Raw genomic sequence first — 72089 nt, 5'->3', positions numbered from 1 at the left:
AAGCTGTAGCAAGACCATCTCATGACTTTGCAGACAGAAGTACAATGCCACCTCCATCTTTTGAGGCCCACACTGATCAACAACAGCCCTGTAGCCCTACGAGATCTCTGCGTTGCTCCAACTCTGGCCTCTTGTGCATCCCCAACTTTCAGTGTCCCACCAATGGCGGCCATGCCTCCACCTACGATCTGGAATTCTCTTGCCAAGCCTCTGTGTCTCTCCATCTCTCTTTCCTTCTATAAGTTGCTCCTTAAAATTTACCTCTTTGATCACCTGTCCTAATGTCTCCTTCTTTGGCTTAATCAATTTTGTTTTACTGATTATGCTGCAGTGATGCGCCTTGGGTCATTTTACGACAAAGGTGCTATATAAATGAAAGTTGTTGTTGTTGTTGCCAATCCTCCTGCCACTCAGGAACATAAGAACATAAGAAATAGGAGCAGGAGTAGGTCATTCAGCCCTTGGAGCCTATTCTACCATTCACCATCTTAGCTGATCTTCTATCTGCACTTTATTGCACTATCCCCATATCCCTTGGTTCCCTTAATATCCAAAAATCTATCAATCTCTGTCTTGAATATACTCAACGACTGAACACCCACCCTGGGGTAGAGAATTCCAAAGATTTACAACCCTTTGAGTGAAGAAATTTCTTCTCCCTTTAGTTTTAAATGGCCGATTCCTTATTCTGAGTCTGTGACCCTGAGTTCTAGGCTTCTGAGCCAGGGAAAACATCCTCCCAGCATCCACCCTGTCAAGTTCCTTGTTATGTCTCGAATAAAGCAATGTGCCTGAGTACTGTAGACTTGAGCAAGTGTGACCTTAGTCTTTTTATTCTGACTCCAGAGTGTTGGCACAGCATGGGAGGCCTGCTATTATGCAGTGCTCCCAAGGGATGCTGGGATCCCTTGGGACTCCAGAAGATGCGCCCTCTGGTGGCGGTAGAATGCTGAATACAAGGTGTTGCATACATAATACTCCTTAAGAATTTTATACGTTACATTGAAATCACCTCTCATTCTTCTAAACTCGAGGGAATATAGGCTTGGTCAACTCAATCTCTCTTCATAGGCTAATCCTCCCATCTCAGGAATCAGTCCGGTGAACCTTCCTTGCACTCTCTCTATGGCAATTATATCCTTCCTTAGGTAAGGAGACCAAATCTGTACACAGTACTTTAGGTGTGGTCTCACCAGGGCCCTATATATTGCAGTAAGACATCTTTACTCTATATTCCAATCTTTTTGTAATAAAGGCCAACATTCCATATTGATGTGCTCTATATCCTATGTAATTGCTTGCTGTACCTGCATGTTAACTTTCAGTGATTTGTGTACAAGGACACCCAGGTCCCTCTGAACACCGACATTTCACAATCTCTCACCATTTAAAAAATACTTTGCTTGCTTTTCTATTTTTCCTACCAAAGTGGATAACTTCACACCTCCACATTATATTCAATCTGCCGCCTTCTTGACCACTTACTTAACCTGTCTCTATCCCTTTGCAAAACCTTGAAGGCAGAAATCTTCCCAGCCCTGTGAGTGCAGGTTTGGAAGTCCTGATTGACAGCGGATCGGGATCTCGCTCTGATCCTGCCTCCATGTCAGTTTCTCAGCTGTCGGGTCTGTGTGCGGATCGCAGACCTGACACCAAGCGGCGGGCAACTTCATTAAGGTAATTAACAGGTAGTTTAATGCTAATTAAGAGAAGTAATCTGGCACAGTTTTATCAACTTTTTGACGGGAACATGCTTGGTAAGGGGAGTCAGGTTCTCAGTGACTCTCTATTGCTTTGGCTAGTTGACAGCTGCAGAAGTGGTATAAAAGCTACCATTTCATAGTTGTTCACATTCCAATGTCAGAAGGTGAAGCCTTCAGGATTTGGAAGACACTTTTGAGCTGTATGCAGTTTGGAAGTGTTGCAGTGAATTCTCTATTCACTGTCACCTTCTTGGAGCAACCTCTCTCACCATTGACAGATCACTTCTGTCATCTCAACCGCACCTGCCATCTATTCCAGCAGCATCGGTGCCCTTGAAAAAAATCTCACCTTGGTCCTCAGAATCCCACCACGATCAGCCACAACACCATCATCATCAGGCACACCAGCATCACGAACAACAATACCAACCTTCTCCGCAATCACCCCTGCTGCACAGGACACAGGGCATCAGCACTCAACCACATTGCTGCCCAGGACGCCAGAGATAACCTCACCATGACCAGATTTACTTCACTTGACACTGTACACCCTGACTGCCACATGACGTGTCAGGTTGGCACCAAGTCACACCAGCTCCATAAAGCAACCCTGCAATGCCCAAGCCATTCCTTTCACACTCACTACCATTGTGCAGGGTACCCTTATGTCTGAGCATTCACTACAACTCACTAAGCCACTTCCAAAGGTGCACACAAATCTGTCCAATAACGCAAAGTGTTCAAAATGTCAATGTTTGACAACACATTAGCAGAAAGTCTACATGGACATTGGCTAAAGCACCCAAGTGCCTACCCTTGAGTGTTGTTGGTTGGTATGATTGGACAAGGATGAGAGTGAGTGTGAGGGGTGGCTAGTGAGATGGGGCATGATAGTGTAGATAGAGAGAGAGGGATGTGTGGAGGTGCAAGGTAAGTTGGTGTAAGGATGTGCAGTAATAGGGTCGGGAAGGCAGAGTGATGGGGATGTGATGCGTGGCACAGCAGGATAAGGTTGAGTGTGGCTTTGCAGTAACGTTTCATCATCTAGTGAGATCATTGAAAGGTTTGCGCCACTGCAGTCTGGTCCTCCTGACCACATCGCTGCTTGTGCCCTCCTGTGCAATGTGCAACCTGGCTGCGTTGGTGTCCTGGTGAGCTCCCTTCTGTCCATTGGAAGGGAAGAGAATCTCCCTGCATGCAGTGATTCCCTCCATAAGCATCTGGAGGGAGTCATAGGAGAGCCTGGGTGCAGCTCTGCACCTTTGTACAGTGTTTGTCAATGTTTGCAGCAGCTCAATGCTGTAGAATACTGACAGCACAACTGTCAAAATCAATGTGGACACGGTCCCTTTAAGAAAAGTGGCTGATGACCCGTCATCAGGTGACGTCATTAGGCCGGCTTCCTGTTATTTGGCCGGGAACCCCGCAAGCCCAATCTAGGGATGATTGCTGTGAGAAGGGCGGGCTGGAGCCAGGAGCATGTTCCCCCACATGCCACTGATACCACCTGCAACCAACTTTCACCTGTTGCCGAAATCGCGGCCTACGTGTCTTCCTCTAAATTTACTTTCCCACCTAGCTTTGTATCGTCAGCAAAGTTGGATACTTTACACTTGGTCCCCTCATCCAAGTCATTGATATAGATTGTAAATAGCTGAGGCCCAAGCACTGATCCGTTTCGGTACCCCACTAGTTACAGCCTGCCAATCCAAAAATGACTCATTTATTCTTACTCTCTGTTTTCTGTCCATTAAGCATCCTCAATTCATGATCCCTAATTTTGTGTAATAATCTTGGCACCTTATCGATTGCTTTTTGAAAATCCAAATACACCACATCCACTGGTTCCCTCTTATCTACCCTGTTAGTTGCAACCTCAAAAAACTCTAACAGATTTGTCAAACACAATTTTTGTTTCAGAAATCTGTATTGACGCTGCCCAATCACATTATGATTTTCTAGGTGCCCTGTTGCCACGTCCCTAATAATAGACTCTAACATTTTTTCTAATACTGATGTCAGGCTAAGTGGCATGCAGTTCCCCATTTTCTCTCTCCCTCCTTTGTGAATAAAGGTGTTATATTTGTGAATTTCCAATCCACAGGGACCGTTCTAGAATCGAGGGAATTCTGGAAGATCAAAACCAATGCATCCACTATCTCTGCAGCTACTTCTTTTAAATCCCTAGGATATAGGCCGTCAGGTCCAGGGGATTTGTCAGCTTCTAGTTCCATTAATTTCTTCAGTACTATTTCTTTACTAATACTAACATAAAAACATAAGAAAGAAACAGGATTGGCCATATGGCCCCTCGAGCTTGCTCCGCCATTTAATAAGATGGCTGAACCGATCATGGACTCAGGTCCACGTCCCCGCCCGTTCCCCATAACCCCTTATTCCCCTATCGTTTAAGAAACTGTCTATTTCGTTCTTAAATTTATTCAATATCCCAGCTTCCACAGCTCTCTGAGGCAACGAATTCCATAGATTTACAACCCTCTGAGAGAAAAAATTTCTCCTCATCTCAGACTTAAATGGCCGACCCCTTATTCTAAGATCATGCCTCTAGTTCTAGTCTCCCCCATCAATTGAAACATCCTCTCTGCATCCACCTTGTCAAGCCCCAGTATAATCTTAAGATCGCCTCTCATTCTTCTGAATTCCAATGAGTAGAGGCCCAACCTACTCAACCTTTCCTCATAAGTCAACCCCCTCATCCCCAGAATCAACCTAGTGAACCTTCTCTCAACTGCCTCCAAAGTAAGTATATCCTTTCGTAAATATGGAAACCAAAACTGCACGCAGTATTCCAGGTGTGGCCTCACCAATACCCTATACAGCTGTAACAAGACTTCCCTGCTTTTATACTCCATCCCCTTTGCAATAAAGGCCAAGATTCTATTGGCCTTCCTGATCACTTGCTGCATACTATCTTTTCGTGTTTCATGCAGAAGTACCCCCAGGTCCCGCTGTACTGCAGCACTTTGCAATCTTTCTCCATTTAAATAATAACTTGCTCTTTGATTTTTTTTCTGATTTCTTTACTCTTGACCCTTGCTTTCCCACTATTTCCGGGAAGTTTTTGGTGTCTTTTTCCTTGAAGATAGATACAAAGTATTTATTTAATGTCTCTGCGACCACTTAGACATAGCTGTAGGTTGGTAAATAGGAGAAACTCATCATTTGGATCCGCCAAGGAGAAGCATAGCCATTGTCTTTAGAGGGCCTCTATTTGTGAATGTACCATACTAAGGGCTGGATTTTCGGTTCTGCTCATTTTGGGGCAGTAATAGTGGCGGGGCGATAAAGTTTGCGCCTGGGAACAGTTTGCACCTCAGTCAGCAAAATTCGTCAGCTGAGCCCCGAGTGTGGGGCGGAGCGCTAAGGGAGGCATTGCACACCTCTCTCAGGGCGCTAGGCCGGCTGAGCATGCGAAAATCCCGAGCTAAACAGCCGGCCTCGGAGCACTGCAAGAGAGGCCTGGGGGGGGGGGAAAAACCCCTGAAAAAAATCACCAAAAACATTCCCAATAAATAACTCACGTCACCATAAATCGCAAAAAAACAATCACACTTACCTGAGGTCGATATCACTTACCTCACTGTAGCCACTACAGCTCGGACCACCCACTTTCACAGGCGGTCCCAGCACGGCGCTCTACAGAGCGCGACGGATCGGGTGGGCGCCAAAAATCAAGCTGGTGTCGCAACCAGGGGCGTTGCACACACCGACTCGTCTCTTCAGAGCAGTAATGCTCCGCGCCCCGTCGAATCCGGCATCGAAAGTCCCGGCAGGGCGCTGGAAGCTGGCTGTAAGTGCTTATCGCTGCCATTGCCACCCCTCTGCGGCACTAACAGTGGCAGCAGAAGACCGAAAATTAAGCCCTTGATCTTGACCGTTTGATTTCTCCTGTCTGCGGACATTTTTTGTTGGTTAGGGCCATGTCGATGCATTAGCTGATGGAAGGATATTGTAAAATGGCGTTTGCGGTCCATTTAATGGAAATGAAAAGAGCGTTGTTTCTGGGGACACTGTGGTGTTTCAAAGATGATCCCTGGTGTGAAATGGAAGGTCTGCTAAGGAACAGTTTGATAAGATGGGGCTCCTTGGCCTAAATAGAGAGGTCTGAGAGGGAGACTGTTATAAGGTAAATAAACCAAATAAACCAAAACATAATACTTCAGATACTCCAGGTAACTTTCAGAAGGAAATTGGATATATATTTGAAAAGGAAAAAATTGCAGGGCTATGGGAAAAGAGCAGGGAAGTGGGACTTTCCAAAACCTGCAACCTCTACCACCTAGAAGGACAAGGGCAGCAGGCGCATGGGAACACCATCACCTCCAAGTTCTCTTCCAAGTCACACACCATCCTGACTTGGAAGTATATTGCCGTTCCTTCATCGTTGCCGGATCAAAATCCTGGAACTCCCTCCCTAACAGCACTGTGGGAGTACCTTCACCACACAGACTGCAGCGGTTCAAGAAGGCAGCTCACCACCACCTTCTCAAGGGCAATTAGGAATGGGCAGTAAATGCCGGCAATGCCTACATCCCAGAAACGAATGTTTAAACAGCACAGGCACGACGGGCTGAATGGCCTGCTTCTCTGCTGTATGGTTCTATAAGGTTAGTAGGGCAAAGTGTCATAGGCTGAGAGCAGAGGGGGACCAGGTCTAATTAATTGGCAGCTAGAAGTGGGTAGAAGTGGGACTGGGGGGATGGAGGGGAAAGTGGGGGGTGGCAGAGGCGCCCACCTGCACTGATTCTTCTCCGTAAACCCTGGCTCGTTGACCAGACTCCCACTACGATCTTGTGATCTGCCCACTTAAACAATGGTGAAAGGGTAACTTCTTCATATGCAGTGGAGTGTGCAATGGAGTATGGAATAGACTGCCATCTAGTGCGTAAATGTTGACTCAGTTGAAACATTAAAAGATGATGGATTCCTGATTGAACAGGAAGCACGGCAATAGGGACAGAGTGCAGCGATGGGAGGGAGGCTGTGCCTGTCTGGTTCTGTATATGAATCTCAACAACACGGCCAGCTAAATGAGATGAATAGCCCTTCCCTATTCCTATTTACTTATGTTTTTTTTTAATGAATATATCACGCCATTTCATGTTTTTAATACAACCTGCCCTCTGTCGCTGTCTCTGTGTCAGACGACTAGACCTCGTCTTCAACATTTGCATGACACAGCTTTATATTGTGCATAATTTGTTGTGCTTAGTTGCATGCTGCTGAGGACTGTTATAATGAGAGTGGACTGTACTTAAAGGCGCATTATTGCAAGGCTCCACCATACGCATACACAAAGGACACAATAGATAATTAGTGACACAATGACGTTATTGGGTCAGCAATATGAAAACAGCACTATGAAAGTTTATGCTTCAGCAGATTTAGTGACTGCTCCCAAAACGACCTTGCCATGGCAACCGGTGTATCATCAGCCTCTGCAGCAGATGACTGCTTCAGGAATGGAGCTTAACTGAAAACTCCCCAATGGTGAAGACGCAGCCCTCTGAATATGTTAACACACGACATTGACATAATTCTACTTTACAAACAGTTTCAGTACCACTGACTGCCTGTTGGTGGCATTTGTGGGCTTATCGAAGTCATTGTTCTCAGCACCACCACCAGCTGGTATCTACTGGTATTGCAGCCTGGACACACACTCTTCAAAGAACAGGGATACGGAAAAGCCAGAATCCATTGAAGCCCATTCCTACAGCACTCCCTCACAGCATCTAATCATATTTTGAACAACCCCAAAGCTTTTGCCTCTATTGCATTCTTTCATACAAAATCATGTGTTCATGTGTTCATGTGTTCAAAATCATGAAGGGGGTCCAGCCAGAGTAGATAGAGAGAAACCGTTCCCATTGGCAGAAGGGTCGAGAACCAGAGGACACAGATTTAAGGTGATTGGCAGAAGGACCCAAGGCGACATGAGGAAAAACTTTTTTTACGCTGCAAGTGGTTAGGATCTGGAATGCACTGCCTGAGAGGGTGGTGGAGGCAGACTCAATCGTGACTTTCAAAAGAAAATTGGATAAGTATCCGAAGGAAAACATTTTGCAGGGCTACGGGAAAAGGGCGGGGGAGTGGGACTGGCTGAAGTGCTCTTGGAATGAGCCGGCACGGGCTCGACGAGCCGAATGGCCTCCTTCTGTGCTGTAACCATTCTATGATTCTAAAGCAGTGAACACTCAATAAAGAGAGTTTCCTAATTTACATAGAATTTACAGCACATTTGGCCCAACAGGTCCATGCTCCACATGAGTCTCCTCCCTCCCCTCTTCATCCATCCCTATCAGAATATCCTTCTATCCCTTTCTCCCTCATCTGTTTATCTAGCTTCCTCTTAAAGGCATCTATACTACTCACCTCAACTACTCCCTGTGGTAGCAAGTTCCACATTCTCACCACTCTCCAGGTAAAGAAGTTTCTCCTAAATTCCTTACTTGATTTATTGGTAACTATCTTATATTTATGACCACTAGTATTGATCTTGAATTTGAAGTAACAGCAATATTTTATATATCTTATTTGCCCATCATTTTTAAAAAAATAATTCTTATTATAGAAATACAAAAATCCTAAAACTTATATGAATGGGATCCTGGGGTAAGAGGGTTATCCTGTGAGGCGAGATTGAGCAGACTAGGCCTATATTTTCTGGAGTTTAGAAGAATGAGAGGTGATCTCATTGAAACATAGGCATCTGAAGGAGATTGACAGGGTCAATGCTGAGTGGTTGTTTCCCCCGGACTGGAGTGTCTCGAACTGGGGGGTACCATCTCAGGATAAGGGGTCGGCCATTTAGGACAGAGACAAGGAAGAATGTTTTCACTCAGAGGGTGGTGAATCTTTGGAATTCTATGCCCCAGAGGACTGTGATCGCTGAGTCATTGGATATATTCAAGACAGGGATCGATAGGATTTTAGAATCTAGGGAAATCAAGGGATATAGGGATCGGGCAGGAAAGTGGAGTTGAAGAAGATCAGCCGTGATCTTATTGAATGGCAGAGCAAGCTCGAGGGGCCATGTGGCCTACTCCTGCTCCTGTTTCTTATGTTCTTATGTGATCTACAGTTAATGTTCCCTCTAATTTTTGTTTCTGGAATTGCGGAGCCCATTCAGATTTACGTGCACGGTTTCTCCATTCAAAAGCCAGTGACCGACCTGCACGGGACTTCCAGACAGCTCCGCGGCCGAGATTAATGGGAGGATTGCCAGCAGTATAGAGGCACAGAGGGGTATACGTGAACCTGCCTTGTAGGAGTTTAGTGCGAGGGTTCTGAATGATCAGACAGAGACCCTCTGTTTCCCCATAGAGAGGAGCTCCTACCAGCTGCCTCAAGAAAGGAACAATTTGCCTCCCTGTCCATCCAGACAGCAATGCCTTGGGTCCCGGAGAGTCTGAAAGATTAAGGGTTGGATTTTTTGCGCTCCGGGAGCGGCGGCAAGGTCTCCAGCGTCCCGCCGCGATCCTCCGGTCGGGTTTGGCGGCGGCGCTGAGCAGCACCGACGGGACGAGCTGTGCTGGTGTACAACGCCCCGGGTTGTGGCACCGGCACAAGTTTGAGCTCCTGCCCGCCCGCAAGTGCGCCCGCAGTGAACGCCTGCGAAATCAGGGCGGTCCAGCCATGCCGACGGTGAAGAGGTGAGTAATGGACTCCTAAAGTAAGTGTGATTGTTTTTTCTTTTAATTTTTTGTGCGATTTGTGTTGTGGTGGCATGGGCAATGTTTTGGGAATGTTTTTGTTTAGGTTCCCCCTCCCCCGCATGGCCTCTCTCGGAGTGCTCCCGGCCCGGCTGTTTAGCTCGGGAATTTCCCATCCTTGCGCCAAGAGAGAGGGGTGCAACGCCTCCCTTAGCGCTGCGCCCCCTGACGCAGGGCCTAGCTGACCAAACTTACACATTGAGGCGCAACTTATTCCTGCCACTAACTTTCCCGACCCGCACCCATTATTGCCCCAAAAACATAACAGCCTAAAGTCCAGCCCTAAAAGTTTCAAAATGGGAAGGGTTTGCAGAATGAACAAGAAAATCAGCCATTACCTGTGACTTCATAGTCCTACAAACCATCAACATTTTACTTTCTAATCATTTCATATTTTCTTCCTATTTATTTTAATCAGGCCATGGAGAGAAAATGTAGAATTATACACACCCTTTCCAATTGTTGCCTAACCCCCCCGCGCCACCAAGCCCATATATATCGCTCTGGGTTTAATATAACCTGACCTCCTACTGCTATCTAGGCGGTCAAATGAGACATTTCTAAAGAGGGGCCTCTGGACACATGAAAACATTTGAATTTCAAACAATTGTCTTTACTTGTACACTCTGCATAAAAACTTGCATTTATTTAGTGCCTTTCATGACCCTAGGACACCCCAAAGTGCTTTTAAAATGTAGTCACTGTTGTGACGTGGCAGCCAATTTGTGCACAGCAAGCTCCCACAAACAGCAATGTGATAATGATCAGATAATCTGTTTTAGTGATGTTGATTGAGGGATAAATATTGGCCAGGACACCGGGGATAACTCCCCTGCTCTTCTTCGAAATAGTGCCACGGGATCTTTTATATCCACCTGAGAGAGCAGACAGGGCCTCGGTTTAACGTCTCATCTGAAAGAAGGCACCTCCGACAGTGCCGACTGAAGGCTTCCCCACCAGTTTGTACAAACCCCTATTTAATAGATGCCAATTGCACCTTTTCCCTCTAAGTCGACATAATTTAAGGTCATTGCTGTTTTTTCTCTCTCTGTCTGCACCCGCAAACCAGCAATCAGCCAGTCAGCGACATCTGCTTGATATCTGAGCGTATTCACCTGTCAGTCCCACAACTCTGTCCTGGTTCCCCGGGACTTCTGCCGCTAACTATTCTGCTCTTCATCTCCGAAGAAAAATCTCGCTCCCTTCTGCTGGATCTGCTACCTGCCAGCACTTTTTGTCTCTATACCAACTGCTCTGCTGTTCTTCGAAAGATTGCCATGGGATCTTTCATGACCACCTGAATATCAGCCTAAATTTTCTGCTCAAGTCTCTGGAGTGGGACTTGAACCCAGGATAACCTGATTCAGAGGCGAGAGTGCTTCCCACTGAGCCATGGCTTTGAGCACACCCAGTCACACAACACAGAATTTATCAGTTAATGTTTTTCCCCTGCTCAAATTCACTGTTACTAAAAGACTATTGAAATAAAAGGAGCACCCTCAATTGCAAGTAGCTGCTTTTATTCAATACAGTTTTACTCACCAACAGAATAATGTTCCTACAAGATAAAGGTTAATTTGCACCAAAGCCTCCAGGAGTTAATGAAAGAGGCGGCAATGTTAAAGTGGGGCTAACGAGCCAGCCATTACCTCGTGTCCACTTGCTTCTTAGTCTCAGTTCATTGTGCAGCTTGGCACAAAGCACCAGCGTGTTTTGGCACAAAGGTGCTTGGAGTACAATTTTCTGCTGGCTTCAACTCAAACTGCTTTCTGTGACGAAAGGGAGAAAAGAAAAGACAGAGAAATATTGTGTCGGAGCCAGAACCCAATGTAAGGGATGGAACTGCATGCTCAAGTCCTTTCAGTCAAGGACTGAAGTTGTGACTCTGGAGGTAAAAAGTCCTTCAATTTGGCTTCAGGTTGCTTTAGTCCCATGCTGTTTCAATTATGAACACAAACGCAGTCACATTATGATTACTGCTGTCACTAGTTAACCCAAATAACGTCCATCAGGCAAGTCCTGACTGACAGGCAATGGAGGGTACCAGACCGGTAGACTTTGAATTTTCATATATAACAGCAAGAAATTTCAATAATATTCAGCTACTAAAATGGTTAGGTTTGGGAATGCAGGTCTCTATTTTATTCTGGCAAGTTACTCAGAGTATGGCTCAGAGACATGGACCATGTGCAGCAGACACCTCAAGTCACTGGAGAAATACCACCAACGATGTCTCCGTAAGATCCTACAAATCTCCTGGGAGGACAGACGTACCAATGTTAGTGTCCTCAATCAGGCCAACATCCCCAGCATCGAAGCACTGGCCACACTCGACCAGCTCCGCTGGGCAGGCCACATTGTTCGCATGCCCGACACGAGACTCCCAAAGCAAGCGCTCTACTCGGAACTCCTTCACGGCAAATGAGCCAAAGGTGGGCAGAAGAAAGATTTCAAAGACACCCTCAAAGCCTCCCTGATAAAGTGCAACATCCCCACCGACACCTGGGAGTCCCTGGCCAAAGACTGCCCTAAGTGGAGGAAGCGCATCTGGGAGGGCACTGAGCACTTCGGTCTCAATGCTGAGAGCATGCAGAAAACAAATGCAGGCAGTGGAAAGAGCGTGCGGCAAACCAGTCCCACCCACCCTTTCCCTCAAGAACTGTCTGTCCCACCTGTGACAGGGACTGTGTTTCTCATATTGGACTATTCAGTCACCAAAGAACTCAATTTTAGAGTGGAAGAAAGTCTTCCTCGATTCCGAGGGACTGCCTATGATGATGATGATTAGGTGCAACCCGAGATGACTTCGCTTTAGGATTGTCTCAATCTCCCAGTCGGAAAGTGTCTGGCTTCCATTCGGCACCTGCGCCTGACAGCACAGCTGAGATATGGATCTCCCTGTGTGGCGAAATCATATGTCTCACCAGATAGACGCCTGTTTTCTTGCCTAGATATTTATTTCTTTAGTCTGCGTGTATGAAGTACCTGGAGCCATGCTAAATATGTTAAACATATGTAACTGAAGCAAAAATCAAATGTTCCCAAGTCTGAAAATTGAGTGTTACCGAGAAATGGCCAAAAACAAAGAAAAACATAAAAATGGTTGCTATGGACTTACTTTTCCTTAGCAACGGTGACATATCAGTGCTACTGCTAAATGTTAAGCATGGATAGTGTAAGAATTGGTAAAAAGAAGAATCACTGAGGGCATCTGAGGTCTGGATGCATCATATGGTGCAGTTATACATAAATCTAAGTTTTGTTTTCATATCCGTTGCTAAGAAAGAAATCTACCATAGCAACCATTTATTTCATACACACTTATTGACATTTCAGATGGACACCCGCACTCAGTCGTCAACCATATAATAATTATAATAATAAAAGTAATAGTATTGATTTTTTTTTAAAGACGGATGTATTTAAAAAATAAAATAGATCTGGAAAAAAGTTAGAGGCTGAAAAGGAATGCATGTCTATGAATCATCATCAGAATCAAGGGTGTCTGTTTCCTCAGCCCTAGAAGTCTCGGGCAAAGATGCAACATTCTCACAACCTACACACGAGCAGATGTCGGTGCAAGGCAGCTTGTGGGGAAGACAAGAGCACCTTCCTTGTGCACACTGGCTCTTTTTGCATGAACAATTTGCAAGCTCCATTACACTTGCTGGTGCTGGAGGAAGTGTCATCCAGTCTGTGACAAGTACATCACCTTCAAGTTTCCACCCATGGTCCTTTGGAGATGGGATTTCCGGCATGTTCTCAAGACATCGCTTGTGAATTGCAGACTGGTAATTGGCACGCTGCGCATGTGCTTGTTTCTGAAAGCAAATCTCTGACTGCCTCCTCAACAACTTCTTCTGTTGCAAGATCTTCCACAAAAACAAGATCACTCTCATTACTATGTGATGATCTGACAAATTTCAGGAAAGGATAAGATTTCTGCATTCTACATGTAAGATTATACATTTTATAAGAAGAAGCACCGATACCCTCTTTCTCAACAATGCATTTCTTAAACAAACTGTTCAGCTTTGTTATTCTAAGAACTTCATGGTTCTGTACAATCCTGCCCTCTATCACTGTATCACAGAAGCGACTTGTTCCTGTCTGGTAGAGGTTGCCTTCTGGAGGGTCTCCTGCTCCTTTCTGGTCAGAAATCTGGTGTCACTCTGGTAGCCTGAGGAAAAGAGTGTTTGAAGACCAGGCCCTCAAATCTGCCACCAAGCTCATGGTCTACAGAGCCATAGTAATACCCGACCTCCTGTATGGCTCAGAGACATGGACCATGTACAGTAGACACCTCAAGTCGCTGGAGAAATACCACCAACGATGTCTCCGTAAGATCCGACAAATCTCCTGGGAGGACAGATGCAACAACGTTAGCGTCCTTGGCCAGGCCAACATCCCCAGCATTGAAGCACTGACCACACTTGATCAGCTCCGCTGGGCATGCCACATTGTTCGCATGCGAGACACGAGACTCCCAAAGCAAGCGCTCTACTCAGAACTCCTTCACGGCAAACGAACCAAAGGTGGGCAGCAGAAACGTTACAAGGACACCCTCAAATCCTCCCTGATAAAGTGCGACATCCCCACTGACACCTGGGAGTCCCTGGCCGAAGACCGCCCTAAGTGAAGGAAGTGCATCCGGGAGGGCGCTGAGCACCTTGAGTCTCATCGCTGAGAGCATGCAGAAATCAAGCGCAGACAGCGGAAAGAGTGTGCAGCAAATCAGTCCCACTCACCCTTTGCCTCAACGACTGTCTGTCCCACCTGTGACAGGGATTGTGGTTCTCGTATTGGACTGTTCAGCCACCTAAGAACTCATTTTTAGAGTGGAAGCAAGTCTTCCTCAATTCCGAGGGACTGCCTATGATGATGACCTTGCTTCAAGAACAAGATCTTGTCCACTGATATGCAACAGGATTGCCTCATCTTTGCAGGTTTCTGCTGCAAGGAACAGCTTGCCTGCAGTTTTAGTTTCACATTATACCAGCCTCTCTTCGTCTCTCAGCTGTGTCTCTCCACAATGTTCTTCTCCTTCTTGCAGAAAAAGCACTGCACTGGAAGAAGATGGGAAGCCGTCACAGGTATAACCTTGGAGTCTGTCGTCTTTGAACGAAGCAATTGAACCTTGGTGGCGGCTTCACTCCTCTCCTCTTGTTTCTGAACTGGTTCTGCAGTGGCTGCATAATGATAAAATGGATATTCTAATCAGCCCTATTGTCAATGATCCTTGGTCAAAAAACCTGTTTTTTGCTGTATTTGTGCATGTTATGACCAGAGTGAGTTTAGTCAGTGGAGCTGAAATTTACCCCAGCCCAAAACAGGTCGCACCTTCCGCTCCGGAAGTGTTTTTTCCGCCACGTCGGATGAGGTCGTCTCTTTCGGTAAATTCGGCTCTTTGTCATTTTTTTTTAAGCAGACTGGAAGTCGGTCATAATGGGGGCGAAAGTGGGGCGGTGAGCACTCTAGAAGGGCGGAAGTGGAGGCGGAGTCTCCACCGTTGTCAGTTAGCAGCGGTGATGATGTCATTACGCGTGTGCGTCACAACGTCTCTCCCCTTCACTTAAAGGGAAGAGCCTTCGGCATTCAGAAACATTGGCCCACTGGGCCTCTGTACCAGATCGATTGGAGTCAGTGACTGCATGCACCGAAACAATGGCGTGCTGCATGCACGTAGTTGCGGGAGCCAAAGGCAACGCAATTTATTTTTTCCGACTCTAGCTGGATAACATTTTTCACGAGTGTTCATCAGTGGAAATTTACTGGATCTAGAGAAGCTAAGATTGCAGAGAATGCCAACGAACGTTTAGATTTGGAGCTGGTTATTGCACCAGAAAGACTTGTAACAATCCCACATTTGGTTGGATAGCATCGGCAGTGCTACATGCATTTCACTGTTAAATCCAAAATCGTCAGAGCCAAGAAGCGGCAAAAAAGGGAAAATCAGAACTATGAACGTGAGTACACGCGATTTTACAGTATTTCCTGTGAAACTGTGTCAGCCTACAAATGTTTCTATCCAACTTTGGTTCCTTATTTCAATAGTTATGCCATTTGACACGTTCCATTTTGTGGGCCTGCTTCAGCCCCACATACTTATCTCTGTGTAGCCTGACTGGGGCCAAAATTCAGCTCCCAAGAAGGCCTCTTACCGCCAGATAGTGGCGGCCAGGCGGCAGAGCCGAGTGGCCACCAACTTCCGGTTCAATGCCCACCGCCAGCGAAATTCAGCTCGGGGGTTGTTTCTGACAGTCCTCATTTCCACCCTGCAGCCGTCAAGAAAAATAAAATGGCGGCAATGGCAGTGCGCACTCGTCTTTAATGGCCACCTGCAGCCAAGTCCCACACACAGAAAACAAGGTGCACCGACAGAAAAAACTGTCAGGGGCACCGCTCGGTGGATCGTGGTTTTTGCAGGTGAATTTTGCGGGAGGTGCGATGGAGGTGTGGGAGATTGGCGGTGTGCTCTTTGATGATGCACTTGGGATAGTCGGCAGCCATGGGGTGGAAATGGGGACCGTCAGGAAAAACCCCCGAGCTGAATTTCGCTGCTGGCGGTGGGCATTGGACCGGGAGTCGGTGGCCACTCGACTCCGCCGCCTGGCCGCCACTATCTGGCGATATGAGGCCTTTTTGGGAGCTGAATTTCGGCCCCAGTCAGTCTGCACAGAGATAAGTATGTGGGGCTGAAGCAGGCCCACGAAATGAAACGTGTCAAATGGCATAACCATTGAACTAAGGAACCAAAGTTGGATAGAAACATTTGTAGGCTGACACAATTTCACAGGAAATACTGTAAAATCATATGTACTCACATTCATAGTTAAGATTTTCCCTTTTTTGCCGATTCTTGCCTCTGACGATTTTGGATTTAACAGTGAAATGCATATAGCACTGCCGATGCTATCCAATCAAATGTGGGATTGTTACAAGTCTTTCTGGTGCAATAACCAGCTCCAAATCTAAACGTTCGTTGGCATTCTCTGCAATTTTAGCTTCTCTAGATCCAGTAAATTTCCACTGATGAACACTCGTGAAAAATGTTATCCAGCTAGAGTCGGGAAAAATAAATTGCTTTGCCTTTGGCTCCCGCAACTACGTGCATGCAGCACGCCATTGTTTCGGTGCATGCAGTCACTGACTCCAATCGATCTAGTACAGAGATCGTGATTAGCCAATTTCACAGTACTGACAAACACAGCAGTTGTGATTGGTCATTTAAGTAACTCGCAATTACGTCAGCACTGTGTATTTTGTTGCGTTTTCTACCTATTTTCTAATGAAAATTTCTGCAAAATGCTCACTTTTTGAAGATGGGAACATTGATTTTTGTGAGGAGTGGTCCCTAAACTAATATTGGTGTGAATATGAAGTAATTCCACGGAGGCGACGACGGAAAAGCATTTTTTTTTTAGGCTCGGCCCTCGGCCCTCGGCCCAAGGCCCACTGCTTTGGCAACACCCACCTCACTGCATCGGCCCAACTTTCCACCTGTAGTAAACACCATCTCACTGTGACGTACTTTAATGTTCTCTGTACGGATATATTTGTGTTGGCAGCTCCCTTGTTAACAAAAATGAATACTGCGGATGCTGGAAATCTGAAATAAAAACAGAAGGTGCTGGAAATACCCAGCAGGTCAGGCAGCATCTGTGCAGAGAGGAACAGAGTTAACGTTTCAGGTCGATGGCCTTTCGTCAGAAGTGGAAAAAGTTAGAGATGTAACAGGTTTTAAGCGAGCGCAGGGGCAGGGAAAGGGGGGCGAAGGGGAGGATAGAACAAAAGGGAATGTCGGTGATAGGGTGGAAGACAGGAGAGATTAAATGACACAAGGGATGATAAAGAAAAAGAAAGACATGCAGTTATACAACACTTTTCACAACCACCGGACGTCTCAAAGTTCTTTACAGCCAATGAAGTACTTTTTGAAGTGTAGTCATTGCTGTAATGCGAGGCAAAAGGGGATGTTAATGGGACAAGTAAAGCAACACAAGATGGGTCGAGAGAAAGTGTAAATGGCAACAGCAGAACTAATTCCAGCACCTGCTATCTGAGAAACTGAGAGCAGTGGTTATTGTTATGTATGTAAACCTGTAATTACCATGTCTAACCACCAGAGGGCTTATCCCCTGGAGTCCCAAGGGATCCCACAATCCCTTGGGAGCACCTACATAGGAGGAGGCCTCACAGGCTGGAGAGGCACTCTGAGATCTGTAATAAAGGACTATGGTCACACCTTATTTTGAGCTTGCAGCATCTAGTCTAACTCTTTATTCAAGACATAACAGTTCTGATCTGAAATTGTTGAACTCAATGTTGAGTCCGGAAGGTTGTAAAGTGCTGAAATGTCGATTTTCAAAAGATCTGAAAGATCTACTGTACTTAAATGTAAACGTAAAAGACATATATCGCCATTCCTTCATCATTACTGGGTCAAAATCCTGGAACTCCCTCCCTAACAGCACTGTGGGAGTACCTTCTCCACACGGACTGCAGCGGTTCAAGAAGGTGGCTCACCACCACCTGCTCAAGGGCAATTAGGGATGGGCAATAAATGCTGGCCTTGCCAGCGACGCCCACATCCCGCCAATAAATTAAAAAGTGAGGGATGTGAAAATCCCATCCAGCCCCTTGATGCTTATCCCTCGAGTGCTCCACACACTCAACACACCAAAGTGCTTTCTGCTTTGCTGCAATACTAAAGTTGATGTGTAATAGGAATTGAAAATGCAACCCAGCTCAACCTGCAGCACCCTTACTGCAGTGGAAGTGCCTTCTCCATACCCAGAACAATCCTGAGCTGGCTGTGGGCAGCATCTATGCGCCACTAACTGTCCCAGCTTAGCTTCCAACAGCATTTTGACTATTCCTAATGCTCATATCTCTACTACACTGCCTGGCAGCTTATTCAAAACATTGATTACTGTAAGCTATCAAGTTGCCACACTATCGAAGTGTTACATTTATATCCTTTGATCCTACTCTCATGACTTACTTTAAAAAAAACAATCTTGGATTGCCTTGTATGCGTCGCTGAAGATAATGTGCCCCTTGTTGAGATTCCCCCGCAACAGTTTTCTTTCCGGACTGGAAACGCTGTGGTTTCTCTAATCTTTCTTCCGAGCGCATCATAAGGGCGTCAGTGCAGCTGATCTTCTCGGATGGTGCACAGCACTGTGCGCTGTACCTGCAGGTGTATGTTACAGGTCAATCTCTCTGTAACCAATCGAACATTGAGGACAGACACTTGAAGTCAGGAAAATAAAATGGTGTCAAAGGAAGGTTTACAGCTGCAATCATAACCTGCTACTGTTGGACTGGTAGACATCTCACCTTAAGTGCACAACACGAAGTCTCTTTTATATTAATAGCCTACTCTGTGAATCCCATACTAGTTCCTTTGAAACTTTTACACTAAAAGGCCATATGAGCACTTCTCCATCATAAGATTAAACGTTTATTAATTAACTTAAAATAATAAATTGTCCTGGCCAATACTTATCCCTCAATCAACATAACAAAAACAGATTATCTGGTCATTATCACATGGCTGTTTGTGGCAAATTGGCTGCCGCATTTCCCACAATGCAACAGTGACAACACTTCAAAAGTACTTCATTGGCTGTAAAGTGCTTTGAGACGTCCGGTGGTCGTGAAAGGCGCTATATAAATCCAAGTCTTTCTTTTAAATGCAAAATCATCAATTAAACTTTTATTGATGACATTGGGCCAAGTGTTCTTTTGTCTGCCTCGATTTCTTTTTATGTTCTTAAGATAGTTTTACTTTATGCAAGGAAAGGTGAAATGCTGTGCAAAAAGAATTTAATGGCCGTTTGTTGCTTTATTGAGGGATTTCTGGACAGGCCGAGTTCTGGATTAGCTAGCTCTGCAAATTCTGCTTGAGCGCGGCCCCATTAGTTAGAAGGGTAAGTCTGTGCTGTGCCAGATGCTATATTGCTCAACAATCTTTTGCTTCAATCTGGCAGTTCCATTTCCCCCGTGAATTCTTGTGGCCTCTTTAAGAGAGACTATTAATTCAGTGCCTATTAGTGACAAATTATGGGCATTTGTGTGTTCTAGCCTTTCACCCACTAGCTACTGGATTGAGACCATCCCAAGCTCATTTCACTTCGAACTATTACAGCCTTCAGAAAGAGCAGACCTACATCCATCAGTCTCAGTTGGATTTGAACGCAGGTCCCATCGCTGACAGAGCAGTGGTGTGACTCACTGTGCTATCCACTTCCTGTTCCTATTTAAAATGACACATTCTATCCATCACCAAGGCTGCACCATCACTCACTTTTGCTCCTACCTCACTCCTACAGGGCTGAAAGCCTCAACCATGCTTTCATTGCTTCTACACTTGACTTCTCCAACACCCTCTATCTTCCACCTTGCGACTTTACTCCCTGTCTTCAAATCTCCAGCTCATCCAAAAAATCCTCGGCCAGTGACCTACCCTGCACCGAATCCCAATCAACCTCTGACAATGGCAGGTCTGTGAAGTTCATCATTGCCGGCAATTCTGGGGATGTCAACCTTTTGCGTAGTCGGAAACAGTAGTATGGCAGCGTCAAGGATTAAGAATGGTGTTGGTGGTGACAAAATGACAATTTATCCCCCCAATATCTTCTTATTTTTCTCCCTTGCTCTCCTCGAGGTGCTGATGCTAGTTGGGTTACGGCACACCACGAGTCTCAGCTAACCTTCTGGCACATCGCTTAAACAGACAATTTTCACTCGAGATCCAGGGCATCGAGTGTTACTGGGCTATTCGACTGCTAAAGGAATCATTGCACAACACAATTCTATTCTCACTTAAGACCCATCCAACATTGGACAGCACTGGCTGATTCTTTTCCCTTCCTTGTCCAAGGCATCTTGATGCCTATTGCAGCACTGCACCTGATGTCCCTACTGTGGCCAGCTTAAACATAGACTGACGATCAAACCTGGGGCCTGTCTCCTGTGTGACAGTACAGGGTGATTAATCTATTGCGGGTGACATAATCTATTAAAAAAATTATATTTCACAAACCAATTACATAAAACATTTAGTAAATAATCTGAAATGTTGATGCAAATTTAGATAAAATAACCTAGGTGCTTATTTATAATGATCAGTTAGGTATGCCTTGTGTTAATTAAATGTCAGCTTTAGCTCTGTGGTTGCACCCTTGCCTCTGAGTCAGAGTCCTATATGGTCAGGGATGACATCTTTTGAATGAAATATGAAATCAAAGATCCATTTGCTCTTTTAGATGGGCGTGAAAGATCCCATGTCATGATTCGAAGAAGAGCAGGAGAGTTCTCCTGGTGTCCTAGCCAATATCCCTGCCTTTCCCGACATTGCAAAAATACTTTGTTGGTTTTCTGAGGGAGTTAAAGGTGCTATACAAATGCACATTCTCTAAATGTGGAAGTGCAGTAAGAATAAAGTGCCAGACCTTCATTCAGATCCAGCCACATACAGTGCTAAATTACAGTACACATAAACTGATCCCTGCTTCTGCACAAGAAAGATCACTACGAGTCAATCCATCACTAGGGTTGGCAGAAATGCTTTAAAACTGAAGCCTTTGTTGTTCAAGTTGCATTTTAGGGATGTTTTGGACAGCACATTCAGAAACAAACTGTCTGGCCCAGAATTATAAGGGTCACAGATAACAGGAGGTACTTCAAATGAGTGCAAAATGAAATGTCACCTGGACATACAGTTAAGAAGAGCATAAGAAATAAGAGCATTAATAGGCCATACGGCCCCTCGAGCCTGCTCTGCCATTTAATATGATCATGGCTGGTCTGATCGTGGCCTCAACTCTACTTTCCTGCCTGTTCCCCATAACCCTTCACTCACCTTGTTCAACTTTTTCGGGGCACAACCTCAGATATTGCAGTTTAGAAACATAGAAACATAGAAAATAGGTGCAGGAGCAGGCCATTCGAGCCTGCATCTCCATTCAATATGCAACTTCAGTACCCCACTCCCGCCTTCTCTCCATACCCCCTGATCCCCTTAGCTGTAAGAGCCACATTTAACTCCCTCTTGAATATATCCAACGAACTGGACTGAACAACTTTCTGTGATAGAGAATTCCACATGTTCACCACTCTCTGGGTGAAAAAATGTCCCCTTATCTCGGTCCTATATGGCTTACCCCTTATCCTGAGACTGTGACCCCTAGTTCTGGACTTCCCCAACATCGGGAACATTCTTCCTGCATCTAACCTGTCCAATCCCATCATAATTTTATATTTTTATATGTTTCTCTGAGTTTAACATTTTACTCACTGCTAAAGATTGACTAAAGTTGGACCTAGATAAAGGAACATATTATACAGCGCATGTGAAAAGAGAGGTCGGAGGGCTAAATGGCCACTTATCACTCCAAATTTGCAGACAGTGTTTTAATTGAGTCTGGCCCAGGAATATCTATGTTGTTGATTGGTTAGGGCTGTGGCTGTTAAGCCATTGACGTTAGCACGATGGACTGCTTTGGGCTGGCACTTCCTGTTCAAGTTTCCAGGCTGCAGTTAGCTGTGAGGAGGTTGAGTGTGTGTGTGTGAATAGATTCTATATTGATTTTCAGTGCAGTGTATAGTCAGACTTCAACCTAAGGTTCTGCTCTGTTTTACAATCTAGTTGTGATGCGGCCAGTTCACAGAGGATGTTTCTGCAATCAAACCAGTGTCCCATGAGAAAGGTCAGCTTGGACTCTCACTAAGCATTTTTTTCTTTCCTATTAAATAGCTGTTGTAAATAATTCCAGGGATAAACGTAATTCACGTGGCCTGCAAATAGTATTTTACATTGACCAGGAATTGAACTCGAACTTCCTGTGTGGAACTTCTACTGAGCCGCAATTATATTTTAAACTTATTTCTAATGCTGCATTATAAATATGCCATTTTTTCCAGGTTAGGCACTTCTGTTTATGCCTTTGTTAGCTCTAGTCTCACCTATTCCAATTCCTTCCTGGCTGGCCTCCTACCTTCTGTAAACTCAGCTGCCCGTGTCCTATCTCACACCAAGTCCCATTCACCCATTGGCTCCCAGTGTGGCCACGCCTCGATTTTAAAATGCTCATCCTTGTTTTCAAATCCCTCCATAGCCTGGCCCCTCCCAATCTCTGTAATCTCCTCCAGCCCCACAACCCCTGAGATATCTGCACTCCTCCAATTCTGGCCTCTTGCACATCCCCAATTTTCATCACTCCACCATTGGTGGCCATGCCTTCAGCTGCCTAGGCCCCAAGCTCTGGAATTCCCTTCCTAAACCTCGTTACCTCCCTTTCCTCCTTCAAGATGCTCCTTAAAACTTGCCTCTCTGATCACCTGTCCTAATATCTCCATATGTGGCTCGGTGTCAAATTTTATCCGATAACACTCCTGTGAAGTGCCTTGGGAAGTTTTACTATGTTAATGGTGCAATATAAATGCAAGTTGTTGCAATGCTGGCTTGTGGGATGGCGCCATAGACTGTTGCGCGGGGTAACCTTCCTCCACGCACCTCATGCAGCATCCCCTCGACTTCACTAGCTATCAGACTGGCGGTCAGATGTCGGGCTGCTCTGCCACTGTTTGCAGAACCTGCCCGAACCACTCACTTCTTGCCCCTTCACTTCACTTCACTTCACTTCCTGCCTGCTGCTTCAAATTGTGCTGCCCGTTAAGCCATGGCGAGAGCTACAGGTGGATTGAGAAGCCTTTTAAGGCACTCCAAAAAAAAACAACTTTCTGAACTTTCATTCCCTCCTCAATTGGGACAGCCCTTTCAGTGTCCCTCGTCCCTTTAAATCTGACTCCTGTGTCGTTTCTCCCACATGCCGTGTCATCCTGAGACCCACCTTGTGTTGTGAATAATTATGTAAAAAGACTCTGACTCGGACATCGAGGGAATAATATCTCAATTTATTGACGATATCAACCTTATCATGGGGGAGGGTGGGGGAGGGCTGTCACATTGTGAGGATGGATATGAGAGACTGCATGAGGACTTGGCCAAGATAGAGGAATGGACAGATATGTGACAAATGTGGCTCAACATAGATACGCGAGCAGTACATTTTGCGGGGGGGAATGAAGGAAGGACACGGAACATAAACACATTAAAAGTTAAATTGGCAAAGGATTAGAGGAACCGACAGTCCGAAGGGTTCAGACACGAGCAGGATTGAAAGTAGAAAAAAATCCATAAAAGGGCAAGGAGGATCCTGGGGTTTATATCTAGGCAGCGTTACATACATAAGCACGGAGGGGTTGGTGAATCTGTTCAAGTCGTTGGTTAGGCCACAGTTAATTTTAGGCACCGCGTTATAGAACTATATTGTAATCTTGGAGAAGATTATATATATAATTATTATATACATTATATATATAATTATATATACATTATTATATATAACTGTATCCTAACATGCTATACATGACACTAATAAGATATGATCTATAACCACCAGCATACCTTACCACCAGGGGTGCACTTGCAAGAGACAGGTATATAAGGGCAGGTCTCAGGCAAGTGCAGCATTCCAGAGCTGTGAAATAAAGGTGCAGGTCCAGAGTGACCTTGACTTCACTACATGCCTCGTGTGAATCTGTTCTGAGGGGACAGGACTTTACACTGCCGGGATGAGTGGATTTGGTTATAATGAGAGACTAGAAACAATTATGGGAGATCTAACTAATAGAAGTTCTCAACGAGTTTGAGGAGGCAAATAGTAAAAGATTATTTCTCCCGGTTGGTAACGGAAGGCAGCGTAAATGTAAGATTCGTGCTAGAAATAGAGGTTCCAAGTTTTTTTTTTTAACTGCATAATTGGAATGCGAATCATCGTGACATCCAAGTTGGCCTTTATTACAAGAGAATTTGAGTATAAGCGTAAAGATTTCTTACTGCAATTATATCATCATAGGCAGTCCCTCGAAATCGAGGAAGACTTGGTTCCACTCTAAAAGTGAGTTCTCAGGTGACTGTACAGACAATACAGTCCAGTTATATAGGGCCCTGGTGAGACCACACCTGGAGTATTGTGTACAGTTTTGGTTTCCTTACCTAAGGAAGGATATACTTGCCATAAATGGAGTGTAACGAAGGTTCACCAAACTGATTCCTTCGATGGACAATTGTCTTATGAGGAGAGATTGAGTAGACTAGGCCTATATTCTCTAGAGTTTAGAAGAATTGAAACATACACAATTCTTACAGGGCGTGACAGGGTAGATGCAGAGAGGATGTTTCCTCTGGCTGAGGAGTCTAGAACCAGAGGTCCCAGTCTCAGAATAAGGGGTCGGCCATTTAGGACTGAGATGAGCAGAAAACTGAGGGTGGTGAATCTTTGGAATTCTCTACCCCAGAGGGTTGTGGAGGTTCAGTCATTTAGTATATTCAAGACAGAGATCGATAGATTTTTTGATATTAAGGGATATGGGGACAGTGCAGGTAAGTGGAGTTGAGGTAGAAGATCAGCCATGATATTGAATGGCGGAGCATGCTTGAGGGGCTGAATGGCCTTCTCCTGCTCCTAATTCTTATGTTCTTATGGAACTGGATAAACATTTTTAAGAAAATCCTTAAAAGCTACGTGGCAAGACAAAAAAATGGAATTAGATCGTTCCGGTGTGGAGCTGGGACCAGCACAGACAAGGTGGGCCAGATAACAACTCATAGAATAGTACAGCATCGAAGGAGGCCATTTGGCCCATCAAGTCTGCGCCTGCTCTTTCGAAGAGCAATCCAATTAGTCCCACTCCCCCGCTCTTTCCCCATATCCCTGCAATTTTTCATCCTTCAAGTATTTATCCACTTTCTTTTTTAAAAAGCTACTATTGAATCTGTTTTTCCTCACGTCGCCCACTCGCCTCTGGTTCTTTTGCCAATCACTTTAAATCTGTGCCCTCTGGTTATCGACCCTGTTTCTCTTTATTTACTCTGTCTAAACCCCTCATGACTTTGAACACCTCTATCAAATCTCTTCTTCTCTGCTCTAAAGAGAACAACCCCAACTTCTCCAGTCTATCCATGTAACAGTAATCCCTCATCCCTGTAAGAACATAAGAACATAAGAATTAGGAACAGGAGTAGGCCATCTAGCCCCTCGAGCCTGCTCCGCCATTCAATAAGATCATGGCTGATCTGGTCGTGGACTCAGCTCCACTTACCCGCCCTCTCCCCGTAACCCTTAATTCCCTTATTGGTTAAAAATCTATCTATCTTTGACTTGAAAACATTCAATGAGCTAGCCTCAACTGCTTCCTTGGGCAGAGAATTCCACAGATTCACAACCCTCTGGGAGAAGAAATTCTTTCTCAACTCGGTTTTAAATTGGCTCCTCCGTATTTTGAGGCTGTGCCCCCTAGTTCTAGTCTCCCCTACCAATGGAAACAACCTCTCGGCTTCTATCTTGTCTATCCCTTTCATGATTTTAAATGTTTCTATAAGATCATCCCTCATCCTTCTGAACTCTAAGGAGTAAAGACCCAGTCTACTCAATCTATCATCATAAGGTAACCCCCTCATTTCTGGAATCAGCCGAGTGAATCGTCTCTGTACCCCTTCCAAAGCTAGTATATCCTTCCTTAAGTAAGGTGACCAAAACTGCACAAAGTACTCCAGGTGCGGCCTTACCAATACCTTATACAGTTGCAGCAAGACCTCCCTGCTTTTGTACTCCATCCCTCTCGCAATGAAGGCCAACATTCCATTTGCCTTCCTGATTACCTGCTGTACCTGAAAACTAACCTTTTGTGATTCATGCACAAGGACCCCCAGGTCCCTCTGCACCACAGCATGTTGTAATTTCTCCCCATTCAAATAATATTCCCTTTTACTGTTTTTTTTTCCCCAAGGTGGATGACCTCACACTTTCCGACATTGTATTCCATCTGCCAAACCTTAGCCCATTCGCTTAACCTATCCAAATCTCCTTGCAGCCTCTCTGAGTCCTCTACACAACATTGTAACCAGGCTAACATCCCCAGCATTGAAGAACGGACCACACTCGATCAGCTTCGCTGGGCAGGCCACATAGTTCGCATGCCAGATACGAGACTCCCAAAGCAAATGCTTTATGCGGAGATCCTTCATGGTAAACGAGCCAAAGGTGGGCAGCAGAAGCATTACAAGGACACCCTCAAAGCCTCCCTGGTAAAGTGCGACATCACCACTGACACCTGGGAGACCCTGGCCGAAGACCGCCCGAGGTGGAGAAAATGCATCCGGGAGGGCATTGAGTTCTTCGAGTCTCACCGCAAAGAGCGTGAAGAGGTCAAGCGCAGGCAGCGGAAGGTGCGCGTGGCAAACCAGCCCCACCCACCCCTTCCCTCGACGAATGTCTGTCCCACCTGTGACAAGAGTCTGTGGCTCTCGTATTGGACTGTTCAGCCACCAGAGAACTCACTTTGGGAGTGGAAGCAAGTCTTCCTCGATTCCGAGGGACTGCCTAGAACGATGAACCATTCTTTATTAACAGCTTTGTTCACCTTCAAAGATTTGTGTACAAACACTCCTGGGTTTCTCTTTGTTCTTGCACCCCCTTTAAAATTGTACCATTTAAGCTTGTATTGTCTTCTCCTCATTCTTCCTACCAACTGTACCGAAATTTTCAGGGTGAAGAGTGACAGAATGGCTGTGAGTGAGATGCAGTTAATGGACTGCTGCGTAACTCACTGGTGACACAACAAAGCTATGAAACCTTTGGATTTGGAAGCCTGTTTTAAGATTTGAGGGGTTGGGGGGAGGAGTTGGTTATTATATAACTGGTACATTATTTTCAGAACAACTCGAGCTGCATTACAATCCATACTCTCTCCTGAGTTTGTTTCTTCTACTGAGGGTCAGACTGTTTGATGCTACATACGCACCCAATTAACGGTTTTTAATGAGGCAGGAGGATGGAATGCATTGAAAGAATAAGTGAAAACTGGGACACAAAGCTGACCTCAGCTTATAATTGGAGGCGTAATATAAATTGTGTCTTAAACACAGACTCTAGTAGCTGCTATTTAGAGTCCAAATGAATCTACGCCACCAGTTTTGTATGTTTGTGAAATAGGCATTTAAGTCTCAAAGCTAAAAAAAAGTCTTTTAGTAACCATTCTTATCCTTGTTTACAAATCCCTCCATGGCCTCGCCCTTCCCTATTTCTATAATCTCCTTCAACCTCACAACCCCCGAGATATCTGCACTCCTCAAATTCTGCCCTTTTGAGCATCCCTGATTATAATCGCTCAACCATCAGTGGCTGGGCCTTCAGCTATCTAAGCCCTAAGCTCTGGAACTCCCTCCCTAAACCTCTCCACTTCTCTTTCCTCCTTTAAGAAGATCCTTAAAACTACTTCTTTGACCAAGCTCTTTGCCATAATTTCTTCTTATGTGGCTCGGTGTCAAATTCTTGTCTTATAACACTTATGAAGCGCTTTGGGACGTTTCACTACGTTAAAGGTGCTATATAAATACAAGTTGTTGTTGTATAGGGTTAAGTCTCTTAAAGAAAAATTGAGTCAACACTCAACACCATTCCTGGCTGAGACTGTGATACTTGTTTCTATCTTTTTCTTGCAGATTCAGCATCTGAAATAGGTTTATTGTAGTTGGCCCTTTTTTTGAAGGGGTTACCAAACCCTCCAATGAGAGTTGGGTGCCTCTCGTTCCGGCAGCCATATGCAAGTCTGATATTGAGCGGTGTGAAGACACTGGAGACACGCTGGAGACCTCTGCTGGTCGACTTGCAGAACTGCACCCTGGCCATTCACATAGCACAAAAGGATTGGGAGGACTTAGAGTGGAGAGACATCCTTACGCACACAGTGGGAATGAACCACTCCCAAATACAGTGTCTGCTGGACGAAGGGGAGAAGTTTGGCAGAGGAGTAATTGTAGGTAAGGCGAGGGGTTCCAGAATTCTAAAGAAAAGAAAGACTTGTGTTTTTATAGCGCCTTTCATGATAACCGGACGTCTCAAAGCGCTTTACAGCCAATGAAGTACTTTTGGAGTGTAGTCACTGTTGTAATGTGGAAAACGTGGCAGCCAACTTGCGCACAGCAAGCTCCCACAAACAGCAATGTGATAATGACCACATAATCTGCTTTTGTTATGTTGATTGAGGGATAAATATTGGTCAGGACACCGGGGATAGCTCCCCTGCTCTTCTTCAGAATTGTGCCATGGGATCTTTTACCTCCACCTGAGAGGGCAGACAGGGCCTCGGTTTAAAATCTCATCTGAAAGATGGTACCTCCGACAGTGCAGCATTCCCTCACTCGGGTGTCAGTCTAGATTTTTGTGCTCAAGTCTCGAGTGGGAGTTGAACCCACAACCTTCTGACTCAGACAAGAGTGCTAGCCACTGAGCCACAGCTCACGCTTCTGTTTAATTTTAAAATTTAGATCAATTATGTGTAAATCCAGGGGACACGCAGCAGTCTGTAGCAAGCTCCAAACTATCCCAAATATCCCACTCACCTTCCGTATTCATGGCTGAAGTGGGAGAAGGAGATGGAGAAACACACTTCTCGCGAACTGTAAGCACCAGTCGACTAGTCGGATATTACGCCAGTCTTCATTGCTCCTAAATTAAGAAATGCTAGTTTGAGTTGTCATACAGCTCATCAATGAAATAACATCAGTGCTTCAACATTTTTTATAATTGTTCAATCATTTCCTCTTGTGCTATCATTCGTTTATAATGTTGTCACCTATTTTATATATTGCCTATTGCAAACATGCCTTTTCACAAATATACCAGCGTGGATTTGACACCAGTTTAAGAAAAATTATTTGCAATTATATAGCGCCTTTCATAACCTTGGGACGAAACAAAGTGCTTTACAGCCAATGAAGCATTTTTTTGAAGTGCAGTTGCGATTGTAATGTAGGCCAATGTGCGCACAGCAAAGTGATAATAAAGATAGCCACGTAAGACTAGGGTCACTTTTTTATTTTCTTCCCATTCTCCTCTCTCCTGCTGAAAGTGAGATGTTATGCTGAAGCACAGTTCTGCAGATGCTAACAGCTGTCTGTATCTCATCTAGGTGACCATTCTACCTGGCTAATTTCCTTTCCTTTTACTCAGGGGTGCTGAGACCAGGTGTAGCACTCCTATTCGTATCTCCGCTGAGATCAACCAACATTCCAGGAAAAATAAAAAAGCAGATTATTATTTCAATGGAGATAAATTACAAAAGGCTACAATACAGAGGGACCTGGGGGTCCTTGTGCATGAAACACAAAACGTTAGTTTGCAGGTACATCAAGTAATCTGGAAGGCAAATGGAATGTTAGCCTTTATTGCAAGGGAGATAGAGAAGAAAAGCAGAGAAGTCCTGCTGCAGCTGTACAGGGTATGGGTGAGGCCACACCTACAGTACTGCGTGCAGTTTTGGTCTCCATATTTAAGGAAGGATATACTTGCATTGGAGGTAGTTCAGGTTGATTCCGGAGATGAAGGGGTTGAATTATGAGGAAAGGTTGAGTAGGTTGGGCCTATACTCATTGGAGTTTAGAAGAATGAGAGGTGATCTTATTGAAACATATAAGATACTGAGGGGGCTCGACAAGGTGGATGCAGAGAGGATGTTTCCCCTCGTGGGGGAACCTAGAACTAGGGGGCATAGTTTCAGAATAAGGGGTCGTCCATTTAAAACTGAGATGAGGAGGAATTTCTTCTCTGAGGGTTGTAAATCTGTGGAATTCTCTGCCCCAGAGAGCTGTGGAGGCTGGGTCATTGAGCAATAAGGGAGTAAAGGGTTATGCGAGCGGACAGGGAAGTGGAGCTGAGTCCATGATCAGATCAGCCATGATCATATTAAATGGCGGAGCAGGTTCGAGGGGCCAAATGGCCTACTCCTGCTCCTATTTCTTATGTTCCTATGTTCTTATGAACATGTGGCCTTATCCATGCCTTTGTCACCTCCAGACCCGACTATTTCAAGGCTCTCCTGGCTGGCCTCCCAGCCCCCACCCTTCGTAAACCTCAGCTCACATCCAAAACTCTGCTTGCTGTATCCTACCCCATATTCAAGTCCCGCTCACTCATCACCACTGTCCTTACTGACCTACATTGGCTTCCTGTTCCCCAATAACCTCCCATTTAAAATTCCAATCCTCGTGTGTAAATCCTTTCATGTCTTTGCCTCTCCCTATTCTCTGCAACTGCCTTCATCCCTCTCCGGACTCTTCATTGCTCTGAATCTGGCCTTTTCTGCACCCCTCCCCCTGCCTTTGCCCCACCATTGGCAGCCACGTCTTCAGTCATCTAGGCCCCTTTCTTTCCAAAACCCCTCCGTCTAACCACCTCCTTTGACAAAGCTTTAGGTTACCTCCTGTTATCTTCCTCCTTTTTCTCTGCGTCCATTTTAATCTGATTACACTTCCGTGAAGTGCCTTGGGACATTCTTCGACAGTAAAGGCGCTATATAAATGCAAGTTGTTGAGGCCTGCCTGGACCGTGTGGCTCAGTGCCATACTCAGCAGTGTATTTAACATTTATTTAATGTAATTGTAAATCGACTCAATTGTACAAATCACCAATTGTTTAAATTGATGACTATTGTAAAAACATAATGAACTGGACCTGCCTGCTGCTGTAGTTACTGATATGAAACATTCTGCCATCTCAGCAGTCTTGCTATGATGTGTTTAGAATCATAGAATGGTTACAACACGGACGGAGGACATTCGACTCATCAATCCCGTGCCGGCTCTCTGAAAGAGCACCTCAGCTAGTCCCACACCCCTGCCCTTTCCCCATAACCCTGCAAATTTCTCTCCTTCAGCTACTTATCCAATTCCCTTTTGAAAGCCACAATTGAGTCTGCCTCCACCACCCTTTCAGGCAGTGCATTCTAGAGCCTAACCACTCGCCGCATAAAAAAGTTTTCTCTCAAGTCGCCTTTGGTTCTTCTGCCAATCACCTTAAATCTGCGCCCTCTGGCTCTCGACCCTTCCGCCAATGGGAACAGTTTCTCTCTATCTACTCTGTCCAGAGCCGTCATGATTTAGAACACCTCTGTCAAATCTCCTTTCAATCTTCTCTGCTCTAAGGAGAGCAACCCCAGCCTCTCCAGTCTATCCACGTAACTGAAGTCCCTCATTGCTGGAATAATTCTCGTCAATCTTTTCTGCGGGGGACAGTGTTCACTATGTCTCGCGGTAATGGCTAGTGCGGCAATCGCATTCTGCATTGCATCATGGCGCAAATTCACTTCCGTGGACTGTGAATTGTCAGTTTTTGCTGGAGTTATTAACAGTGCATGAAAGAGGAGGGGGAAAGCATAAGGGAGGACAGCATACCTACACCTTGTGTCTGTCAATTGTCTTTGGTGCAGAGGTGGGGTCGACCATCTAGTCTTCTCTGTTGGGGGGCATAGTTTAAGCTGAGTCGGGCAAGCATGGCCAGGGGAGGGAGGAAGCAATTTGGAACTAAATCAGATGTTGGGGCAGACGGGCTGAGTAATTTCATTTGAGAATATCTTTAAGTTTCTGTTTGACGTTTGCACCGCATAAACCCTTGGCATTTTATGCTGTTGAAAAGATTGTGACAGTTTCGTATTATGGTGCGTCCTACCCAACAGAAGCTTATTGTAAACACTCGGGTTGTGTATAATGATCAACACATCAAACCATCTTCACCATTGTACACAATAAAATTCCTCTGTGTGCACTGTAGGGTTAGTCGATGTTGGAGACACCAGGCAATGTCCCAGTGATTCGGGCCCTGAGGAAATGAGGAAGTTGGAGAAACAAGCTGTTCTACGTGGGCTAGAACAGAAATATCTCACCACCTTGTCCAATCCAAGATGGCTGCTTGAGCCAATCCCAGCTCGAGGACACAAAGATGTATGGATGGTGGATATCCCCGAACAACTGATCCCTTGACGACCGCTGGACTAAAATCGTCTGATACACAGGAAGAATACATAGAACTGTTGTGATGTAGAAAACGGGAAAATGTAACCAACCGCATGCTGACTGAGATACCCTGAAAATAATGTTCTTAATTCCCCAGTTTTTGTTATGTTGCTTTTTGTGCATTGCTGTTTTTAAGTATGTGGAAAGTAATAAATTGTAGAACACACATGTCTTTTTTTTTTTTTAATTTGCTCTTGTATATGTTAATACAAATAAATTATATATGTTCATTTTATGTGCAGTTACTTTGTACAATAATAGCTTGTAGTTATTGATCAATTTCTGAGATATGGCAGATGGATTTTAATGTGGCTCAGGTCATTTGTACTGGAACAAAAATCAAGTTGACATGGGCATATATCAAAGGGGGCTTCCTCTTTACACTGGTAAACAGTCAAATAACATAACAAGACATGGACCTACTCTACATCAAGCTGGTGGGATTATAGATTGGATGGAATTATAGATTAAGATAAATCCCCCACCCTCTCTGTTAAGGAATGGCATGAGAGAAGGGCTGGTCAACCAAATTAATTTGAGAAAAAAAAACTGAAGTTATTAAATGATGTGATTTAGAAGAACTTGAAACCGGGCATTAAGCCACAGTCAGAGTACTGCATGTAGTTCTGGTCACCACATTGCAGGAATTATGTGATTGCACGAGAGAGACTACAGAGGAGATTTACAAGGATGGTGCCAGGACTGGAGAATTTTAGCAATTAGGAAAGATTGGATAGGTTGGGGTTGTCGTCTTTGGAACAGAGGAGGCTGAGGGGAGACTTGATTGAGGTCCATACAATTATGAGGGGTCTAAATAGAGTGGATAGGAAGGACCTATTTCCCTTGGCAGAGAGGTCGACAACCAGAGGGCATAGATTTAAAGTAATTGGTAGAAGGATTAGAGGGGAGTTGAGGAGACCTTTTTTTACCCAGAGGGTGTTGGGGGTCTGGAACTCACTGCCTGAAAGGGAGGTAGAGGCAGAAACCTTAAATCACATTAAAAAAAACTCCTTGGCTATGCACTTGAACCTACAAGGCTACAGACCAAAAGCTGGAAAGTGGGATTAGGCTGGATAGCTCTTTGTCTGCTGACCGTAAATTTCTATGATTCTGTGATGCCCAATGTTCATGAAAGTCAGTCAGTGGGCTGCATGTTGATGTTCAGGGGTCATCCAAACATTAACTGCAGCTTGACACATAAGCAAGCAGTTGGATAATACTAAAGAGTCCTTTTATGACAGGCTGTTGGGAATGTGGGATTAAGCAAAGCCATACGCCTCAAAGGGGAGACAATATTAAATGTTCAGGGAAGAGCAGCCTATCAATCTGAATTTTCTTTCCCTAAAATAATAAATTATAAACAGTAAAATTAGGGGCAATGAGAACAGAGGTAGCTTGTGGTGCCCACTGGTCACAGAAGACATCCTAGTAGACAGTCCATCTTGCATAAGAATTAGGAGCAGGAGGAGGTCATTCAGCCCCTTGAGCCTGCTCTGCCATTCAATAAGGTCATGGCTGATCTGATCTTAGTCTCAACTCCACTTCCCTGCTGGCTCCCCATAACCATTGACTCCCTTATCATTCAAAAATCTGTCTATCTCCATATTAAATATATTCAATGACCCAGACTCCACAGTTCTCTGGGATAGAGAATTCCAAAGATTCACGACACTCCGAGAGAAGAAATTCCTCCTCTGTTTTAAATGGGCAACCCCTTATTCTGAAACTATGCCCCTAGTTCTAGATTCCCCCACAAGGGGAATCATCCTCTCTGCATCTACCCTGCCAAGTCCCCTCAGTATCATAGGTTTCAGTAAGATCACCTCTCATTCTTCTAAACTCCAATGAGTATAGGCTCAACCTTTTTTCATAAGACAACCCCATCATCTCAGGAACCAACCTTGTGAACCTTCTCTGAACTGCCTCCAATGCAAGTATATCCCTCCTTAAATAAGGTTCTATAAGGGGCACTTAAGTACAGTTTGAAATTATAGGCAAGCAACTGATTTCCATGAATTTGCAATTATGCTGGTCGGATTGGGGACAATCCAAGACAAAAGGCTATAGCAAATGCCACAGTCAGTGGCTGTAAAGGATTTGGGAGTGAGTGATCATCGATCAAACCCTGAAAGTACCACATCGATGGGACATAATTAGCAACAAGTTAAATCAAGTTTCTGAATTAACTGGATGACATAGGATTACAAATCAGAACAAGTTATACTGGCATTGTATAGCTCAATGGTGGTGAATACAAATTCTTGGCTTATAGCATGCCACTTTAGTCACTCAGCCACCTGACCTTAAAAAGGATTATAGATGCATTGGAAAGGGTTGAGAGAATAGTGAACTGGAAGACTCCAGGCCTATGGGGACCAAATGATGAAGATAGACTCAAGCAATTGAACTTATTTTCACTGGAAAAAGAGACCAAGGGGGTAAATGAAAAAGACCTTTTAAAATAATGAATTGTATAAATACCGTTGAAGTAAACAAACTCGTTAATTTGAGTAATCAGCAGAGGACTTCAGAATAAATACAAGGTTAGTGATTATTGGACATGTGGAACATACTTCCAGAGACTTGGAAGTGTAGTAAACAGTGAGGAGGATAGTAATAGACTTCAAGACATAGACAGGCTGGTGGAATGGGTGGACACATGGCAAATGAAATTCAACGTAGAACAGTGTGAGGTGATACATTTTGGTAGGAAGATTGAGGAGAGATAGTACAAGCTAAATGGTACAATTTTAAAGGGGGTCCAAGAACAGAGAGACCTGGGGGTGCTTGTGCACAAATCTTTGAAGATGGCACCACAGGTTAACAAAGCATATGGCTTTATAAATAGAGGCATAGAGTACAAAAGCCATTGTGGCCGAAATTCAGTCTCCTGATAAGGCCTGTTACCGCTGGAAAGCGGCGGCTGATTTGTGGTCAAATAGCCGCCAATTGCAAAATATTCCTCAGGGGTTTTTGCAGCGGTGTGGAGATCTGCCCCGCTCCACCCATTCCGCCCCGCTCCTGTACATGCGTCGTTAAAGATGTACGTGCACCGCCGCCTCTCTGCCTTGGAAGCTAAATTCAGTTTTCAAAGTCAAGTGACTGCCTGTCAGTGTCCCCGATAGTTTTTTTGTGTCGGTGCACTGTGCCGGCTCAAGACCGCCAGCAAACTTCAAAGCCGTGTTGCGTGCATCTACATTTTTTTGGGCCGAAATTTTTTGGGAGTTCTCCAAACTTTCTCACTCGCCCTTTTCATTGAATGCTAGTGGGCTGGGGGCCTCAATCTGTACTCCACAGAGGCCTCATTGTGGAGGTTGAGAAATCTGGTTGCCCTCCTTGCTACTGGTGCATTAGCCATGTCCTTGACTCAAACGGCTTCCCTGCTCAGAGCCTAGCTACAAACCCTGCCCTTTGAGAAGGCCAGGAAGCAGCTGGCTCACTAGCAGCGAAGGTGGCCACTCAGTACCCAGACCGCTGCAAACTGCCGATTCCCGCAAACCAATACCCCTCCGCTCCATTTTTCCAGCAAAAACGCTGAATTTCGATCCAATGGCCACCGCAACCATTGGGGCGGTAATGACCGGTATAAAACTGTAGGTGCACCCCATTTCGGGCATAGGTGAATTTCTACCCCGTTAAGTTATGCTAAACCTATATAAAACACTGGAGTATTGTGTCCAATTCTAGACACCACACTTTAGGAAGGACATTAAGACTTTGGAGAGAATACAGAAGAGATTTATTAGAATGGTTCCAGGGATGAGGGATTACAGTTACGTGGATAGACAGGAGAAGCTGGGGTTGTTCTCCTTGGAGCAGAGAAGGCTAAGAGGATATGTGATAGAGATATTTAAAATCAGGAAGTGTTTAGACAGAGTAAATAAAGAGAAACTGTTTTCATTGACTGAAGGGTCGATAACGAGAGGGCACAGATTTAAGGTGATTGGAAAAGAACCAGAGGCGACATGGGGGAAACTTTTTTTATGCAACGAGTGATTAGGATTTGGAATGCAGTGCCTGATCGGCTGGTGGATACAGATTCAATAGCAGCCTTCAAAAGGGAATTGGATAAATACTTTAATGGGAAAAAATTGCAGGGATATGGGAATAGAGCGGGGGAGATGAACTAGTTAGATTGCTCTTCGAAAGAGCAAGCGCAGACACAATGGGCCGAATGGCCTCCTTCTGCGCTGTACTATTCTATGGATCTATAAGAGAGTTCATTCATGCCAGTCCTAGAATGTTCCAGCACAGAAAGAGGCCATTCGGCCCATCGTGCCTGTACCGGCTCTTTGAAAGAACTCCCCAATTAGTCCTACTTCCCTGCTCTTTCCCTGCAAATGTTTTCACTTCAGGTCATCAGAACTCACAGTGTAAAAAATGTTTTCCTCATGTCACCTGTGTTTTTTTTGCCAATATCTTAAATCTGTGTCCTCTGATTAACCACCCTTCTGCCACTGGAAACAGTTTCTCCTTAATTCATAGAATCATAGAAATTTACAGCTCAGAAGGAGGCCCTTTGACCCATCATGTCTGTGCTGGCCGAAAAAGAGCTATCCAGCTTAATCTCATTTTCCAGCTCTTGGTCCATAGCCTTGCAGGTTATGGCACTTCAAGTGCATATCCAAGTATTTTTTAAATGTGATGACCGTTTCGGCCTCTACTACCCTTTCAGGCAGTGAGTTCCAGATCCCCACCATCCTCGGAGTTGTTTCTTTAACCAATATTGCAACTGTCATGTATATATGCTTGGGGTTACCAGTCACCAGGTGGCGCCACTGTCGGAGGTCATTGGGCTGTACGCACGTGTGTGCGGCCCAGGTATAAAAGGCAAGCCATCATGTAATGTAATCACTTTGGGCCCTAATAAAGCAGAGCCAAGTTTGTACCCGTGTTAGTTTACAGTATTCAGTCTATCGAGTTTACATACATAACATTTGGCGACACGGATGGGATGCTAAGGCTGTGAGGCCTAAGCTGAGTCCAGTCAATGCCAAGTTGTGTACATGCAGTAAAGAACTCATATTGGTGATTGGCAGAGCAGTAGTCAAGGTGTCCTATAATGATGCGGTTCATGATTTACCATTATGGATTGTTCCAGGCAATGGTCCAACGCTGTTCGGCAGGAATTGGCTAGAAAAAAATCAAATGGAATTGGAACGATATCAAAACGTTGTCGTCGGAGGATGATACTCCATGTGCTCAAGTGCTGAGCAAGTTTCCCTCGCTTTTTGAACCAGGCATCAGCAATTTCACGGGAGCCAAGGTGCAGATCCACGTGGACTTGGATGCAAGACCTGTCCCACATAAAGCTTGGGCGGTTCCGTACATGGTGAAGGAAGAAGGTCAAAATCGAGCTGGACAGACTCCAGCATGAAGGGTCATATCACCGGTTGAATTTAACGAATGGGCCAGCCCCATTGTTCCTGTGTTGAAGAGTGATGGCACTGTCAGGATTTGTAGAGACTACAAGGTTACGATCAACCGAGTTTCGAAACAGGCTCAAAACCGTCCACCGAAGGGTGATGACCTGTTTGCAATGCTAGCCGGGGGGAAGTCATTCACTAAACTGGATTTGACGTCGGCCTACAGGAGCTGGTCGAGACATTGAAGAAACATACGTGCATCAACAGTCATAAAGGACTGTTTATCTACAACAGGTGTCCTTTCGGAATTCGCTCAGCTGCAGCCATATTTCAGGGGAACATGGAGGCTACTGAAGTCCGTCCCGAGAACCGTCGTGTTCCAAGATGATATCCTGGTCACAGGTCGTGACACTGCCGAACATCTGAACAACCTGGAAGAGGTTCTATATCGTTTGGACGAAGTGGGACACAGGCTGAAACGTTTGAAGTGCGTCTTCATGGCACCGGAAGTCGAATTCCTGGGGAGAAAAATTGCTGCTGACAGCATTAGGCCTACGGACTCGAAAACTAAGGCCATAAAAAATGCACCCAAGTCTCAGAATGTGACGCAGCTGTGTTCATTCCTTGGTCTACTCAACTACTTCGGTAATTCCTACCTAAATTGAGATGGTCCGGGGAACCCTTGGTCATGGCTCAACAAGTTAAGACATGGACCGGCCAGGACCCGATATCAGTTATGAAACGTTGTGTCCTTAGTGGTGATTGGTCTGCCATACCCAAGCAAATGGGTGATGAAACCAAACCTTACAACCGTCGCAAAGACAACTATCCATTCAGTCAGATTGTTTACTGTGGGGTCATCATGTTGTTATGCCTAAGGAAGGCAGAGAGAAATTTGTACATGATCGACATAGCACGCATCCCGGTATTGTCATGACGAAAGCCATTACCAGGTCTCATGTATGGTGGCCTGGAATTGACTCTGATCTGGAATCATGTGTGCATCAGTGCAACACTTGCATGCAGCTAAATAAAGCACCAGCGGAATCGCCACTGAGTCTGTGGTCATGGCCATCCAAACCATGGTCCAGGATCCACATCGACTTTGCAGGTCCCTTCCTGGGAAATATGTTTTTAGTTGTGGTGAATGTATATTCCAAGTGGATAGAGTGTTTCATCATGTCATCCAGTACATCCACAGCTACCATTGAGAGCCTTCTTGTCATGTTTGCCATTCATGGCCTGCCCGACATCGTTGTAAGCGACAACGGACCTTTCTTCACTAGTCTGGAGTTTCAAGAGATCATGAAACGCAATGGTATCAAACATGTGAGGTCAGCACCATTCAAACCCACATCTAATGGTCAAGCAGATCGTGCTGTCCAAACCATCAAGCAGAGTATGAAACATGTAACTCAAGATTCACTGCAGACTTGCTTGTCATGCATATTGCTTAGTTACAGGACAAGACCCCACACGCTTACCGGGGTCTCCCCTGCTGAACTATTGATGAAGAGAGGTCTCAAGACCAAGCTCTCTCTTGTCCACCCTGACTTGAACAATCATGTTGAATACAGATGTCAAAGTCAGCAGTGGTATCATGATCATGCTGCTGTGTCACGCAACATTTCTGTTAATGATCCTGTGTATGTACTAAATTATGGTCAAGGTCCCAAGTGGATTGCCGGTACTGTTACGGCCAAGGAGTGTAACAGAGTGTTTATCGTCAAGCTCAAGAATGGGCAAACATGCAGGAAACATGTTGATCAGATAAAGCTGCGGCACACGGATGAACCGGAACAGTCTGAGAAAGACACAATCAGTGACCAACCAACTTACCCTCAGTCATCAGAGGACTCCGCTGTCATCAATGAATCTGGACTTTCAATCCCTGACATGGTCATTGCCAATCCCATCAGATCAGCTACCCAGCCCCCAGTCATAACAGACTCAGAGCGCTCGCCCAAGGCTGGAGTTGAACTGAGAAGTTCAACTCGGGAGCGGAAAGCCCCGGACCGTCTCAATTTGTACAAAGATTGTTACTAATTTCTTAAAGGGGAATATTGTCATGTATGTATGCTTGGGGTTACTAGCCACCAGATGGCGCCACTGTCGGAGGTCATTAGGCTGTACGCACGTGTGTGCGGCCCAGGTATAAAAGGCAAGCTATCATGTAATGAATCACTTTGGGCCCTAATAAAGCAGAGCCAGGTTTGTACCTGTGTTAGTTTATAGTATTCAGTCTATTGAGTTATTACATACATAACAGCGACCCCCTCCTTTTTTATCCTCCTCTCTATCTCGTCTGAAAACCCTGCAACCAGAAATGTTGAGCTGCCATTCCTGCCCTTAAGCTATGTTTCAATAATTTACTCATCAAAATCCTTCATGCTTTCGAACACATCTATTAAGTCTCTCCTTAGCCTTCTAAGGAGAACAACCCCAGTGTTTCCAGTCTCTCCACATAACTGAAGTCCCCCACCCCGGTACCATTTTAGTAAAGCTCTTCTGCACCCTCTCTAAGGCCTTGATATCCTTCCCAAAATGCAGTGCGTAGAATTGGCCACCATACTCCTGCTCAAGCCTATCCAGTGTTTTATAAAGCTTTAACATAACTTCCTTGCTTTTGTACTCTTTCCCTCTGTTTATAAAGCCAAAGATCCCATATTCTTTTTTAACAGCCTTCTCAACCTGCCCTGCCACCTTCATAGACTAGAGTATGTAAACCCCCAGGTCTCTCTGCTCCTGCACTCCTTTTACCATTTTGTTTATATTTCTCGATTCATTCTTCCTAATATAAAGTATCGCTTCACACTTCTCTGGGTTAAGTTCCATCTACCATGTGGCTGCCCATTTCACCAGCCTGTCTATGTCCTCCTGAAGTCTGTCACGATCCTCCTCATTCACTGTTTACTACATTTCCCAGGTCTGCGTCATCTGCAAACTTTTAAATGATTCCCTGTACACACAGGTCCTTGTCATTAATATATATATAAAAGAGCAGTGATCCCAACACCGATCCTTGGGTAACACCACTATCCACTTCCCTCCAGTCTGAAAAACAATGATTCACTATTACTCTGCTTTCTGTCCCGTAGTCAATTACATATCCACCCAGCTACTGCCCCTTCAATCCCATGGGCATCAATTTTGCTAACAAATCTATTATATGGTGCTTTATCAAACATCGTTTGAACGTCCATATACACATCAACTGCACTACGCTCATCAAGCCTCTCTGTTACTTCATACCTATCAATAAAATTCCGATGTCCCGGGTCCGTTCGAAGTTCCTACGGACCCGGGAAGGCAGCGGAAAAGCTGGGTTTCAGCACGCAATGTGCATGTGCTGAAAACCGGCTTTTCCAATCTGTCAAGTTTCTGGCTTGACAGATCATCCACAGACCGGGAGCGAGGACACCTGCAAGGCAAGATTTCCAATATTTACGAATATTTTGCCCTGCAAATGTCCTTTAAAATCTTGCGCCTGAAAAAGCAGGCGTATTGCTTACTTTTACAGGCACAATTGTTTAAAACTACATAAAAACATTCAAATTAAATTAAATAAACACATATGAAAACATACTTTATTGTTAAAAACCCTCCCCACTACAGTAAGTTTATTTTAAGGTATCTTTAAAAAAACTCGGGAAAATATTATTTTTTATAAAAACTTTAATTTAAATGATTCTTAAATATGTCGTGTATTTTTCTATTTTTTATTGATTTTTTGAGTGTTTGGGGGGTTTCTCATTCATAATAATGGGAACTCCAACTTACGGAGTTCCCATTATTATGAATGAGAAAATACTGTACCTTGATTGGCTGCCCAGAGCCATGTGACTACAGCTCCAGCCTTGCGCACGTCCCAATGTGCACGCGCTCCGATGCGCAAGAGTGAAGGCCTCAGGCTCGGGAGTTCGTCGGGCGCAGCAGCAACAGGTAAGTGCGCTGTTTTTTACCTTTTTTCTTTAGTTTGCCCACGAGAAGACCTCTAGCGGAATTTCAGGCCCAATATCTTTTAGCAGAGAACTGGATTGATAATCTGTTGATGAGGGAGATTGAAGTCCGTTGGGATTTTAGTACTACCGCTTTTATTTTTTTTAAGGGGAGATAGGAGAAGGAGCTTTGTGCCCCTAAAGGTATACGGTCAACAGGTGGTGATGGTGTTGGTGGTGGAGAGGGACGTCCATGGTAGAACATGGTCTCTGGATGGAGCAGGTTTTGATGGGCTGAAGGGCATTTTCTCACTCTAGACTTATTTTGAATTAGTGGTTTAGAAACATAACACTATTAAATAAAGTAGCACATTTCAATACCCATTAATACAATCCATCTGAAGACTGCTGCTCTGGATGGAATTATAGGAAGAAGGGTAAATTCTGTTGGGAAGGTCACTTGAAATTAAGCTGGGTGCCGTAGCAACAGTGCATATACAATAAGATTTTTGAATTGTGTTAGGCTGCACATCATCTAAAACAAAATTAAAATACTAAAAGTACAAACATTTCTCAAACTCTCTAGGTATCCGTTTCTAAGGATTAAGCTGTGTCACACTCCAAACAATTACTAATACTTTTCCCATGGTATGGCCTTACACAATAAGTCACTCTGATGAGGGAGGTGACATAAAAGCAGGTGGTCCAAATCAATAAATGGGTGCGTGGTAATAGAAATGGACAACCTTGAGTGTATTTACATCAATCATTGAAGAATAAAGGATTTGTTTCCAATAAGATATGTGCCTAATCACATGAGATGACTAAACCGCAGATGAGATTCCATTTAGACAGAAACCAATGAGACAAGAAGTACAATGAATAATTGGGACTGTTCTACACCGACAACGCAAAAGGAAGGGCATGATGTGAAATTAAACAAGGAGAATTGGAGAGAAAGGGCGATTTAAATTAAACAGAAAGTGGGATCTTATCAAAAGGGAAATATTGCTTCTGAACACATGGTGTTAAAAAATGAGGAGGAGGCCACAGTTAATATTATATTCAGTAGTGAACGTGAGGTAATGAAGCACTGTTAAAAGGTTTGATCTTGTGGCATGAGCTAAGGAAACATGACAGTAAAAAGAATGAACTGGGAGAATAAAATTGGAAATAAAGCCAGGGGACAGAATGTTAAATACCTTTAGACATAGCTGAGAAAATTCAAATTAGATTTGTAGCACAAAAAAACATGTAAGTCTATTACCGAGTGTCTCGGAAATACCATATCCCGCGATAACTCTCATCCACCTCTATCAATTTTTTCTCCAGGTACTTGGCTGACTCTCTTGAGTTTGCTGATACAATTGCCCCACTGCCTCCCTTACATTCACCACCCTCTGTGTAAAATAGTTAAATCTGAACTCCATCTTGTGAGTTGGAAGCTATGTCTCAAATGGAATTAAATGGATCAATAAAAAGACTTCCATTTATATAGTACCTTTCATGACCTCAGGACATTCCAAAGCACTTTACAATCAATTAAGTACTTTTGAAGTGTAGTCACTGTTGTAATGTAGGAAACGCGATCGCCAGTTTGCACACAGCAAGCTCCCGCAAACAGCAATGTGATAATGACCAGATAATCTGTTTTAGTGATAAAAATTGGCCCCAGGACATGGGGGAGAAAGCCCCTGCACTTCTTCAAAATAGTGCCGTGGAATCTTTTACATCCAACTGAGAGGGCAGAAGGGAGCCTTGGTTCAACGTATCATGTGAAAGACAGCACAGCACCTCCGACAATGCAGCATTCCCTCAATACTGTACGGAAGTGTCAGCCTAGATTAATGCATTCAAGGGGGAGAAATTAGCCTCCTTTGCGCTGCCCGTTAGCTTGTTAGCGATGGCGCTAAAACTTACCGCCTCGATCTCCTGCGCCCCAGAGATCATGACGTCATCCGGTGCACAGCAGCCCGTTATCGTCCCAGATGTAAAATTTGCTTCCGCGCTCTGCAGCATCGCCGGATGGCAACAACAGCAGCTGCAGGAGGCGTTGTCACCTTGGCTGGCCACTTGGGGACGCTAATTAAAGGCAGTGGTGGTCAGGTAAGCCAAAATTTAATAATGTCCTCATGGTGCTGTGTATTCATCTTTTTCCAGGCTGCGATTGCTCAGCCCTGCACTCTCTCAGAGTGCTTGGTGTTGCTCTACACATATCGTGGGTGCCGTCGACAACCTTTCACAGCCTTAAAAACAGACAGTAAGAGCTTCTACAAGTATATAAAAAGGAAGAGAATAGCTAAAGTAAATGTTGGTCCCCTAGAGGATGAGACTGGGGAATTAATAATGGGAAACAAGGAAATGGCAGAGACTTTGAACAAATATTTTGTATCTGTCTTCGTGGTAGAAGACACTAAAAGCATCCCAATAATAGTCGATAATCAAGGGGCAAAATGGCAGGGAGGAACTTAATACAATCACTATCACTAGAGAAAAGGTATTAGGCTAACTAATGGGACTAATGGCTGACAAGTCTCCCGGACCTAATGGCCTGCATCCTCGGGTCTTAAAAGAAGTGGCTGCAGAGATAGTGGATGCATTGGTTGTAATCTACCAAAATTCCCTGGATTCTGGAAATGTTCCTGCGGATTGGAAAACCGCAAATGTAATGATCCCATTTAAGAAAGGAGGGAGTCAGAAAGCAGGAAACTATAGGCCAGTTAGCCTAACATCTGTCATTGGGAAAATGCTGGAATGCATTAATAAGAAAGTAATAGCAGGACATTTAGAAAATCAAGCAGAGTCAATATGATTTTATGAAAGGGAAATGGTGTTTGACAAATTTATTAGGCTTCTTTGAGGATGTAATGAGCAGAGTGGATAAAGGGGAACCAGTAGATATAGTGTATTTGAATTTCCAAAAGGCATTCGATAAGGTTACCAAACAAGATAAGAGCTCACGGGGTTGGGGTAATTATATTAGCATGGATAGAGGATTGGCTAACTAACAGAAAACAGAGAGTATTGATAAATTGGTCATTTTCAGGTTGGCAAACTGTAACAAATGGAGTACCACAGGGATCAGTGCTGGGGCCTCAACTATTTACAATCTATATTAATGACTTGGATGAAGCGACCAAGTGTATTGTAGCCAAATTTGCTGACGATACCAAGATAGTTGGGAAAGCAAGTTGTGAGGAGGATACAAAGAGTTTGCAAAGGGATATAGATAGGTTAAGTGAGTGGGCAAAAATTTGTCAGATAGAGTATAATGTGGGAAAATGTGAGGTTATCTACTTTGGTGGGAAGAATAGAAAAGCAAAATATTATTTAAATAGAGACTACAGAATGCTGCAGTACAGAGGGATCTGGGTGTCCTCGTACACAAAAAGTTAGCATGCAGGTATAGCAAGTAATTAGGAAGGCAAATGGAATGTTGGTCTATATTGCAAGGGGGATGGAGTGTAAAAGTAGGAAAGTCTTGCTACAACTGTACAGGGTGTTGGTGAGACCACACATAGAGTACTGCGTACAGTATTTAAGGAGGAATATACTTGTATTGGAGGCACTTCAGAGCAGGTTCACTAGGTTGATTCCTGGGATGAAGGGGTTGTCTTATGAGGATGAAAGGTTGAGCAGGTTCAGCATGTACTCATTAGAGATTAGAGGAATGAGAGGTGATCTTATTGAAACATGTAAGATTTTGAGGGGGCTTGACAGGGTAGATGCTGAGAGGATATTTCCTCTCATGAGGGAATCTAGAATTAGGGGGTATAGTTTCAGAATAAGGGGTCGCCCATTTAAGATGGAGATGAGGAGGAGTTTTTCTCTCAGAGGATTGTGAATCTTTGGAATTCTCTACTACAGAGAGCTATGGAAGCTGGGTCATTGAATATATTCAAGGGTGAGATAGACAGATTCTTGAACTGTAGGGGAGTCAAGAGTTATGGGGAACAGGCAGGAAAGTGGCGTTGAGGCCAAGATCAGATCAGCGATAAGCTTATTGAATGGTGGAGCAGGCTCGAGGGGCCGGATGGCCCACTCCTGCACCTATTTCTTATGTTCTTTGTCTTCAATGACCGCAACATTAGCCCTTCCCTTTAAGGGAGGGAAGGAGCCTGTAAAACTGGCAGTGCTGCCCCGAACATTGCATAACGCTCTGCCGCTACCGCCCCTCTTGCTCACTTTAACGCTCTAAGGGAAGTGGTAGCACTTGATTTAGTGCTCCACTTCCCTCTTGGAGCACTAAACCGGAAGTTTGCGTCGGAATCAATTGTGTATGGCCCGACGATACTTTTGCGTTCCCGCAAACATTATCACCCCCAAACAGGGAGCTATGCAATTTCTAGCCCCAAGTCTCTGGAGTAGGACTTGTGCCCACAACTTTCTCACTCAGAAACGAGAGTACTACCCATTGAGCCACAGCTGGTGCTCAGGGAGGTAAGACTAAATAAATCGTAGCAAATTAGCAGAGACCGGAAAAAAAAGGCAGTTCAAAATCATTCTGAAAAGACATCAATCACACTGGCACCAGTGTTTGGAAGTAGTGCATACTTCAAAAAAGGTCCCTGTGGTTATGCTATCCCAGCAGTCTGTAGTAAGCTGCTGAAACAAAGAATTATATGGAGTCACTGCACAGGAACCCTAACGATAGGAATATTTAGAGTAGTATGTTTGAATGCTAACTTCATGAGATTCAGACATGATCGTACTCTGTAAGGAGCTGCTCCACTGACATCGGTGAGTAACACATTGGGAGTTGCACAGGTTAGTTGACTTGGTGAATGGAAGGGAAAGCTCACTGCTGGCTAATCACTAATTGTCTCTCATACAGTGCCCGCAGCAAGAAAGGATGTCAGTTTATCGTCTCATAGTTCACTCACTTGTCAATTCCCTGCTGAGTGTGCAGACCCAAATGATAAGTTCCAATGGAGATGCTAAAGAGCAGGAAAACTAGAGCTGTCCGTTGCTACACAGGAGATGTGAGAGTGTAGTTTGCGAAGGTTGTGATGGGCTGAAGTCAGCAGATTTCACAAGCACGACTTCAGTGGGTACGTGGGCCTGTCGTTGGGAACTTGTTGTCCGGTGTGGGAAATGGTGTGCAGCTGCAGTTCCTGAAAGGTTTCAGCTGCTGTTGAAAAGGGTCTTGACTCTGGCTGTGCAGAAAGCTGGAAATAGCCAGGCATGAGGCAAGGCACCTCAATATTCTGCTGCTACTGGAGGAAGGGTTGCCCTGTTTAGGACCTCAGGGCACACTTCTCTCATGGGGCATTCTGCTTGACATGAGGTGGTGGACAGGGTCAGTGCTGTATCTATGTGGGAGCAGATGAGAGAAAAGGTTAAAAGTCTCGGGAAGTCTGCCAAGGTAAGGAAAGGCAGTAAAGTGGATGGGAAAATTATAATCGGCACAGTGACTTTCCTTTCACCATGTTAGGCTGCGTAAAAGCTGCATGGCATGCCTCCAGCAAACAGCTCTGTCCAAGTTTCACATTCAGCACAACATAGGTTATTACTGCCACATTAAACTGCAACTGTAGTCACATTACCAAAAGCAAGGTCAGAAAGTAACCTTACAATGCAATTAGGGAATATAATGCCATGGCAGTATCGGAGACCTGGCTCAAGGGCAGGATTGGGTATTCAATATTCCTGGATATACAGTGTTCAGTAAAGATAGGGAAGGAAAGATAGGAGGTGCGGTGTCAGTATTGGTAAAGGAGAGTGTTACTATACTGGAGAGGATGTCCTGGATGGGGTCAACAATTTATATGGCTAAAGTTAAGAAATAATAGAGGTGCCATTACACTACTAAGTGTATTGAAAAGTGGAAAAAATATGGAGGAGCAAATTTGCAGAGAAATTACAGAGAGAAGCAAGAACTATAGAGTAATGAAAATGGGGAACTTCAATTATCCTAATAGAGACTGGGATAATAGTAGTGTAAAGGGCAGAGAGGGGGAAGAATTTCTGAAGGGTGTTTAGGAGAACTTTCTTGATCAGTACGTTTCCGGCTCGACAAGGGAGGAGGCATTGCTGGATCTGGTTCTGGGGAATGAGGTAGGTCAAGTGGAGCAAGTATCAGTAGGGGGAACATTGAGGGAACAGCGATCATAGTAAATTAAGATTTAGATTAGCTATGGAAAAGGACAGTGAGAAATCTAGAGTAAAAGTACTTAATTGGAGGAAGGCCAATTTCAGTGGGATGAGAATGGATCTGGCCCGGGTAATTGGAATCAAAGATTGGCAGGCAAAACTGTAGTGGAACAATGGTCTTTAAAGAGGAAATAGTTCGGGTACAGTAGAGATACATTCACATTAGGGAGAAAGATAGGGCAACTAAAGTCAGAGCTCCCTGGATGACGAAAGAGATAGAGAGTAAGATGAAGCAGAAAAAGAACGCGTATGACAGATGCCAGATCGAGAATACATCTGAGAATCAGGCTGAATAAAGAAAGTTCAGAGGAGCAGTGAAAAAAGAAAAATAAGAGGGGCAAAGAGAGGGTATAAGAATAGAATGGCAACTGACATAAAAGATAATCCAAAGTCTTCTATAGCAAATAAATAGTAAGAGGAGGGGTGGGGCCAATTAGGGACCAAAAAGGAGACCTACGCATGGAGGCGGAGGGTATGGCTGAGGATACCAAGGAAGAAGATCCTGCCATAGCATCATCATAGGCAGTCCCTCGAGATCGAGGAAAACTTGCTTCCACTCCTAAAGTGAGTTCTTCGGTGGCTGAACAGTCCAATAGGAGAGCCACAGTCCCTGTCACAGTTGGGACAGATATTCATCGGGGGAAGGGGAGGGGGGTGGCGGTGGCACTGAATTACCATACGTTCCTTCCGTTGCCTGCGCCTGATCTCTTCACGCTCGCAGCGTTGAGAATCGAAGAGCTCAACGACCTCCCGAATGCACTTTCTCCACCTAGTGTGGTCTTCGGCTAGGGTCTTCCAGGCGTCAGTGGTGATGTCGCACTTCACCAGGGAGGCTTTGAGGGTGTCCTTGTAACGTTTCCGCTGCCCACCGTTGGCTCGTTTGCCATGAAGGAGTTCCGCATATAGCAGTTGTTTAGGGTGTCTCGTGTCTGGCATGCAAACCACGTGGCCTGCCAAACGGAGCTGCCATAGACATAGTAAAGAAAGAGGCAGAGGAGATACTGGATGGGATAAGAATTGATAAAGGTGAGGTACTAGAAAGGCTGGCTGTACTTAAAGTTCATAAGTCACCGGGACCGGACGGAATGCATCCTAGGATGCTGAGGGAGGTGAAGGAAGCCAGACGACTGGAGAATTGCAAATGTTACATCATTGTTCAAAAAAGGTTAACCGCAGCAACTACAGGTCGGTCAGTTTAACCTCAGTATTGGGGGAGCTTTTAGAAACAATAATCAGGGACAAAATTAACAGTCACTTGGACAAGTGTGGATTAATTAAGGAAAGCCAGCATGGATTTGTTGAAGGCAAATTGTGTTTAACCAACTTGATCGAGTTTTTGATTGCGGTTGACATGGTGTACGTGGATTTCCAAAAGGCATTCGACAAAGTGCCATATAATAGGCTTGCCAGCAAAGTTGAAGCCCATGGTATAAAAGGGACAGTGGCAGCATGGATACGAAATTGGCTATGTGATAGGAAACAGAGAGTAGTGGTGAACAGTTGTGTTTCGGACTGGAGAAATGTATACAGTGGTGTTCCCCAGGGGTTGGTACCAGGACCACTGCTTTTCTTGATATATATTAGTGACTTGGATATGGGTGTACAGGGCACAATTTCAAAATTTGCAGATGACACAAAACTTGGAAGTATAGTGAATAGTGAGAGGATCGTGATAGACTTCAAGAGGACATAGACAGGCTGGTCGAATGAGCAGACACGTGACAACAACAACAACAACAACGTGTGTTTATATAGTGCCTTTAACGTTCCAAGGCGCTTCAAAGGAGTATTATGAGACAAAAAATGTGACACCAAGCCACATAAGGAGAAATTAGGGCAGGTGACCAAAAGCTTGGTCAAGGAGGTAGGTTTTAAGGAACATCTTGAAGGAGGAAAGAGAGGTAGAGAGGGTAGAAGTTTAGGGAGGGAATCCCAGAGCTTTGGGCCCAGGCAACAGAAGGCACAGTCGCCAATGGTTAAGCGATTATAATCACTCAACCATTGATGAAATTTAACGCAGAAAAGTGTGAATTGATACATTTTGTTAGAAAGAACGAGGAGAGAAAGAAATAGTACAATCCTAAAGGAGATGCATGAACATAACGACCTAGGGGTATGTGTGCATTAATCGTTGAAGGTGGCAGGGCAAGTTGAGAAAGCAGTTAAAAAAAGCTTATGGGATCCTGGGCTTCATGAATAGAGGTATAAGAGTAAATAGCGTGAAAATTATGATGAACCGCTATAAAACACTGGTTCGGCCTCAACTGGAGTATTATGTCTAATTCTGGGCACTGCACTTTAGGAAGGATGTGAAGGCCTTAAAGAGGGTTCAGAAAAGATTTATGACAATGATTGCAGGGATGAGGGACTTCAGTTACGTGGATAGACTGGAGAAGCTGGGGTTGTTCTCCTTGGAGCAGAGAAGATCGAGAGGAGATTTGATAGAGGTGTTCAAAATCATGAGGTGTCTGGACAGAGGAGAGAGAAACTGTTCCCATTGGCAGAAAGGGTTGAGAACTGGAGGACACAGATTTACAATAATTGGCAAAAGAACCAGAGGGAAGATGAGGAGAATTATTTTTCATGGAGCGACTGCTTCCAACAAACCGGAAGCTGGGCCAAAGACCGGTAGCTGCACAGAAGTGTTCTGCGCGTCAATCTGTGATTTAAGTATTCATGTATAATAATATAGTCATATCGCATAGATCTGTTGGGCTCTGGGTTGGTTTAATAATAATATATAATATTACAGGTTGGTTTAAGTATTAATGTATAATAATTGTGGGGGAAGGGTTGCGGAGATTTATTTGTTTGGAGAGCGAAGGGAAAGGAGAAGAGAATTTATTAAAAATTGACGTTTGATGAGTTTTTCTGGCCCAGATTTTCTTTTTCTAACGTGTTTCTGTTTGGCAAAAATGCATTAAACTAATCATTAATCTTCACCCTTGGATATACACTTGAAAAGGAAAGCATTTCCTAATTGGATAGCTCTTTCAAAGAGCCGGCACAGGCACAATGGGCCGAATGGCCTCCTTCTGTGCTGTATGATTCAATGACTTGATAGCCCAGTGTGCAGTACTTGTAACATTATCCTATTCCCTTTCCTGCAATGAATGTTAAAGAGGTTGACATCACTCTGGCTGACCTGTACACTGCAGCTGTGCTCTATCTGGCATATAACTAACAAAATTGCTATGAGCCAAAATTCTGGACTAAACAAAAGTCTGCCAGAATCATATTATATTTCATACTCCACATTTCGTTATAAAATACAATGATAATGGTGGCCTCACCCAGTGCTCCCAGAACAACCAATGTTACAGACTGTCAATGAATCACTGCAACCATAGTTTATCATTGCAACCACAAGCCTGAGGAAAGTATGAGTAAATATTGGGGTTTGCCAATTTGTGACATCTATCTCGGTGACATTCTGAAGCCACATTTCAATGAAAGATTTATGAATCATCGAGATTTCAATGTAAAAGGAAGCCATTGTTCTACTGCACCTGTGCCAGCTGCACATTGAAGCTATCTATTGTTAGCATTCTTTTTGCTCTTTCTGTATGACCTTTAATATTTACTTGTTCAAGTGTTTTTCTGATGCTCGCTTAAATGTGTGATACTTAGCTTCAATCACTACTTATATAAGAACGTAAGAAATAGGAGCAGGTGTAGGCCATATGGCCCCTCGAGTCTGCTCCGCCATTCAATAGGATTATGGCTGAACTGATCTTGGCCGCAACTCCACTTTTCTGCCTGTTCCCCATAACCCTTGACTCCCCTATAGTTCAAGAATCTGTCAATCTCACCCTTCTATATATTCAATGACTCAGTTTCCATAGCTCTCTGAGGTAGAGAATTCCAAAGATTCACAATCCTCTGAGAGAAAAATTCCTTCTCATCTCTGTCTTAAATGGGCAACCCCTTATTCTGAAACTATGCCCCCTAGTTCTAGATTCCCCCATGAGGGGAAACATCCTCTCAGCATCTACCCTGTCAAGCCCCCTCAGAATCTTATATATTTCACTAAGATCTCCTCTCATTCTTCTAAACTCCAACGAGTATAGGCCCAATCTGCTCAACCTTTCTTCATAAGACAACCCCTTCATCCCAGGAATCAACCTCGTGAATCTTCTCTGAACTGCCTCCAATGCTAATATATCCGCTCTTAAATAAGGAGACCAAAGCTGTACGCAGTACTCCAGGTGTGGTCTCACCAACGCTCTGTACAGTTGTGGCAAGACTTCCCTACTTTTATAGTCCATTCCCCTTGCAATAAAGGCCAACATTTCATTCGCCTTCCTGATTACTTGCTGTCCTTGTGATAATGGACTCAATTTTCTAATAAACCTATTCATGAAAACAATCCTTCCGAGTTCCTCTATGCCTCCAGTACTAACCCTGAGTTTATGAGTAAGAGTTTATGGATTAAAATTCACCTTTACTAATGACTTTGAAATAGAAGCAACCCATACTGCACCAAGATTCACTGACACAAGAATACATACCAGCATTTTAAAAGCACTTGTTCAGAATATTTAGCTCATGGCAAATATCTTGATCCCTTAGTTACAGTGATTCCTTGTTGCGTCATCAGGCCTAGCTCTGCCGCATTTTGACAATATAACGAGGGTCCTCTGTCCACCACTGAAACAACCCCACACTCTTGCTTCACCCTTAACCACAGCCCCACAACAAGATTTAAACCATGTCAGCAGGTTACAAAACAATGTAAAGTGCAGCGCATTATACTGAGGCACAAGCAGATCTGTTTTTTTTTTAAAAGGATTAATGGAAAGTCAGGGCAGCTGTTCAACAGGCAAACAAGTTAATTTTGAGGTGCTAAACAAGGGTTTGTGCTATAAGGTAATCCGATAAATACATTCAAGTTATATGGAATGAACATAACTGTCATCTCTTTGTGTTTCACTATTAAGTTACATCAGCACTGTTGTGAGTGAGTTGTATATTAACCCCCATAACAGTGAAATATGATGTTCTGCTTATATACTATACAAACATAAAAATGCAATATAAAATGTAAGCTCTTTTAAAATTAACCTAATTGTCGGTTATTTAGGTTCTTTTAACCCAACATATTGATCTGCAGGAAAGATTACTCATCAAATATTGTCAAAATAGTCTGCCAACATTCACTGTCTAAGATCACACATGAAGGGATTGGCCACTTGGCTGCCAGGGTCTGGGATCTGCACCCCAAAACAGAGTCAACACTTTCAGGAGAGGCGGGGGTGGGGGGGGAGGGGGGGGCAGGAGGGAAACTGGACATAAGCTAAACAAAGCCTGATTCCTGATGTCTGAATGGCTTCATGAGCTGAACATGTACAACTTGTCAGCCCAAGGAGAGAGAAATTTCCCTTAACATCCCAGCAGGCTAAGGATTAAACACCGAGGGGCATTAAAATGTCACAATGAAGCTACCAAACATCAGGACAATTACTGTGATGTAATTAAGACTGCAAACAATAAACTATTTGTCTATATGTTTCACTGATAAACGGTTCTATTACTAGTATAAAATGCAAGAAGTTGCTATAAAACCATGTGCATTCTCAAAATGTAACAATACTCAATAATACTTATCTGATAAAATGAAATTGCCTTGCCAAGATTGCACTGGGACATACAAGGTTCTTTGCAGAAATCCTCCAAACAACTGCAAAATAAAACACTTGTTACTTAAGGAGGTGTCTGTTTTAAAGGAGAAGACCAAAATATGTACACAAAGTTTGAGGTTACCTCTGAATTCGGAGTGCTGGTAATAGCGGGTAATAGTGAGATAGTGGGTAATGCACTATCCTTCGATTCTGGAACCTGGGTTTGAATCCAAGCCTCAGACTAATGGGATGGCAGTCTTCTCTCTCTGTTGGCTGTACAGGTCCATGATGAAGTTATTCTGGGATTTCTCAACCCATTTTCCTGGTCTTTTCATGCTCAGAATGAAGAACAGCTTACCAACAGCTCAGGTTCATAAGGATGGCAAATGTAGGAGATGGAAAAACTCATACCGATGGAAATTAAAGAGTTCTGCCACAGCTTGTAATGTCACTGGAGCAGAACTTCATGATGTCAGTTTGACGGGGGTCTCCTTTTATCCAAAATGCTGTGCATAAATTGCCTTTAATCAATCATTTTCAAGCATATAACACAATAACAAAGAGTGACTGACAGACCTGGGTGGATGCACTGTTCAACATTTTTGTAACATTTATTGTTATTAGGCATTTCAGGTGGAAAGTATCCCCTTTATAGAAACAATATGAAGGTTACTACAAAAACAAACATTGAAGACATCCTACCATGGACATCCATCCATGAAAAATTGTAACATTATTCAATCAAAAGAAAAACAGAAATTACAAAGAATTCTAAGCATTTGTTGTACTGGATGTATAATACATAGACACACTATAAGAAATCAAAGAAGCACAATGCAGACTAATCTGGGAGCCACAATTTCAATCAATGCGTGAAGACCTTGAGTGATGACAGTCTTTTCTTGTGATTGGGATTAAGTTCTGGATCCCATTGTGTACTCTGTTCGTACAATTGCTAACAGCAACAAAACTAATCCTTTAAATTATTAATATTCATGATAATAACAATTAAGCCTTTAAGATTTGGTCAACCAACTCACAGTGCATCATGCCAAAGAAAGGAGGAGGTGTGGATCGGAAGGGACAGTCATTGGGAGTGACTCTCACAGTGCTTCTTAGCAGCTGCTCGAGGAGCATATTGTCCATGAGCTTGGGTGATTCACCTACCAATCCTCAGAAGGTGCTTGTCCTGGGACCACCATAAACTCACAGCACAAAATAAAAACATTCCGAGTTGGGGTGTTCTACAATTAAACTCTAGATGACGTTAAACTGCTTTCGGAAGGCATGAGGAAACAACTTAAGGCACCAAATCAGTTATTGTGACATAATAAGAAACATATTGACAGTGGAACACATCTAATTTAATCATGTTGCTAACATTTATCATAATCTATACTTGCAGTATAAAAGTACAACACAGTGTGCCACATAGCACCCAACAAGAATTAAAATAGCAACTCAGCATTCATATTTAAAATGTTTTACAGGATACCTAACAAAGTTGTCTAATAACTTAAAAACCACGACTGTTGCCAAACATTTTCAAAAAGGAAACCAAATCATTGTTTTTGTTTTCACATACTTTTGACATATACAATACTCGGTCTCTCGCTTTCTCACTGCAAATGCAGATAACCTGATAAGCCTAATAGCATAAATAATAATTAAATTCACCGATGACACCAAATTGGGGGAAGGGTTGTAACAAATTTTAATGGGCCTTGTGAATGACTAGAGGAAGACATAGGTGGGAAGAGAGGTGGCAGTCGCAGTTCAATATAGAAACAAATTAAATTAGTGCATTTTGGATGCAAGAATAGGAGAAGAATGTATATGTTAAATGGTAAGACCTTAAATGGAATAGAGGAGCTGAGGGACCTTAGTGTGCATATACGTCGGTCAATAAGGTGGCAACTCAGGTAGATATGACCAATAACAGAATCCTTGGATTTGTAGCCAGAGACATAGGATACAAAAGCATAGGGATGATGTTGAACATGTACAAGATGTTAGTTAGGCCTCAGTAGGAGTATTGTTTACAGTTTACAGTTATAAAAAGTGAATGGAAAATATTCGAAAAGCTATAGAGTAGACTCATTGGGATGTTACCATAGATGAGGGTTTTTCCACTGATGCAAAGGTTGAGGGGTGACCAGATAAAGGTCTTCAAGGTTATGAAGGGTTATTATAGGATAAATATAATAGATTGTTTCCACTGCTTGGTGGGACAGGTAATCACAAAAATAATTAAAGGGGCAGTTAGAAAAAAAAGCTTTACAGAGAGAGTGGCCAGAATGTGGAATTGTCTGCTACAACACATTGTTGAAGCAGAGTCCCTAAATATTTTTTTTAAAGGAATTAGATAGTTGGTTGAAAGAGAGGAACATTAAAGGATATAAGGAGTGTATAGCAGAGTGGGATTAGATTTGGTGACTCGAGAAAAACACGAAAGCAGACTTGATGGGCCGAAGAGCCTGTGCTGTAACATTCGATGATTCTTTGTACTCTCACAGAGACCTCAACTTGAAAACAATTTTATAAATCATTTCCGTTCCAGTCACATTTTTTGCATGGGTGGTGTTTGATGTAAATCTCTACCCTCTGACAACGATTTCACCTCAAACACTACTTCCTTCATCAAGAGTGCCATTTACTAAAGAATGTTTGAGCAAGGGGTAGGAGGGGAGGGGGACCGAGGAACTCTACATCAGCCTCTTGGGATACGCCTTGCCTTGTGCAACCATTTAAAAGGACAAGTCAATTCTTCAGAATTGACACGTCATCCTAAATCCAAGAGAGTTGCAGTCACTTACTAATGTTTGGTATAAAACTGTTCCTCAGAGTCTTGTGAGCAAGTTTTTTTGGGGGGATAGAACGTTCCAATGCACTGTGATCATGAATGGGTGGTGCTCTCCTTGGCCCAGAGTCTGCTGTGTGACTAGTCACTGCAGGGGAACTCTCTACATGAACTGTCTCCTCAAAGCAGGCCTCAGGGGAGTAGTTTTAGCACTAACACTGGTCACCAAGATCTAACCAATTGTCCAATGGATGGCTGATGTCCAATTAGACTGCAGAAAGGATCAAAGATGTCCAAAATTGGACAATCTGTAAATAAGCATAAAGATAAAGGTTTGTGACCAGATTCATTGAATAAATTTAAGACAGAGGTAGACAGTTTCTTAACCGATAAGAGAATAAGGGGTTATGGGGAGCGGGCAGGGAAGTGGACCTGAGTCCATGATCGGATCAGCCATGATCATATTAAATGGCGGAGAAGGCTTGGGAGGCCGTATGGCCTACTCCTGCTCCTATTTCTTATGTTCTTATGTTCTTATGACTATCACATCTAATAAGGACCACTAAATATACTTAGGGCCGGAACATTGTCTCTGGGACCATTTCCTGTGGGAATATTTCTCCATTTTTACTCAGTCAGGCTCCTGAATCTGAATCTAATGGAATAATGTCAGCAGCTTTAGCTATTTTTCCCCTTTTGACATTTAGGATTACGTGGCAATTGGGGAGAAATAAATTCTTTGAAGATTGATGGGTTAGGCAAAGTTCTGAAAGGGTTTTTTTTTTAAAACAGCAACTGGAGTGGTGAGTGAGTTTATTTATCAATTTAAACGTAGACGCAACTGTCAAATCACTACAGCTTTTTCTTTCTTAGTATTTTATTTTTTTTCTTATTCTTACAGCTTGCAGACCCTTCCAGAGGGGCAACAGGTTGCAACAGATATACAAATCAGGAATACAGTTTTTAACAACATTTTAATGTTCATAAAAAATAAACCAAAGTTGTAGTTTATATTTCAGTCTAAGCTCAGCCTAGTACTGTGTCAATTTTAATCATTAAACAATAATGCTTCTTTACAGTTACCATATTTCCATTTCACGATGCACCCATTTTGGTAGGAAAATAATTAATGATTTTTATGGCAAGCAGCAACAATTAAAGGAACTTCTCAAAAGTCAGGTAAGGAGACTAATAAACAGAGCGACAGCAAAGGAAGAGAACAGGGAAAAAATCACAGGCAAATACACCAATGTTGATAAGAACATATGTTCAGGAGTTTATTGTAACATGTTCTTTAGGTATCATTTCTGGGTAAGGTGTCTTCATCACTTTAATTACTCTTATCTGTGTGGACCTGTCATATAATCACTGTTTCTGGGACCGCTTCTTGTGGACGATGCACTACCTCCTTGACAGTTGCAGTTGGGGCAGTGGTGGTGGTGTGGCGGAGGCCGGTGATGGTGAACCGAAGACCCCGATGACATGGAAATAGCAGAAGCAGCCGCCATCATGGGCATGGAGAACCACGGATTGCAAAATGGCAACAAACTGGCCAGGTGTGCTTGTGCAGCGGCCGCAGCAAGGTCAGGATACATGCCTTGGAAACCCGGCATCCCCATCATAGGTCCAAAACCAGCAGCCATAGGGGGCATAAGATGATACACTGAGGTAGCTGAAGTGGTGCTGCTGGTCTCCACAGCATGATTACCAGCCCGGAACAGGCCGCCATGTTGTGACGGATGAAACTGAGTCATTTGGTTTACTTTAGCACTTTGCTCTGTAGCTATATGGTCGGCTGGTCTCACTGCTAGGGCAGGGGGAGCCGAATTGCCAGAGCCATTTGTGTTCCCAGTATTGGTGACGCGTTGATTGCTGAGATTACTTTCGAATGCAAATTTTTGCTCATTTTCCCTCGTAGGTGACACTAAGTTGTTCTGCTGTACAGCTAAAGTCTGTATTAGTTGTCTCGGGCCACCTGGTGTCCCCCCACTGACAGGGAAGTCACTATTGGAATCCCCTTCTGTGCAGTTAAAATTAGGAATCGCACTTTTAATCCCAACTCTTCGCTTCATTCTGGGCAGCAGGTGAGGGTAATCTCTTCTGAAATTCAGGTTATGGTAAAACTGAAACTGAAATAAAAATACCATAATTTTATTAATCACTGGCTATAACTGACTTTTAACCTTTTCAACCCTGAATTCTTTTGGATTTATACTGTAAACTGGGGCATTTCTGCACCACAAAACTGTGCCTTGGCCTTAAGGGAGTTAAAGGACTGTGATCATTTTTGATCAGTATTGGAATATACAGGGTTGCCAACTCTGGCTGGGTGTATTCCTGGAGCTGTCAGCTCCTGCCTCCAACCGTGCCACACTCCTACCATTGGTCGCCCAACACCTCCATCCTCACGGTGCACAGCCTGTCCACACCAATTGGAATGTGAATAGACTCTTCATTATCCGATTGGATGATTCTTGACAGTTAGAAAAAGCCCTTCCCAACCTGCCCCCCATGTCTGATATTTTTATAACCAATAGACAAAAACATTCAAATAAAAACATTTTTTACACAGTTTTTTAATGCCCGTATGATTTTTCTCCCCAGGTTTGCTCGCAGCAGTGTTCTGAAGATTAGTCTTTGATTCCTAGGCACTGCAGAGCAATCCTGGAGGGGTGACAACCCTAGTAATATATGCTGCGGCCCCGATTTTATCTCCAGATGGATTTCCCCACTTAGGTCTGAGTTAAAATTACAGTCGGGTCTCGAATATGTCATCGGGTCGCAACGTGCATATATAGAGAAGGACCCTGTGGGCTCCGGGCACGTGCTGCCTGCTCAAGAGAGCAGGTTAAAAATTGCAGATGTTGCAATCATGGCAGCTTTCGGACAGGTAAAAGCCAGGGCGATTCTAATTGCCTGCCCACCTGCCCCCTAACAGTAGCTACATTGTTTGACGGATTATAAATCAAGAAAGGAGGGAACACTATACAGTCGGTGGTCGGCAAGGAGCGGGAGGCCCGGAAGTCGGCAAGCAACGGGAGGATAAAGCCTGCCTCATTGGTAAGTACCTCTTCTCTTTTATAAAAGATAATTCTAATTAGAGGGATGGCAGGGCAGCTCAGTCCTGTGGAGTGCTTGTCCTGCAGCATGTGGGAAGTCCTGGACGCTTCGTGCGGCCTAGACAACCATGTGTGCAGGAGGTGTCTCCAGCTTCAACTACTCGAGCTCCGCATTTCGGAGCTTGAGCGGAGGCTGCAGTCAATACGGTGCATCCGCGAGGCTGAGAGCTACGTGGATAGCACATTTCAGGAGGTGGTCATCCCACAGCTTAAAAGCGTGCAGGCGGAGGGTGACCACCAGACGGATGAAGAACACTTGGCAGGTAGTGCAGGAGTCCCCCCTGAGTCCATCTCGCTTTCTAACAGATATTCTCTTCTGAGCACCGGTGAGAGCGATGGTGCCTCTGGGGAGTGCAGTCACAGCCAAGTCAAAGACACCAAGGATGGCTCAGCTGTACAGGGGGGGAGAGACAAAGAATAAAAGAACTGTAGTGGTAGGGGATTCAAAAGTTAGGGGAATAGGGAGGTGTTTTTGTAGCCATAGACGTGACTCCAGGATGGTATGGTGCCTCCCTGGTGCCAGGGTCAAGGATGTTACAGAGCGGACGCAGGGCATTCTGGGGGGAGAGGGTGAACAGCTAGAGGTCGTGGTCCATATCGGGAGCAATGACATAGGTAGAAAGAGGGATGAGATCCTACAGGCAGAATTTATGGAGCTAAGAGAAAAATTAAAGGGTAGGACCTCAAAGGTAGTAATCTCCGGGTGCTAATAAGTACAATACAAGCATACAGAGGATGAACACATGGCTGGAGAGTTGGTGCAGGAGGGAGGGCTTTAAAATCGTGAGGCATTGGGACCGCTTCTGAGGGAGATGGGACCTGTACAAACCGGATGGATTGCACCCCAAAAACACCAGGACCAATATCCTCGCGGGGAATTTTGCTAGTGCTTTTGGGGGAAAGTTTAAACTAGCTTGGCAGGGGGATGGAAACCTGAGAACAAATTCAATAGGGAAGGAAGTAAAGCTGAAATTAGAAAGCAAGAATGTAGAAAGTGAATCTGTAAGACAGAGGATACAAGCGTTAATAAGTAATAATCAAGGAGGTCTTCCAGTGCTAAATTTTATATACTTCAATGCAAGGAGTATAGCGAATAAGGCGGATGAGCTGAGAGCACAGGTAGGCACTTGGGAGTATGACATTATAGCCATTACAGAGACATGGGTGAAAGAGGGGCAGGTTTGGCAGCTCAATAGGACAGAGAGGGGGTAAAAAGGGTGGGGGCCGCCATATTGATTAAAGAAACTATTACAGCTGTGAAGAGGGATGATATGTTAGAGGGATCATTAACTGAGGCCATATGGGTCAAACTGAAAAATAAAAAAGGGGCGATCACACTGCTCGGCGTATATTATAGACCCCCAAACAGTGGGAGGGTGATAGAGGAGCAAATCTATAGGCAAATTTCCGTGAAGTCTAAAAACCATAGGGTAATAATAGTAGGGGATTTCAACTATCCTAATATTGATTGGGACAAATATATTGTGATGGGTATAGAGGGTGCAGAATTCCTAAAATGCATTCAAGAGAACTTTGTTAGTCAGTATATAACAAGCCCAACACGGGAGGGGGCAGTTCTGGATTTAGTTTTGGGGAATGAAGCTGGGCATCAGTGGGAGAGCACTTGGGTGCCAGTGACCATCATTCAGTCAGATTCAAGGTAGTTATGGATAAGGAAAAGGATAGACCAGGAATAAAAGTCCCAAATTGGGGAAAAAGCTAACTTTGCTAAGTTGAGAAGTGATTTGGCCACAATGGACAGCTACTTGAACATAAATCAGTGTCGGAACAGTGGGAGGCATTCAAGGAGGAGATCCAGAGGGCTCAGGTCAAATATGTGCACTTAAAGAAAAAAGGGTGGGAATAACAATTCTAGAGCCCCCTGGAGGTCTAGGAACTTACAGAGGAGGATAAAGAAAAAAAGGGAAGCTTATGTCATATAACGACGGCTAAATACTGTAGAATCTCTGGAGGAATACAGAAAGTTCAGAGGTGAAATGAAAAAGGATATTAGGAATGCTAAGTGAGAGCATGAAAAATTCTTGGCAAGTAAAATCAAGGAAAACCCAAAGATGTTCGATAAATATGTTAAGAACAAGAGGATAACTAAAAAAAGGGTAGGGCCTATTAGAGATCATGGGGGTAATCTGTGTGTGGAGGCAGAAGATGTGGGTATGGTTCTTAATGAATACTTTGCGTCAGTTTTCACAAAGGAAAGGGGCAATGCAGATTCTGCTATTGAGGAGGAATGTGAAATTCTGGATGAAATAAACATAGTGAGAGAGGAATGTAGTACCCTTGTATAAGAAGGGAGAAGGGATAGGCCGAGTAATTACAGGCCTGTAAGCCTAGCCTCAGTGGTGGGAAAATTATTGGAAAAAATCCTGAAGGGGTTTAGCAGCTTTGAAAGTGGGTAAGTCCCCAGGCCCGGATGAAATGCATCCCATGCTGTTGAGTGAAGCAAAAGAGGAAATAGCAGAGGCCTTGACCATCATTTTCCAATCCTCTTTGGATTTGGGCATGATGCCGGAGGACTGGAGGACTGCTAATGTAGTACCCTTGTATAAGAAGGAAGAAGGGATAGGCCGAGTAATTACAGGCCTGTAAGCCTAGCCTCAGTGGTGGGAAAATTATTGGAAAAAATCCTGAAGGACAGGATAAACCTACATTTAGAAAGGCAAGGATTAATCAGGGACAGTCAGCTCGGATTTGTTAAGGCAAAATCGTGTTTGAATTTTTTGAGGAGGGTCGATGAGGGTGGTGCGTACGATGTAGTGTACATGGCCTTTAGCAAAGCTTTTGATAAGATCCCACATGGCAGACTGATCACGAAGGTAAAAGCCCAGGGCAAGGTGGCAAGTTGGATCCAAAATTGGCTTAGAGGTAGGAAGCAAAGGGTAATGGTTGATGGATGACTGGAATTATGTTTCCAGTGGAGTTCCGCAGGGCTCAGTACTGGGTCCCTTGCTCTTTGTGGTATACATCAATGATTTAGATTTGAATATAGAGGGTATGAGTAAGAAGTTTGCAGATGACACTAAAATTGGCTGTGTGGTTGATAATGAAGAGGATAGTCATGGACTCATCATCATAAGCAGTCCCTCGAGATCGAGGAAGACTTGCTTCCACTTAAAAATAAGTTCTTAGGTGACTGAACAGTCCAATATGGGAATTACAGTCTCTGTCACAGGTGGGACAGAAAAGCATTGAAGGAAAGGGTGGGTGGGACTGGTTTGCCACACACTCCTTCCACTGCCTGCACTTGGTTTCTGCATGCTCTCAGCAATGAGGCTCAAGGTGCTCAGCGCCCTCCCGGATGCACTTCCTCCACTTAGGGCGGTCTTTGGCCAGGGCCCAGGTGTCGGTGGGGATGTTGCATTTTATCAAGGAGGCTTTGAGGGTGTCCTTGAAACCTTTCCTCTGCCTACCTTGGGCTCGTTTGCCGTGAAGGAGTTCCGAGTAGAGCGCTTGCTTTGGGAGTCTATCAATCTATTGGTCAGGTGGGCAGAACAGTGGCAAATGGAATTTAATTTGGAGAAATGTGAGGTAATGCACTTGGGGAGGACTAATAAGGAAAGGGTATACACATTAAATGGTAAGCGACTTAGAAGTGTAGATGAACAAAGGGACCTTGGAGTGCTTGTCCACAGATCCCTGAAAGTAGCAGGCCAGGTGGATAAGGTGGTTAAGAAGGCACACGGAATGCTTGCCTTTATTGACCGAGGCATAGAATATAAGAGCAGGGAGGTTATCCTTAAATTGTATAATACACTGGTTAGGCTACAACTGGAATACTGCGTGTAGTTCTGGTCGCCATATTATAGGAAGGATGTGATTGCACTGGAGAGGGTGGAGAGGAGATTTACTAGTATGCTGCCTGGAATGGAGAATCTTAGCTCTGAGGACAGATTGGATAGGCTCGGATTGTTCTCCTTGGAACAGCGGAGGCAGAGGGGAGACCTCATTGAGGTGTATAAAATTTTGAGAGGCCTGGATATAGTGGATAGCAAGAGCCTATTTCCCTTGGTGGAGGGGTCAATTATGAGAGGGCATAGGTTTAAGTGGTTGGTGGAAGGTTTAGAGGGGATATGAGGGGAAGCTTCTTCATGCAGTGGGTTTGGGGGTCTGGAACTCACTGCCTGGAAAGGTGGTAGAGACAGAAACCCTCACCACATTTAAAAGGTGCTTGGATGGGCACTTGAAGTGCCGTGACCTGCAGGGTTATGGACCTAGAGCTGGTAAGTGGGACTAGACTGGATAACCTCTTGCTGGCTGGCACAGATATGATGGTAAGTACTTTAGGGAATCTAATATGCCAGAGTGATCTCCTGGACTAGTTTTGATCGCCTGGATGGGTCGGAGAGGAATTTCCCAGATTTATTTCCCCTATTGGCCTGGGTTTTTATCTGTTTTTTGTCTCTCCCAGGAGATCGCATGGCTCCGGGTGGGGTGGAGTGAAAAATGTTGCGATACATGGGGTATCGCAGTTGTGTCCGCCATTGTTCATTGTTCATAGGTTTATGTGCATCCTTCAGGGCAGCTGACCGAGGACCATGTGGCTCTTTGTTGGCCGGCGAGGGCACGATGGGTCGAAATGGGCTTCTTCTGCACTGTAAATTTCTATGTCTCTATGTTTCTAAATAATGGAGGCTTGTAAAAAAGGAACAGAAATAATCATGGACGATTTTAACCTTTATATTGATTGGACAAAGAAAATTCACCAGGGTAGCCATGAGGAAGTGTTCATAGAGTATATCCGGGATTGTTTCCTTGAACAGTACGTTGTGGAACCAACCAGGGAGCAGGCTATCTTAGATCTGGTACTTTGCAATGAGACAGGATTAATAAATGATCTCCTAGTAAAGGATTCTCTTGGAACGAGTGATCATATCATGGTTGAATTTCAAATTCAGTTGGAGGGTGAGAAAGTTGGATCTCAAACCAGTGTCCTAAGCTTAAATAAAGATGATTACAAAGGTATGAAGGCAGAGTTGGCTAAAGTGGACTGTGAAAATAGATTAAAGTGTGGGAGGGTTGATGAGCAGTGGCAGACATTTAAGGAGATATTTCATAACTCGCAACAAAAATATATTCCAATGAGAAGGAAAGACTGTAAGAGAAGGAATAACCATTCATAGCTAACTAAGGAAATAAAGGATGATATCAAATTAAAAACAAGAGCATACCAAGTGGCCAAGACTAGTGGGAGGCCAGATGATTGGGAAACTTTTAAAAGCCAGCAAAGAACGACTAAAAAAATAATAAAGAGGGGGAAGATAGATTATGAAAGTAAACTAGCACGAAATATAAAAACAGATGGTAAGAGTTTCTACAGGTACATAAAAAGGAAAAGAGTGGCTAAAGTAAATGTTGGTCCCTTGGAGGATGAGACTGGGGAATTAATAATGGGGAACAGGGAAATGGCAGAGACTTTGAAGAAATATTTTTGTATCGGTCTTCACGGTAGAAGACACTAAAAACATCCCAATAGTGGATAATCAAGGGGCTATAGGGAGGGAGGAACTAAAAACAATCACTATCACTAAAGAAGTAGTACTCGGTAAAATAATGGGACTAAAGGCAGACGTCCCCTGGACCTAATGGCTTGCATCCTAGCGTCTTAAAAGAAGTGGCTGCGGAAATAGTGGATGCATTGGTTGTAATCTACCAAAATTCCCTGGATTCTGGGGCGGTCCCAGCAGATTGGAAAACCGCAAATGTAATGCCCCTATTTAAAAAAGGAAGCAGACAGAAAGCAGGAAACTATAGACCTGTTAGCCTAACGTCTGTCGTTGGTAAAATGCTGGAGTCCATTATTAAGGAAGCAGTAGCAGGACATTTGGAAAAGCATAATTCAGTCAAGCAGAGTCAGCATGGTTTTATGAAAGGGAAATCATGTTTGACAAATTTGCTGGAGTTCTTTGAGGATGTAACGAGCAGGCTGGATAAGGGGGAACTAGTGGATGTGGTGTATTTGGATTTCCAGAAGGCATTCGATAAGGTACCACATAAAAGGTTACTGCACAAGATAAAAGTTCACGGGTTTAGGGGTAATATATTAGTATGGATAGAGGATTGGCTAACTAACAGAAAACAGATAGTCGGAATAAATGGGTCTTTTTCCGGTTGGCAAACAGTAACTAGTGGAGTGCTGCAGGGATCGGTGCTGGGACCTCAACTATTTACAATCTATATTAATGACTTGGATGAAGGGACCAAGTGTAATGTAGCCAAGTTTGCTAATGATACAAAGATGGGTGGGAAAGCAAATTGTGTGGAGGATACAAAGCATCTGCAACGGGATATAGACAGGCTAAGTGAGTGGGCAAAAATTTGTCAGGTGGAGTATAATGTGAGGAAAATGTGAGGTTATCCACTTTGGCAGAAAAAATAGAAAAGCAAATTACTATTTAAATGGAGAAAAATTGCAAAGTACTGCAGTACAGAGGGACCTGGGGGTACTTGTGCATGAAACACAAAAAGTGAGTATGCAGGTACAGCAAGTAATCAGGAAGGAAAATGGAATGTTGGCCTTTATTGCAAGGGGGATAGAGTATAAAAGCAGAGAAGTCCTGCTACAACTGTACAGGGTATTGGTGAGACCTGGAGTACTGTGTACAGTTTTGGTTTCCGTATTTAAGGAAGGATATACTTGCATTGGAGACAGTTCAGAGAAGGTTCACTTGGTTGATTCCGGAGATAAGGGGGTTGACATATGAAGATATGTTGAGTAGGTTGGGCCTGTAGTCATTGGAGTTCAGAAGGATGAGAGGTGAATTTATCGAAACATATAAGATAATGAGGGGTCTCGACAAGGTGGATGCAGAGAGGATATTTCCACTCATAGGGAGTGGAACTAGGGGGTTTGAGAATCAACTTTCTCGCCCTCCAACTGAATTTGAAATTATGGTCACTCATTTCTAGAGGATCTTTTACTACAAGATCATTTATTAATCCCACCTCATTGCACAGTACTAGATCTAACATAGCCTGCTCTTTGGCTGGTTCTGCAACATACTGTTCAAGGAAACTATCCTGGATACACTCTATGAACTCCTCCTCAAGGCCACCCTGGACAATTTACTTTGTCCAATCAATATGCCATTCCTTTTTTACAATCCTCCATTATTTCTTGATTTATACTCCATCCAATCGTGTAGCTACTGTTAGGGGGCCCATAGACTACGCCCACCAGTGACTTTTCCCCTTTGTTATTCCTTATCTCCACCCAAACTGATTCAACCTCTTGATCCTCTGAGCCAATATCGTTTCTCACTAACCCCCTGATACCATCCTTTATTAACAGTGCTACTCCACCTTCTTTTCCTTTCTGTCTGTCCTTCCGAATTGTCAAATACTCCTGAATATTTAGTTCCCAGTCCTGGTCACCTTGCAACCACATCTCTGTAATGGCTATCAGATCATACCCATTTGTATCTATTTGTGCCATCAACTCATCTATTTTGTTACGAATGCTACGTGCGTTTAGACTTTCCTTTCCTCTCCAAAGTCCTTGAACGTGTTGTCGCCTCCCAAATTCATGCCTATCTTTCTTGAAACTCCATGTTTGAATCCCTTCAATCTGGTTTTCGCCCTGCCACAGTATCGAAACAACGTTCATCAAAGTCACAAATGACATCCTTTGTGACTGTGATATAGGTAAACTCTCCCTCCTCGTCTTTCACGACCTGTCTTTAGGCTTTGACATAGTTGACCACTCCATCCTTCTCCAACGCCTCTTCACCATTGTCCAGCTGGGAGGGACTGCACTCACCTGGTTCCATTCTTATCTATCTAATGGTAGCCAGAAATTCTCCTGCAATGGCTTCTCTTCCCACTCCCGCATCATTACCTCTGGTGTCCCCCAAGGATCTATCCTTGGCCCCTCCTATTTGCCGTCTATATGCTGCCCCTTGAGGATATCATCCAAAAACACGGAGTCAGTTTTCACATGTGCACTGATGACATCCAGCTCTACCTCTCCACCATTTCTCTTGACCTCTCCATGGTCTCTAACTTGTCAGACTGCTTGTCCGACATCCAGTACTGGATGAGCAGAAATTTTCTCCAATTAAATATTTGTGGCGGAGACCATTGACTTTGGTCTCCGCCACAAACTGCGTTCCCTCGACCCTGACTCCATCCCTAGCATCTATCTGAGGCTAAACCAGACTGTTCACAACCTAGGAATCATATTTGACCTTGAAATGAGCTTCCGGCCATATATCCGCAGCATAATTAAAATTGCCTATTTCCACCTCCATAACATTGCCCTCCTCCTCCATTGCCTCAGCTCATCTGCTGCTGAAACCCTCAGCCATGCCTTTGTTACCTCTTGACTTGACTACACCAATGCACTCCTGGTTGGCCTACATAAACTTGAGGTCATCTAAAACTCGGCAGCCCGTGTCCTAACCCGCACCAAGTCCCGCTCACCCATCATCATCATCATCACCCCTGTGCTCGTTGACCTACATTGGCTCCCGGTTATGCAACGCCTCGATTTCAAAATTCTCATCCTTGTTTACAAATCACTCCATGCCCTTGCCCCTCCACATCTCTGTAATCTCTTTCAGCCACACAACCCCACAAGATGTCTGCGTTCCTCAAATTCTGCCCACTTGAGCAGCCCTGATTATAATCGCTCAACTATTGGTGGCGGTGCCTTCAGCTGCCCGGGCCCTAAGCTCTGAAACTTTGTTTTGGGATGTGAATGACTTGGCGAGGCAGTGCTTATTGCCCATCTCTAGATAGCCTGAGGGCATTAACAGTCAACCACAGTGTGTGGGACTGTAGTCCCATGTAGGCCAGACCAAGATAAGGGTTTTTTATAGCAAGTCCCCTTCCCTGAAGTACATTCATGAACCAGTTGGGTTTTTAACACAATCCAGCACCTTTCACAGTCACTATCTGTACATGATGGGGAGAATAAACTCGAGTGAGCGAATGAAACAAGAAGAAATAATAAGCAATAAAAATGTTAAATGTAATCTTTGATAAGTTGTTGGCATTTGTGTCAGGACGAGTACAAGAAAAGTTCAGGAAAAAGTTGCAGCAATTCACATTTGTTTTCCTAGTCTGTTCATGCCCACAGTAAATCTGGAACCAAAACACAAGGAAAATGCAAGAAAAAATACTTTTGGACAAACCTGGTCATGATCAGGGAGTACTGAATATTTGTCAATCAAATAAACCCGTGTGGCATTATCCTAACCCGTGTGATAACATCAATTGGGTACGGCTGAGGGAATAATTTAAACAACTTGTGGATCTCCCTTGGCATTGCCCACTGAAAGTCAGAACAAAGCTAATTTCTCTCGGGTGCTCTAGTGTTGCTACAGGTATAGGTGATAGGGATCTGGAGCCTGTTATGCTCCATACAATGCTAGAATTATAGAGCTGGAGACATGGATGTGTTTCACAGAATGGCAATGTTCAGATAAGGAGTGCCCAACATACATAACAATTTTTCTATATATTAAAGATATGTTTGCCGCATTTGGACACACATCAGATGCAGTTCTCAACCTTAGACTTCTACTGAAATGTATGGTATGCTATTCCATAATGCATTGTTTCCAATATTTCTAACCGCACTAACGGCAGTTCCTTCATATTTTTTTCACTCCTGTTTTTCTGACTGTTTCCCCCTCTGCTTCCTGAATGTGGTGATTTACACTAGGGTACAATTCAACAGGTGTCAAATGACCTCCACGACCTCACCCAAGTGGCCTTTTCATTCTTCATGTGTGAGCCTAGACAGTGAGCGTTAGCGGGTTATGTGGCCATGGGGAGCATCGCCCAACATCAACACACACACATACCTTCCAGCACCAATCACTTACTAGTGATCAGGAAATGGGACCGAGGCTGAACCCCGAAAATCTTTTAGTCATTAGTACCATAACCTTGACTGAAAGCAACCACTTCAGCACAGATAAGGGATTGAACTGCAGTCCTTCCTGGCAGTATGGTTCAACACAACACTACATTATGTATTTACACACTGAACCAACAGGGAATATATGTATTCTCTGTTTTTAAATTATTATGAATACATTTGATACACAATTTATAGCACCGGAGATCTTTCTTGTACGCTGTTAAGAACAAGGCAGGTCCATCTTTACAAATCCATGAACAAATAAATTGCACTGGATATATTTATCCAACAAAGTATCTGGTGTATGTAATTTGGTCAGATCCACAGGTTGGATTAATTACACAGGCATGAATCCCTAACACGTATTCTCTATTGTAACAAGTTTGTTAATCACAGAGGTCCAGCCTCCAATACATTCTGACATCATAGATAATGTAACTAGCATAGCAACAGGGAATGACCTATTATGGCATCATCACCTTAGCAACCATATCAGTCACTCTTGCAGGTCATTCTGGTACAAAATGCACAGAGGATGCAGGTCAGGAGATTGTGCTGCATTGTATTTATTCCATAAGTGACTCCAGCCTGGTCATAATCTATGAGCATTGTGATGGTCAAGATTATAAGTTAAATAAAGTAACATAGACAATCAGCTCTTGGCATTTATTCCAATGATATACTATGAAAGACTTTAATTACCTTTTTGATGTTTAAGCACTTTATAAGGGAAATTTGTTTGGTCAGATGGCAGACGAGTTGGTCGTGCAAGGAGAACATGCATGTTTCTCCTGTAGGGAACCAATTCTTTCAGTGTGCTACGGTAACCTGGTTCCTCAGAACATATCTTACAGATCATTTATAATAATCATAGGACAATGCAGAATGTCATTATAGATCTATACGTCTCCTAGTGCACGTTACTATTTCCTTTACCAAAGGCTTAAATAACTTATTTTTGTGATGCAAAATTTTCACAGGTGTATTTTATAATTGTTTTAGTATTTGCTTGCATCAATTGACAGGGAGGTATTGTTAAATGCATTTTTTGTTGTTGGAATTATTATATTACCTACAAAGCAATAAACCACTTTCCAAATATGCTGATTCATAAATGTTGAGGAAACTGATGGCATAGACTGAGGTAACTCATTTAGCTTACTAACTGACCCATTCCTTCTGTCTCCCTAATAAACTGTGGTGTTTGAGAACAGAAGGCATAGGTTTGGGTTTGGAGGGGGGAGTGATGTAATATGCAATATTAGCGACAACAATTGTTTGTTACTCTATACTTGCATTTCTACCTTGGTCATTGAAACTGCTCCTTTTTCTTCAGCAATGAATTCAGAAAGAGAGGCAGATCGTTGAAAATCTTGGCGAATTTTGCTAAAACCATACAGATTCAGCTGCCGAATGAAACTTTTCATGCAGTCAGTTTCAAAAATCCTAGAGGGACCACGCCGCTCCAGCACCTCTTTCTTAAAGGACTCCTCATCTATAACTACACAGTTTCCACCATCGTCCCACCGGATGGATGCAAACTGATCGCTCTCAACGATTTTCCAGAGTTTTTTCGGGAAGGTAAGTGACATAAGGTCAGTGTCACCTACCTCCTCGTAGTAGACTAGCCTGGGTCTTTTTAAAACCGACTCCTCGGTCAGAGCTTGGAGAGCATTTTCTTCTAATATTGTCCTCAATTCCGAGTCCCCTGCTGCTGTTTGGTCACACGCTGACCCGGCTGGAGACCTTTCATGGGTCTTCTCAGTAGATGGGGTGACTTCTTTTTGAGCACTTGAGCATGAGTCCGCGGCCGTGGAATTTAAGTCACCTTCAGTGTCGCTGTCCTTTTCCACTTTTATAGCTTTCTGGAGTGCAGACATTGCCTCGGGGGGAGGGAAGAGGGGGGTGGGGTTTTGTGAAGGTGTCCCTGTTGTGCCAAGCGAAGTCGAAAGGTAACGAGGCGGGTTGATCCTTGATCTACACAGAAGCTGGCGCTGAACAGAATAAGTTGAGTGATGTGTTGGTTAAAATATAGTGAGGAGTTCCAGATCGTCATAAAACAAACCGCCAACGTGCTCAGGGCCGTCACAATAGAGTCTGCCACAATCCACGGGCCGTCACAATCAGGATAACCTTCACCCTGTCCCCTGGAGAAATGAGACATCAGCTTAAAATCCTGCTTTAGGAGTGTGTGTGTGTGTGTGTGTGGAGGGTGGGACTGGGACAACATCAGCTCATGGTCACTCGTGTGGCATGTTAAAGATTTTGGATTGTGGAAGGGGCCATTTCTGATTCCCCATCACCACCATCTGGTCTATTTTTACTGGACCAAGGAGAACAAGAGTTGATGCAGTTACAAGGGTGGTGCTTTCTCCTTGGATGGCTTGTGCAAACTTATATCGACTAAAAGTGCTGGCAACAGCAACTAACAAAACAACCACACTGCACCCAATCCTTCTACTGTCCTGACCAGTTTTTGGACAGTTTATGTTTTTTCTATTCATTCATGGGCCAGCATTTATTGCCCATCCCTAATTGCCTTTGAGAAGGTAAGCTGCCTTCTTGAACCGCTGCAATCCGTGTGGTGAAGGCACTCCCACAGTGCTATTACAGGATTTTGACCCAGCGACGATGAAGGAATGGCGATATATTTCCAAGTCAAGATGGTGTGTGACTTGGAGGGGAACTTGCAGGTGATGGTGCTCCCATGCACAATGTCAAGGGTGTCTTAACAAAACCACCCACTGGAGATTTGCTCACATGGTTAGAACTCAACTGCGCCCATGCAATTATTTCATAAAATGTAAATCCTTCTTCAGATCATTTTAACAAATACAGTGCCCTTGCAC

At 44.0% G+C, this 72089-nt stretch overlaps 2 protein-coding genes across 4 annotated transcripts; one reads left to right on the top strand and one right to left on the bottom strand.

Moving 5' to 3' along the window:
* Positions 1-21975: 21975 nt before the first annotated feature.
* LOC139265141 (protein EOLA1) lies at positions 21976-32523 on the top strand. Of its 3 annotated transcripts, none has more exons than XM_070882053.1 (4): positions 21978-22006; positions 22095-22155; positions 28014-28331; positions 32119-32523. In XM_070882053.1, exons 3-4 carry the CDS (start codon positions 28079-28081, stop codon positions 32325-32327), a joined length of 462 nt encoding a protein of 153 aa, XP_070738154.1. In that variant the 5' UTR covers positions 21978-22006; positions 22095-22155; positions 28014-28078; the 3' UTR covers positions 32328-32523. The 3 variants fall into 3 exon arrangements, with proteins under 3 accessions (XP_070738153.1, XP_070738154.1, XP_070738156.1); XM_070882055.1 differs by having other exon boundaries at positions 21981-21999; XM_070882052.1 differs by having other exon boundaries at positions 21976-22155.
* Positions 32524-46694: 14171 nt separating this feature from the next.
* LOC139266110 (heat shock transcription factor, Y-linked-like) lies at positions 46695-71120 on the bottom strand. Its single transcript, XM_070883958.1, has 5 exons — positions 70545-71120; positions 57644-58367; positions 56476-56546; positions 48493-48678; positions 46695-46832 (listed from the first exon to the last, which is right to left on the bottom strand). The coding sequence occupies exons 1-5, from the start codon at positions 71118-71120 to the stop codon at positions 46695-46697; spliced, it is 1695 nt and encodes a 564-aa protein (XP_070740059.1).
* Between the last annotated feature and the right edge of the window lie 969 nt (positions 71121-72089).

The sequence above is a fragment of the Pristiophorus japonicus genome, chromosome 6 (genome assembly GCF_044704955.1).
Source record: "Pristiophorus japonicus isolate sPriJap1 chromosome 6, sPriJap1.hap1, whole genome shotgun sequence".
In the NCBI taxonomy this organism is placed as follows: domain Eukaryota; kingdom Metazoa; phylum Chordata; class Chondrichthyes; family Pristiophoridae; genus Pristiophorus; species Pristiophorus japonicus.
Note: the sequence above shows the minus strand (reverse complement) of the source record. Positions and strands in the feature narration are given on the sequence as shown.

Coding starts and splice junctions, on each gene's coding strand:
- LOC139266110 (XM_070883958.1), bottom strand. CDS start 71,120: ATGTCTGCACTCCAGAAAGCTATAAAAGTGGAAAAGGACAGCGACACT. Junction 56,547..57,643: donor CAACTGCAACTGTCAAGGAG/GTAGTGCATCGT, acceptor GCTTATTTACAG/ATTGTCCAATTTTGGACATC. Junction 46,833..48,492: donor GGCAACGGAAGGAACGTATG/GTAATTCAGTGC, acceptor GGCTATTTCCAG/CTTTCTGCACAGCCAGAGTC.
- LOC139265141 (XM_070882052.1), top strand. CDS start 28,079: ATGAGAGTTGGGTGCCTCTCGTTCCGGCAGCCATATGCAAGTCTGATA. Junction 28,332..32,118: donor TGGCAGAGGAGTAATTGTAG/GTAAGGCGAGGG, acceptor TGTGCACTGTAG/GGTTAGTCGATGTTGGAGAC.